Raw genomic sequence first — 67,925 nt, forward strand, 5'->3', positions numbered from 1 at the left:
AGCTTCAGCCAGACGTTCTCAGTAAGGCGCGCCAAAACCAAGGCCGTACACACTGTGCGTATCAGCCAGGCTACTCAACAACGAGAGAGAATTTCCCCTCTGTATTCACACCAAATTGGCCTAGGCTACCATAACTTCTCAACTCTGCTCAGTAGCCTAACTGCATGCCAGTAGGCTATTTACAATTTTCTGTAAAGTAAAGTTTGTAACGTTATCAAAATCAACTTAATGCAGAACTATGCACGCGCGCACCTTTTGTTTGAGCAGGAGAGATACACAGGCATGCTACAGAAGTTGTAGGCTAGCTTGTTGTTTTCTATTACTATCTATGCTGGTTATCAGCACACAATGGTATAAGCTAATTCATTAACTCGAGACTCATCATGGATATAACACGTTTTTTTTTAAACAACGAAAACAGAAATGATGGAGACAGCAAAGCGAGAGGAGTTATTTCAAATAGGCAAGCCGCAAGCACAAGGTAGGCAAGATGATTATTGCTTGTTAAAACGTTAGGCTAGCATTACCACTGTTTAAAGCCATACGTGAACGTAGCCTTCGCTAGAACAAAACTAGGTGACTTTAGCCTTTATAGGGCTATACAAAGTTGTCCAAATAAATAAGTCGTTGTTAGGCGTTGTTGTTATAAAGATATTGCATGTGGATGTTATTAGCCTACTACAGTATGTAGGCTACTTTTTAACTGACCAATAGACCTGAAGTTCGCCTACAAAAAAGAACCAAAACGGCCATCTTTGCCCATATAAGGAGATCCTGTTATTAATTGAAGCTAACTACCTATGGCAAGTTGCATTGCAGGTTAGCTCTGGGGTAGCAATAATCTAAGTGTGCAGCCTTTACGTACCGGAGATCACAGTATCCACTCGAAGGCAGAGGACAAAAGTGTGTTCAAGAAAACGTCTGCATTTCACACTTTTTCATCCCCGCGAGAGTTTAAAAGATGCGATAATTCAATTCCCATAGGGAAAATCGGCAGATACCGGATGTCAAAGATGGCTGCTTTTTTTGTAGGCGAACTTCAGAGGTCTATGCAGGAACCTAACCGGGACAAATATTATCAAAGCGTTGAAAGTTAGGTGGGTGTGTGCGTACCATCGCATTCATTCCTGCAGGCGCCCCATCCACTTTTTTCGAAACTAGGATCAAAATAGTGATAAGTCCACGTCTAGGCATACTACTACCCCTGTCCCTGCCAATGTTACCGTTATCGGCTGCGACACCCCCCTTGTTTGTATTTGATGTGGTTGGGCTGTGTGTGTCAGTGTATTACAGACAGCGTGTTACAATGCATCATGATGTGGCTGTGTGCGTACGCGCCAAACTCTAGGCTACAATGTTTCATGAGTTCAGAGTTCGGGAGTTGCACATTTTAGTCTGACCTGGGTACCACTGGCAGTTTTCAAGTCTTAGTTGAAGTAATTGATTAGCCTGGGTGTTCCCATGCTGCCTTGCACGCGATTTGATTCACGCTGCTAAGGCAGCCTGGAGACCATGGAGCAAATTTTCGCCTGAGGGGACCAATCACAGAACAAGGGGGAAAGCAAGACGATGATGAGCTATGCACAGACGCATTTGATAGACATCCGTGGCACCCAATAAACAGATCTGGGCATTTTTTTCAAATACGAGAAAATGAACGTTTGGTTTCCAGACCACGTCTCATTGAGAAGTGGTGGCGCTAGCCAGGCTAGTAATTGATGGTAATAATGTAATATTTCATGGTTGATTTTTTTGTGTGCATTGCCCCATGTTTGTATGCTACTTGTTTTTTTGTATATTGGTACAATTGTATGTTGGTTATACGGCTCCACAAATTTCATTTTTACGTTATGTCTGTCATAATTGAATTGCCTCTCTCTGTCTTATGTATATTGATAATAATAATAATAGTAATATATATTGAAAAAAAAATGGGGGGGGGGCTCGGGGAGGCCTCTGCCCCGGGCCCCAGATGACCTTAACCTGGCCCTGCTTACCCACAATTATACCTGCCACCAAAACGTAGCTTCACATCCACCAATGTAATAGTGTGCCATTGGCATGCTAGCTAGCACGTTAACTCTTACCAACGAACTCTTACCAACGATGCTAACGAACACGAACATCCAACTTAACAATGTACTCTGGTCATTTCAGTCCATATAAGTATTATCTGTGATTTTAGCTACACAGGAAAATACTTGGCAAAGTCTTTGCAGCAAAATCTAACATCTAACTACAAACAGTTTTAAGTTATACGTTTATCTCTTCTGGCTAGCTGCTAAATATGAACAGGATAACATGAGATTACCGAACCACACTTGTTACTTTTACTATCAGATTCTGATACAATTAAGACGAAACAACAGCTTAGTGATGTAGGGTAAATGGAAATACTTCCCCAATGTTGTCAAAACAAACAATAGTCAACTTACTGACATCTCTCACTGAATGACCGCAACCGGGGAAATTATCTTATTAATGGAAAATACCGAGAAACCTTCTCTGTGCACACACGGGATGAAATTGAGGAAAAGGAAGAAGAAATGACATCATACCCAGCGTCACTTGAAGCTCTTTGTGATTGGTCGATGCTGCAGTACCAGGAACGCCCAATGGGTGTTTAATGACGGACACGCCCATGCCGCAGACGGACCCTTCTCAATCATGTAGCCCCCAACGTGACGTCATCACCGAATTGCATTAAAAAAAACGCTAATACCAAAAACGACAAAAACTGGCATTTAACACCATTTGGAGACATTTTTAAAAATGATATACATATCTTGAGTACTGTATGTACCCATTAATCAACAGTGGTGGTTAACCTGCAACACAGGCTTTAACTTGTTCAGAAAATTGAAATAGTCTGGCGAGGTGGGGCCACAGGTTGGCACATTCCCGGGATGGACCTGCTGCGTCTTCATCCATTGTTTCGTCCATGGTTTCGTCTCTTATCTAAATCTGACCATGGAGTTGACTTTGGCGATAGGCTGTCCCAATCAGTGACAATCACAATCCAAGAAGAAGTAACGGGTACTCACGGTTATGGATAGAAATGTAGTGGAGTAAAGAGTACAATATTTGCCTCTCAAATGTACTTGAGTAAGGTCATGAGTACTCCCCAAAAATGATACTCGAGTAAAGTAGGCTACAGATCCCTCAGAATTGTACTCAAGTACTGTACTCAAGTAAATGTACTCCGTTACTGTCCGGCTCTGTAAATCATTATGATTTATGATTACTTGATGTTATTCTGAATAAATATGTTTAACCCTAGGAAAATATATTTAATTCTGAAAATAACAAAAGTTATTCTAACACCCAGACTACCCTTATCAATGACATCCCTTTAGTTCATGCTGAAATTTGGAATTTATCGATGAACAGTATTAAACCATTGCATTGAGCCACGCCCAATCTGCAAGCTGCAGCCAGGGGTACTTGGAGCATGTTGTGCCTTTTTCCAGTTCTTTGTGTGAACGCAGGTGCGTTAATTGGCCATCGTGACGTCATGCTGGAGTTCCAATCCGAGCCGTCAGTCAACACATAAAAGCGACCAGAGGGGTATTCCAGAAAGGAGGTTTAACAAACACTGAGATAAAACTTAACCTCTGGGTTGTCTGAACCTGTGGGGACTAAACCCGAGCTGTCGGTTCCAAAACACCGGTTACCAGTTAGTTCAATCAACCCTGTGTTAGATAACCTAGAGTTGTGAGTTGTGAAGTTGTGATGAACTTATAAAGGCATCATCTATTGAGAGTCGAAACCATGAGTGAAACCGGCAAAACGAAGACCACCGTATTTTTCAGAGGCGGAGTAGCAAGTTCTCCTCGAGGCTTACGAGGAGGAGAGAACTGTAATGACAAAAAAAGTTGAGCGTCTACTTGAGCTTGATACTTGAGCGTCTGTCAAGGAACGAGACCATGCTTGGCAGAGAATAGCCTAATTGACCGTGTAAATGCGTACGTTTAGGATAGCCTATTAATGTCAAAAGCACAATTAAATAATTCAGTGAACATTACATATTGTATTGACTGCTTTCAACGATGCTTTCTTAAACTAGCCTACCTTGTCACAGATTGAGTGGGCCATAGACTCCTTGAGAATCCCAAATGTAATTTTTAGGGATGCACGATATATCGGCGGCCGATATATTATTGGCCGATAAGTGAAAAAATGAAAATATTATTATCGGTCCGATAACAGAATTCTGGCCTATAATTTGCGCCGATATTTTTTAAAGTCCTAATTTAGGCCTACGTAAGGTCCGTCTGGCTACACTGAGCTACTTGAGCTTGGTTGGCTATACTTTTTCCTCAATATAATGTCAGCGGTGTGAATGTATTTCACCATTCTAACAAAATCTGTGGATATGCGTTCATTTGGGAATCTGTGCATCTCAAAATCCTCTCGTGAATGATCCGCCATTTAACCTTACCAGAGCAGAGCTCAGCCCTATCTAGAGTCGTCTTGTGCTGATGTGTTTGCACTTTACCGCGCTGGTCGGGGAAACAAATAAACAAACTCGTTAGTGGGACGAGTACATAAGTAGGCCTAGTTCTAAGTTGTGTTTTGGTATTATATTTGTATTACTTTAGCTTGGGTTTTGTATTATTACCTAGAAATATGCCAACCATTCCTGCTTCAGTTCCAGACAGGTCATCAAAATAAGTCATTAAAACCTTCGGGGCTAACCCCTTTCATTTCTGCTGCAGCAGGTTGTGTGCAACAGGGTAGACGGACATAAGATACAGTCTGAGGAGTTGCAGCTTTATTCAGTTACCCGCAGTTGAAACTAAACCTAAGTTTCCCTCACAAACTCTGATTTGGTCGCTATACTGTAGCTTATTCCCAGCTGAGCCGTTTATGAGTGTTTAGTCCTAAATGAAAACGATTCATACTCTAGCCACTCACTCGCAATTCACTGACGTCAGGTTCACTTAAAGGAGCCACACATACTGTAGGGCTAGGCTACTGTTATGTTGTACTATTGAGGACTATTATGAGTTCTGTCCATCATTTGGTGGTAGGTAAAATTACTGCAATAAAATTATGCTTATTAAATGCTTTCCCCAAATCACTTTTCACAATTTTTTAAGAGTAATATTATCGATTATCGTATCGGTATCGGCCACAACAAACCAATAAATATCGGTTATCGTTATCGGCCCTAAAATTCCATGTCGGTGCATCTCTAGTAATTTTCTATTTTAAAGCAGCTGTGCGCCAAGTTAAACCTTTGCGCTCCAGCATCGGTAGGGTGATGAATGTCGGAAGGCATGGGTAGCCTATCCTCTATTCCCCAGTAGCATAGGCTACCCATCAAGTTCTCCTGTAATTGCACATATAACATTAAGTTACAGCCTACACATTAATTAGTGTGGATCTGATAATTAGTAGTGGATCTGATAATATTCCAGTAAGGTGTAGGCCTGCCCTAACGCACCCTGTTGAAATGTGTCGCTCAAATTAGATTCCCGGTACATCATTCCTGGCATCGTGTAGGCCTACTGGGCGCTGCCATTTCATGAAACATCACATATCATCTGGCAATTATTAAAATAAAAATGTGTTTTAATAAACACCAACACCATTAAGAGAGCATCCAAAAATAGGAGTGGCCTATGACCTATCCATTCGACCTTAAGGACATTCTGAAAATAATTCAGAATTGACGCTCACCAGCTAAGACAGCCTATCATCGGTGCACATTTGGAAAACTTAAATGTCTCATTCACCGAGAAACCGTTTAATACTTGTTCCTTTCGAAATACTATAGCTCACTCCAAGTTGCATATGCATGCTGCACGTGAAAATGATCTTCTACCCCCATTGACCGCATTAGCCAATGAAAGAAAATACACGGAAAAACAAGCAAATCAGAAAGAGCCCTTCCCTGTGACTCCGCAGGGAAAACAATTATTCATGGCCTCGCCCACCTTGGCTTGTGACCGCCCACAGGAAGACAGGAAGATTTTGCAGCCAGGAAATTGTCTCTCTGTAGCTAGTAGGAGCTAAAAGCAAGTTGCTAACATGGCTGAACAAATTTGTGCCCGTGTTATTTGTGGCAATAACACATCAATGTTGCACGTCTTGCCTTAGAAAGAAGAAGTTGAGGAAGAAATGGTTGGAATTTATCGTTGGAACACCACCACCGAAGTATAGTGCAACATTAGTTCTGTGTTCCAATCATTTCGACCACACTCACTGCCTACAGTTAGAAAGTGGTTTTGCATCGATGTTATGAAAACCTGGATCTGTACCGTCATGACGATCGACCACCAGCTCACAGGCTGTGAGTACAAACAAACTTTTCCACCTAACGACTGTTACAAAATAGCATGTTCATATTCTTCTCGTTAGCATGCATGAAAAGGGCACGTAGCTAGGCTTAGGCTAGCCTATATTACAGGAAGCTACTATTACCAGGCACGTAACTGAAGTGTTCTGTTCGTGACATGTAAAATCAGAGAATGTCTAATAGGAAGGGCTCTGGTAAAATCCATTAGAGGAATGGTCTATTTTTTCAAATGTAGCCTATGGTCACTACCGCGTCAGGTGTAGCTACTTCCATGGATTAGGCCTATTGGAAGCTAATTGTTGCAGAAGACGGAATGCTTCAGTTACATGCCTGGTGTCTACACTCATAAGAAACTGTATGACCACACTACCCAGAGATTTAGCTGGTTGAACCTATAATCTTCTAACCTAAGCGTTAAACCACAAATAACTAGATGTACCGCAGAGCGGTACAAAATATGACCGCCGCCCCCGTCCAGCACATGTTTTCCACAAAAATAAGTCACGCTGAAAGGCATATATGATTCTAACTGTCTCACTGAATTGCATTATTCACACTCAATTCTCACTGGTATCTGCTAGACAACAAGTACCAAAACATGATTAGTTCATAGATTTCACATGTAAAATACATTTTATACAACCCCACCCCCATCTTGCCTGTTCATAATTCTGAGAAATTCTTGAATTGTGTGCATGTGTGCGTGTACATGTTTATGTTTATGTGTGTGTGGGTGGGTGGGTGTGTGTGCGTGCATGTGCTTGTGTGTTTGCCTGTTTATGTGCCTGTGTGTGTGCATGTGCATGCATGCGTATATATGTCTACTGTGTGAGTATGTGTCATACGTAGGATTACTGTGAATGTATGTGTGTGCGTGTGTATCTGTTCATGCACATGTGTTCATATGGAATGGGTTTACATGACCCCTGGAGGCAAACATACGCAAAAAATTGGTCATCCTAGGCCCTACGGTTCTCAAGATATTAGAGTTAGTTAATCAGATCCGATGTTTGCCAAAAATCAACCCTTTCAGCAGTTCTACAATAGATTATTTATGGGTCTGTTCAGTTTCCCCCCATTTGGAACAGAGCACATGAATATGAATTATCTAGACTATCATGTATAACCCTTACAAATAAACTCATTAGTCAAACATTAAATATTTGTGTAGGTGTCGAAGACAATGTTGTAATGCATGTTTGGTAATAGTCATACAAAATAAGCTCAAAGCTACTTGTTGAAAAGTGCATAGATAGAGTTATTGCAGCCATCAAGAAATGTTCATAAAGTCCTTGCTTTAATGGAACTAAGAGCACACGTGAACTTCTATGCAATTTAGGAGTGTTAACTTTATATTCATTCATTGTCATTGTATTGATTTAGGATACTGATTAATAATCACAACTTTGTTTCCACAAAGACACAAATTAAGAATGGCTCCCTCCTTTATTTGTCATCCACATGGTTGTTATGTCCCTCCCAAAGCTGGGACCAAATGTGTGCCCTTAGTGTACAGTAATAGCTCCCCCTTGTGGAATAGACCAGAGTCACAGTTCACCAAACCCAAACATCACGCATGCTCCAGCTGTGCTACAATAGAGTTATAGTTATTTGTCTGTATTTGGCACAACATGAGTATGTTCAGTGTACCCCCATTTGGAACAGAGCACATGGATATGTGTTCTTTAGACTATCATGAATATCCACGTGTAACAATGCTGATTTAATTTGTGATTAATAATCAGCTTTATTTTCACAAAGACAAAAATAAAGAACAGCTCCCTCCTTTATTTGTCTTCCCCGTGTAAACGCACATGTAAACAACCCATAGGCGACCTTCCTCTAATACACTCCATGTTCGTTTGTGTCCAAATATGCACATTATGGTGTGAACATGAACAAAACACATAAGCGTAAACACAAATAAAACTGATGCTGAACTGATTCAGTGGGTTCATGCATCGCAGCTCATTTACAACAGTGCTAAAGCATAATACTGATAACTGTGACATTATGTGGTGAAACACAGAAATAAAAATAATAATAGCAAGATAGGATGAAATCGTGAGCATTTTTGCTTCATTCATTTTCACAGTGAATCCATTCATTTAGTAATTGAAATTGACCATTATGGCTGAATGAAATCCAGGGACATGCTTGTGCTGTTAGTGGTTGCTGTCTGATGTAAACAAGCAGACTTACAGGTGCAATAAGCAACATTGGCCAAACAAGAGGAAAAACTTTCACACACAACACACGCATACGCACACACACACACAAATTCACTCTCACACACTCACCCATGTAGCCTGGGCAAACAGGCATGCTACTTTATCAACATTTAACAGCAACCATAACATTTGTATGAGGTGATTATTATGTGTGTCAAGGGGATACACTCGATTATATTAGCTATGTGTGGTTTGTCTGTTTATTGAAAGGTGATTAAGTATTGCTGTCCATGGTTTTAAAAAGTCTGTTACAATGTTGCCTATTACACCTTCAAACCAATGTGGCTAAGAGCAGGCATATAAACTGTGCATGGGAAAGATCCATTCATTATACAAACAGTTTGAAAAATACTGTAAACCTGAGACAACCCATGTGAAAGCAAAATTAGAAAAATAATCTGACCTGTTTCTACACTCTCCTTGGGAGAAATAAGAAGCAATACGAGTAGCTTTTCAGTTTAACCTAAACTGGACTTGCTCTGAGACAATAACTCCAATGTAAGTTCAATTTAAGATATCAACATTCTGTGTTTTTTTTTTCTCAATCTATTCTTATTGCTCCTAAGGGGGGGTTAGGAGATAATGTTCAGATCTCAGTGAGAGCTGAGATGCGTTCAAATGTGGCAAACAGTGGCGAACGTTTGTGGCGAACATGTTTTCTCTGAACAGTTCAATTTGAACTACTTGCTGTAAATATTCCATTGTCATGGTAACACTTAATCAAGCTCACGTTCAGCTCCACTGTATGTTTGCAGAGAACTACCCCCTCTCCAGTGTTCGCAAACTTTTGCCAAAAACCCAAGGCAAACAGAAACCTGTTTGCAATCGTTCGCCTATGTTTGCACATTTGAACATACCTCTGATTTATTTCTTGTGGGACACAATAAGACATTTCGCTGGGCCCCAAAATAAAAACATATCTGAATGTAAAGTTAATTTTAAAAACTGTATGAATACATTATTTCAGTGCACCATAAACACCTTGTCTATCAGGCTCATTGTTTTTCAAATTTTCTCGCAGAGAAAATAATAAAACTTTATTGAAAATATATATATATATATCTTAATCTTAATAAAATATAATATTGTGCTGTTGGAAAGGAAGTCCTGTTGTCTCCTGTATCACAGGGTCATCTGCCAGACAGAGATGGTTGCCTGCCCCGATAGTGGTTTCCCCCCAATCACGAGTAGAGCCTCAGGCAAGTGCTGCTCGATGCTCTCCTCCGAACAGTCCGACACCTCCTCCATGTCCCAGTGCTTCTGGAAGGCGTCCTGGTTCTCGAACATGAGACAGGGCCTCTTCAGCCTGTCCTCTCTCAGATCCTCCTCGGAGTCCTTCAGCCCCCTTTTGTCCAGCTGGAGCGTCTGCAGCTCAATGGCGCCCTCTAGCAGTGGCCTGGGCGCCGGCGACAGCTTGTTCTTGAAGGGCCGGAACTTGCTGGAGGTGGGGCTTCCCGAGGGGCTGTCTGCGAGCCCCGTAGTGCAGCCGGACGACTGGAAGCCAGGGCCCAGCCCCACCGCACAGTGGTGGATTCTGCCCGGTGGGTTGGAGGTCTTGATGGCGGCCACTTTCTCCCAGACGTGCGAGGGCAGGTTGAGCCTCCACAGGCTGTTCAGGGGGGAGTTCTGCGTCTCGCCTCCCCCGAACAGGAGCACGCTGTCCCGGTACAGCACCATGGAGTGGCCCACCAGTTTAGAGGGTCCGGAACTGGGAAGGGAAAACAACAAAAACAGGAAGTCACACAATGATGTTCTTTGGGTGAGGTGACCCTTTGCCTTATAAACTGTGAACACAAGGGAAAGGCGCGTTGACCTGAGACTATACTATTTTTCTGTCAGAGTACATGCAACCTTTCAAACAGTGAACATGGGCATCATGGCAGTTCTAGTGTTACAAACATCAGAGCCAGCTGCTGAACAAGATCATTTGATCATTTATTGACAAAGAAAACATTTTTCTAGTTTCTAGTCATTGTAACCCACACACAACATTTTCTCCTTCACACTAGAAGCTTATTCACACACTCTTTCAGGAAACAGGAAAAACTAAACTTGACCTTGATCATCAAACCATGCATAAGAGACAGTTCACTTCTGCTACCACACACACACACACACATTGGAGCACTTTTGAACTGGAGCACACTGTGGTAGCCTACACATGGATAATGCTCTATTTTTCCGATCACAGCTGCTTTGCATCAATTCCAGTCATCTTGAAAGCACAAGGTCTGATGCACAGATTACGGCTCATTTACATTCTGACTACACGACACTGCCTGACAGGTTAGTTAGTAACCTCCGCAAAGTCCAGGCTTACGGAGCCCCGGATATGTCATGGGGGAAAAAAATAATAAGTTGTGGCCACGAAATAGCAATTCATTCCCACAAAATAATAAGTTGTGGCCACAAAATAGCAATTTGTTCCCACAAAGTACTAATTTGTGGCCACGAAATATTAATTCGTTCCCACGAAATAGTAATTCGTTCCCACGAAATAGGTAATTTGTGGCCACGAAATACTAGTTCGTTCCCACGAAATAGTAATTTGTGGCCACGAAATATGTAGTCTAACGTGCACTGGACAGCTGGGTGAGCAAATCGAGCGCCAGTAGAAGCCTGTCGTGTCTTTTCTCATCACTCCCCACCTGCTCTCAATTCTCTGGTTTGCAGTAGGGTACAACCGGGACGATTGAAACGGGGGACGAATGAAACATTCCGGTTTTCTCCGAGTGCAACGATGATAGACAGACATCATTTGGACAAAACAGAGCATATTAACCTCCGTTGCTCAGCCAAATGCCATCCTGTTACGTCCAGTTATCACGGAGTTACAGGCGATAAACGATTTCTGATGGACATAAGTTTACTTCATTAGCGGTTTATTTTTTTTGATTATTAAAGAGTGTTTTTCATTTAAAGGTTTGACTCCATGCTTATTCAGTAGAGCATTTAGTGCTCTCCCCAATCCCAGACGTTCACATTGCATGTTTGTTTGTAATGGATGCAAAACAGCCTATAATGTCTATGGGGGGACGGCTGAAACACCTATTTGTCCCGACCAGGCAGTAAACCCCATTTATTCTAAGTCAATGCACACGTATCTGTGTTTATACTATATTTTATTCAGGTGAGACATGGAAAAGCAGTTTTAGAAAGATGCAAATATATTTGGGGCTATCAGGTAGGGGGTCGAGTTTTGCCATGTTAACCTATGGAGACTGACGGCCTGGGTCATGAAGGGCACTTATTTGGATGTGTGGTGGCTTTAACCACATAAAAACAGAGTGAAATAACATTTTGTACTATAGAAACATTATATAATTCGAAACATGCATTATTCTAGCTATATTAATGGCATAGTGCATGCTATTTACACAACTGCGAAATACGCGCATCACCATGACGGCAATGAGTTGTTAACAGACATGAACCAAGACATATAGCCCAGCAGCAATCTATCTAAAATAACACATACTTGAAGTACCATTCATGGTATGTTGTCAAATATTGAAGTGGTGGGAAGTTTACATAATTTAAGCTGTATGTTTCATTCGTCCCCCATGCTGTTTCATTTGTCCCAGCCAGGATGGACGAATGAAACATAATGCACGTTCGACTTCTCTGCAGCTCTGAACGGTTTTGTTCAGAGCTGTAAATGCAGCTGTATTTGACAGAGGACAGATGTAGGTTGCTAGTGACAAAATATTAACTTGCAGTGTTTTACAATGTCTTTGTAAATTACGTTTCATTAAAAAGTGTTTCATTTGTCCCGGTTCTCCATCAGCCTCGGCGTTGCTCCTGACCGTCCATCTATCTCGGCACAGGTCCTCGGGTCAGCGCACCTTTGCGACGCGACGTTTTACAAAAGATAAAAGTGCCCGATATACAGTATGATTTCATCAGCACGCGGCGTATGCAAATAATAACAAAGAAATGGAACAGTGATGGGTGTGTGGGTAGAAGGCGTGAGATGAGATGAGGATGGGGAAAAAGTGAGAGTGAGGAGGGGGGGGGGAATGAAGATTCACCTCCAGCTATCTGATGCATGTTTTAATGGAAATATTGACGGCCGCCTTATAAAAAAACGCAAACGAGAGAGACACGTTCAAGTCGTACCTACGCCGGTGCAGCGACCTGGCTCTTAATAGTTGGAGATGCCTCTCGCTAATAATGAATCCCTCCAATGCCAGGCTTTTCAAAATGTCTTTGTATTTCATTCCCAGCCTAAAATAGCACTCTACCATACTATCCCTGTCCATTGTGTGAGCAGCGACTGTTCCTGTTTGAGGAGTTGCGCTTGATTTGCTCATCCAGCTGTCCAGTGCACAGCCTATAGGCCTACCTATTTCGTGGCCACAAATTACTATTTCGTGGGAATGAATTAATATTTCGTGGCCACAAATTACCTATTTCGTGCCCACAAATTACCTATTTCGTGGGAACGAATTACTATTTCGTGGGAACGAATTAATATTTCGTGGCCACAAATTAGTACTTTGTGGGAACGAATTGCTATTTTGTGGCCACAACTTATTATTTTGTGGGAACGAATTGCTATTTCGTGGCCACAACTTATAATTTTTTCCCCCCATGACATATCCGGGGCTCCGTACAGGCTAGATGGGGGCCCTATTAGGGTTTTATAACATACGGCACCCTCCACATTTGTTAGCACCCTTGGTAAAGATGAGTAAAAAGTGGTATTAAAAAAAAGAGTCATTCAGCATTTCACTATGTAAACAATGAGGAAAAATTCTACCTCTAGGGGAAACATTTTTTTTCTGAGGAAAAAAAAATCCTCATGAAGAAATAAATATTTTAACATATATAACAAAAACACGTGCCACATGTTGAAAACTTGAGGTTGAGATATTTTGAATCCCTTTTTATCAGCGCTGCCCATAGATGTAGGGGAGCGCGGGGCACAAAGTAACGCGGGGTTAAATGTAACACGGACTTTTTCCCTATTTGCAGGGGGTTGATCGAGGCATGCTATTGGTCAGTTAATCACATTACTATGAGACGGTGTTCCACAAATTGTCAGTCAGTATGGACGTGTTTCCACGTAGATCTGCAGCAAAACGCCTTTTGAAGACATCAACTTAAATGTCTAGGTGGTACTTGTTGTTCCATTACTGAGTTGTGGGTGCAGCTCACTGACTCCAATCTTCTATCATCTTAATAACCGTCTTGTAGGCTAAAAATGAACACCGTTTTGAAACATGTAGCCAACTCATAGCAGGAGCTAGCTTATCTTATAACAAACGTGACCCAGCGGGGTTAGTTGTAACGCGCTGTTACAACTAAGCCACTCATACTGTACAATGATGTTGCAATACAAAAATATGCCCGTATTAGTGTTAGTTTAGTTAGTTTTTGTGATATTTTGCATTTTGCCTCATGTGTTTTCAGGTTTGAGGGCTTTTCTTGGCAGGATTGACCTTGGTTAGACTCATTTGCTTCCATTGGCGCATATTTCTCATGTTATTTCTCCGTATAGAAAATAAAGTCAATTTTCGACACACGTCTGTTGTTAGTTCATGACTTATGTATCATAAATAGTCAGATCCTATTCTATCATACACATTCAGATACATTTATTGAATTCATTTAATTAAAAACAGCCTTTGGGATGAGTGTTACAACTAACCCCGCATATGGGGCAGGTTGTAACATTTCACCTATCGCCACTCTCGGTGGAATTGTAAAAGAACAGTAGCTCCTACAAACAAACTTCCAGTGCATATGTGTAACAGAGATATGTATGTTGCTTGTTAAAAAGTATAACTAGTGAAACTCAAATGATTTTAGAATTATTTAGCCATAACCAAAAAGTGTTACTTTGTGCCCCGCGCTCCCCTAGAGGTTGCTGTGTAATTCTGCATGATGGTCACAAGGGATACTAACACACAACAAGCTCACACACTGAGAACTGAGATAGGCTCACTACAGGGATTTGAAAATAACCATCCTCCAGAGGACTCAGTATTTACGTAGGGGATAACGGCCGCCGAGGTGTCCTGTTATACGGAATTAATGGACGAGGGCGAGGGGCAAAAACTCCCCGACGCGCAGCGGAGGGGAGTTGCCTCCGCCCGAGTCCATTAATTCCGTATAACTGGACACACCTCGAAGGCCGTTATCCCGCTTATCTCTCTCTCTCTCTCACACTCACTCACTCACACACACACACTCACTCACTCAGTCACTCACACACTCTCTCTTTCTCTCTCTCACACTCATTCACTCACTCACTCACTCACACACTCTCTCTCTCTCTCTCTCTCTCTCCCCACACACACTCACTGTGTTCTGATGTAGCTCCAGGTGTGGTTGGTCAGGCACCACCTCCACAGGTCCCTCTGCTCGCGGAGGCCGCTCAGGCCCCCGTACAGGTACATGCTGTGCTGATGCGCCACCGCCGCGTGCCCGTGTCTGGGGCCTGGACCCTGCTCCGCCTGGACGCCGCTCAGGAGGGACCACACGCCCGTGTCTGACATGACCACAACACACACACACACACACACACACGAGTGAATCAACAACAATCTCAACACAAGGCACTATAGGACTATAGCATGTTCAAACACAGATGCTATTGTTTATGTGCAAACAAAGTGTTTTAGAGTAAAACATAACGTAATTAAAATAAAAAGACAAATAAGTAATGTAATTATTGTGCAACTAAAGTTCAGAGTTCAATCATAGGCACATGAAAAGAGCATTGTACACAGCCAAAGTAATGTAATTACTCTGTAATATGGGACCCAGCAGGACTGTGAGAATGATCCCGTTTTATAAAGGAGGTGACTCTTACCAAACTCATATTTCCAGAACTCCTATGAGAATGATCCCGTTTTATGAAGGAGGTGACTCTTACCAAACTCATATTTCCAGAACTCCTATGAGAATGATCCCGTTTTATGAAGGAGGTGACTCTTACCAAACTCATATTTCCAGAACTCCTATGAGAATGATCCCGTTTTATGAAGGAGGTGACTCTTACCAAACTCATATTTCCAGAACTCCTGTGAGGGCCCCCTGATGTCGATGTATCCCCCATAGATGTACATGGCCGAGCCAAAGACCACGGCGCTGTGCCCCTTCCTGTTAACTGGTGCTGGCTACAGGAAGACAACACAAAGCCACATATTATAACACGTTTACAGGCCCCCTAAAGAGTTTCCACATATTATAACACGTTTACAGGCCCCCTGTATTTATGTTTCAATCATCAGTTTATGTGCCATCAAAATTTTGATGGCACATAAACTTTTAATAAGGCGAACGGCACTTATGCCACACTCTGAATGGGTCGCATTGCACACTTTAATGCACAATTTCACATATTATAACATGCATAATGTGTGTATGCGTGTGTGTGTGAGTGTGAATAAGGTGTCTTTATTGGTCAGCTCCCCCCATTGTTGCTCAGGCATTTGAAGAATGTCCCACCTGAGACGGTTGAATCTGGCCCTCGGAATACCTCCACTCCTCTTTCTCTGGAAACACACACACACACACACTCTTATCAGTTCACTTGTTTTGGGCCTCATCGGCTACATACTTTTCAGTTCAACCATGCAAGAACTGACATTATGAACGCTGAAAAACATATGGATTCACAGATGTAGCAAGTTGTATATTTAAAGTTATTACCGGTATATTAACTTCCTGTGATCAAACTAAACAGATAATCCTATGGGTAAAAACAACACTTAAAGGCAGGATAAGCGATGCTAAGTGATTTCTTACATATAACAGTTTTTGTAAAATGTATAAAAGAATATCTCCTCACAATTTGCTAGCTCTCCATTCACTACACTATATATTTATCACCCGGAGAGAAGAAATACTCTTTTCTGATTGGCTGGCGGGGTGGCTTTTAATTCTGAATAACGGGACACCTATGAAGTAGATCTGGTAAAAAAAGTTTAATCGCCGTTCCATATCAATGCTTATGAATGGTAACTATAACAACGATAGTAGGACGATGGTTGAGCCTGGAGGCAGTAAACAAGCTAACTGTCCATGCTATCGCTGTTATAGGGCCAACGAAAGTTGTACAACAAGCTGAACTAGTATAAATATAAATATAGTGTAAGGACTCATAGTAGACGAACCACACCCCCTCACGGCTCCCTTTACATCCGCAGTATGAAAGATGTCTGAGGAACCGTTGCACGACTCGGACGCAGCATCATCGGATTTACATACATGGACACTATTTTCTTGTATATATAGTATATATATATGCCATAGTGGCATATATATATACATATATACAGTCTTCTTACAGAGCCCTGGCTCCATGAACTGTGTAAACAAACAAAGTGAGTGCAGCCTGTTCCCCAAACAATAATAGAACACTGTATAGCTGATCTCGGAGAGCTTATTATTATTATTATATTATAAATATGATCTAAGTTCCTTTGGACTAAAGCGTCTGCTAAGAGACATAAACATAAACGCCATCAAACTCAACGTCCTCCTCCTTCATCGCTTACCCTACCTTTAACATCTGAACTGAACACTTTATTCCAGATGGTCTCTACACCTGACTAACCGGAATAGGCACGGAACTATACTTTTTACACATGGTCAAAGGTCCACATGGACAGGTTACGAGGTTGTCACAGTGCTTTAAAAGCAAGTCTATAAACAGTCACGGCCAGGGTGAGTTTTGCCCCACTGTCGTGTGTAGAGTTACACTCTTGCATTTGCACTTACCTATGTCAAACAACCATAGTGGGTTCTTCCAGTCTGTGTAGGCAGAGTCTATCAGTCCTCCAAATACATACAGAATCCCCTACAACCATCAGTCACCACACAAGAAGACCCATTACTGAGTGAAATTACAGTATCTTTATGAAATGTTCTGTTTACAGACAAATGTGACCTATGTATTAATAGCATGATCATCGTGATGACCGTGTTTACCTACGCTAATGCAAGTTTTAATGAAAATAATATAGATGTTATCTCTAATCTTATCGGTTAACCCATGGTCATGGTTGGAAGTGTGGTGGTCGTTATGTGCATTAGCTGACCTGATGTGACACCATGGTGTGTCCCTCCAGTTCTTCAGGAGCCCACTCACTGCTGCAGTCCAGTTTGGTCCAGTCATTACGCACTACACACACACACACACACACACACACACACACACACACACAAATACACAGGTATAAACACACATAGATATACAACCATGCGTACCCAAGACACACACAGGCATATAAACACAGATATACAACCATGTGCACCCAACACACACACACACACACGCACACACATCTTGACTCCTCACCCACGCTGTACTTCCAGAAGTCTCTGAGCACCATCCTCTCACGGCCGCCCAGCAGGTAGACGTCCCCCTTGTGGGAGCAGCAGGCGTGCCTGTAGCGGGTGCCGGGGGCAGGGGGGCCCTGGGGCAGCAGCGACCACAGGGACAGGCTGCTTCTCTGAGTCATACTAGGGCAACCTGCCAGAGAGGGTGATGAATGTTCAGCATCTCTCCCATGCATGGCAAAATTAATATAAATAAATATTATTAAACAGTAACAACAACGTCATAGCCTACAATGATCAGAGGTGGACATAAGCTGTTTCATTAACTTTGTTGTATGAGTTTCGGTTCATTATTTGAATAAATTGTAAGCCTAGGCCTACTTCTAAAAGTAGCTTAAATGCAGAGTTAATCTAACTCTCATATTCCTACTACACTCCGTTGCATAAGCTTCACTTACTGCTGGTTTCCTTTCATTATTTTGTTTTTCTTCATCACAGTCGTAGTCCAACTATTTCGATAGTGGGCTCTGATTCATGGTAAGGAAGGACTCATGGTAGACTAACCGCACCCCCTCACGGATTAGTCTACCACAGTATGAAAGATGTCTGAGGAACCGGTGCACGACTCGGACGCAGCAGCCCATCATCGGATTTACATACATGGATACTATTTTCTTGTTCTAACTTCATGCGTTTTACAACACTGGACGTTACAAAAACTGGACGTTTCAGCGTCCAAGAACTCCACATTGATCCTACGAAATCACGTAGCGTTGTGTATCACACTGTGGCCGAGTGCTAAAATATTTGAACGATAGCCTAAAAAATGACATCCAGATGCAGTACCCTATTCATAGCCATCACATTGGCTGATTTCGCGTAATTCGAGGAAATTCGCGTTGGCTAACCTTTCTCTTTTAATTCGTAAGAAGCCGATATAGCCTAGGTTACATTGTTATTTTAACAACAGAGATGAGATGGCTGACTGTGCTCTCAACTTAAAGAAGCCTACCCTTACCTGCCTCCTCTTGTCTCTTTCTCTTCTGACTCAGGAGACGCAAGATTCTCCGTATCATAATAACGCTTAAAACACTTGCTGGAGATGATGATGGTGCTTTATGCTACACTAATAGGCTACATGAACAACATCAAATTCGGAAATGTTCGAGAGCTCATTTGCACTACATATGACAGTCCAATTCTTCTAGGGGAAAAAATAAACTAGGATAGGAATGATATGTTGCCAAGTGCAGCGGGTTGATCAGGACCGCCTCGCGCAACGAAAAGGGACTGCTGTCAGGTGACTAGCATCTTGCCAGCATACAACTTCATTGCCATTGCCAAGGACGTGTGAAAGCGACTGCTGATTCAAAGTTATGGACATTATTGAAGAAGAAAATCACTATCAAACGGGTGCAGTGCTAAAACAAAAGATTATCTTCCAAATGATTTTCAATAACGCACAGTGATAGCCTACATCAGTGGTTCTCAAACTGTTCACAATGAGTCAGGAGTGTTCACAATGAGACAGTCAGGAAACAATTGGCTCTCCAACTTAAAATACAATGGCCTAGGCCTGGGGTCCCCAAATAGTTTGGCCCAAGGGCCAAATTATGTCAAGCATGGCAAACCAAGGGCCAAAGCATTCAGTATTAAACACGCATACACCTGCAAACATTATTTAAAAAATAATAATAATAATAATCATCCTAACACTCGGAGTCGGGCACATTTGTATATCTGACTCTAACCAAAAACATTTTCATTTACTGCACCTCTGAAAGCAAATGAACAACATTGCAACAATATGATACCTGCCCAAATTATCTTGATACTGATACTAAATGGATTCTACTATAGGGCAAAAAACATCAGCAGAATGACCAACATCGAACTTAACATTTTAAAAATCTGAAAATATTTTGCCAATGTCAATGTAAGATAGTGGATGTGAAAACAACCCACAAAAAGGACTGTGTCATAGTGTGTTCAGAGATAATGAGGTAATTAAATACCAGTTATCATTTACCTTGTTAAAATCCGACAGTGATTTTTTTTTTCATGGCTCTCACCAAGTCCTACATGCGATGTGAGCAAGCATTAGCGATCAAATCAGTTGAATAGGCTGGGCTACATTGTTTTCAATTGGAACATCCTGTCAGTAGGCCTAAGAGACGTCAAGTCAGCGGTGCACATTAAATCCTCCACAGCAGTCGGATGCAGTGAGGATTCTCTCTATTAATAAAATGTAATTCTTGTCCGCTCGTGCCAGACACACATGTCAGCGCGGGACACTCATGTGGCTCTTGCGGGCCGGATGTGGCCCGCGGGCTGCCGTTTGGGGAACGCTGGCCTAGGACAATTTCACATATTGTATACTGTTTTGCGTCGTTTGTTGCTGGCAGGTGGCATAGCTTCACAAGTCACTTGTGCTAGGCTCATTATATCACCAACTTCAGTTTCTGCTAGACATAGTCACCACACTTCTCTTCATAATACTTCCTGTTTGGAGCCATGATTGCATGAATGTTTTTGATCCATCATATTTCCTTCATTTTCCTTTGCTTGCCATCACAGCTGAGCTTGTCAACCATTCAGCCTATTGGCTCCTATTGGCTGATATAAAAACAAATAGGCCTATTTTTTTCATGAAGGACATAACAATAGTTTAAATTTAACTTCAGTTTGATTGTGTGGTTAAGGATTTTGAATTATATCTATTTTGATATAATTTGAAGTGATTATGTCATCATCTTTATAAAAAAAACTCTTGGAGTAGGCTACCTCTAAGGAGTCCGCGTAGGCCTACCACCAGTTGTACCCGTACCAAAGTTTGAAAACCACTGGCATACATAATAACCATGCCTAACATTACAGGCAATAGGTAGGCCTGTACAGCACAATCCCCACATGAAACCACCACATGAAACAACCACATTCAAATAATTTGACCAGCTCACGCAGCAGCATCCCCAAACACTCTGGTTTGATTCTGACCAGCGGTCATGTCCTCATCCCACACTTAGGAACATTTAGGAAGATAAGCAGTCAGCAATCATAGTATTTTACAGGCTTTGTCACTTTTCCATCTTAGGCAGTCTGTGTCTGTCACTGATTTACAGGTCTACATGTTATTGCCTATTTCTAACTGGTAGGCTACATCACTGCTCTTCTTAGAAAATGAATTATTCGGAAGCAAGTGTCTGGAGTGGAATCCCACTATCATAGGCCTAGGCTAGGCTACTTAACAAATTAGCCCACCTAAAGGGACAGAATGTTGCTGCTTCCCTAAAATAGCCGTTCATAGCCTACAGTAGGCTAAACCTACCAACCTCATAGACAGCACTGGGTCTAAAATAATTATTCTATATAAAAATTCTGTAATAAATCCACAACTTCAGCATTCTAGTTTTGATAAGTTGTCAGATATTTCAAAATACATAGCCTACTTTACAAACTGTTAATCATAAAAACAACAACTAATATTAACTTACAGGGTATCTTAATCACTGGTGAAAAATTACAGTTGGTGATTTCTTTTGAACTTTGATGAAAAATTCTAAGCAGCAGAATAAAGGAATGCCTCAAATCTCAACACTCTAGAACAAAACTTTACATTCCAAAACAATTTCACAACCATGTGGTCAGTTCCTTACTTCACATATAACTATACATACATCGTAACATTTCTTTCATTTCATGTTATGAGACACTGACCCTAGCAAGACTAATAAAATTATCTTCACTTACAAAACAAGTGCTGAGGTTCTTGTTATTCTGGAGGGCCACTGGCGTTTGCTCTGGCATTTGCTACTTGCGTGCAGGGCGCAGCCATGTAAACTGAGACCCAGCATTGGCCGGGTTTCCAGGCGACAACAAACAACTGCCTTTGTGATGTCACATCTCTGTGGGGATGGAAGGGATTCTTTGAAATTAACAGAACCTCTGTGGAGGGATGATGCCCTCATGGTACAGGAGGTGGGCTTCAATCATAGACCCTTTCAACAATAAAAACAAAAACAATGCTTGAACATTCTATTTGGTTCCCAATCTACTTCCTCTGCATTAAGATAACATATGGAATGTTAAAACGGAAGCCTTGTGGGGCCAACTATGATGCTGATAATGGAACTCTCTTGAAAGGGTCTATACACGGGAAGATGTGCATACCCCATGTTCAGTTATGTCAAACCAGTACTGTCTCATTTGCATGTGCAATTGGGCTAAAAACCCAACTGTTGACAGTCATACTAAACACCGACATGCCACATTACCGTGGCCTGTGCACTGACTCATGTATGTGCATGCCGGATGGGCTCTACACTCCAGACTGGAGCTCTCAAGTGGTTGTCACAACAGTGTGTAGTGTTGCCACAGGTGACTCAACATGTCATAAGACCAGTGGGTCCCCAACCTGGCACCCTCTTTAACTCCTCTGTGGGTATATATTTAGCAGCCATGTTGCCATATGCATTTCTCTCTTTACATTTCTAATGAACAAGACAGCCATGGACAGCCATTTATAGGACCCTGTTATGATTTGAAGTCCAATAGGCCCACTGCATAGTTGACCCTGTTAATACTACTAAAAGGGCACTAGAAATAGGGCCCAGGTTGAACTTTGCCAGACATTTGCCTTGCCAGAGATTAGTTTCCCTTTAGTACAATGCAAAACAGCTCCTACCATGACGGGCGCAGTGTGTGTAGACCAAGACTAGCCAGTAGCGAGTGTTCCTGTTCAGTATTGTGTACATCTTTCATCTTCTGTATGAAGTTACAGAACCCCACAGAACATGATAAAGAGGCACGTCTCATCCAGTTCTACATAAGAACATCAAGTGCATGCAAGTTTTGCTGTAAAAGCAGATCTTTCATAAACTGCCTGCATTGTCAGGAGTAGCCTACTGTACCATGTCTACAATCGCATCAATATACTTGAGATTTCAGCACTTTCAGGAAACCGTTTTCAGTGAATGAGGAAGTTGATGAAGAAAGAAAGAAAGAAACTTGACAATGAGCAAGTTCTTTATTGTCACGCCGAGGAAATTGTTGGTGATGTAAAATGAGATAAATAATCCATAAAGATCTTTACACAACCACAGCTACATCATTTTCTTGAAATGAAACGCAGTTTCATCGTCCAGCATCATATCATAAACAACTTTTAGTAACATAGAGGGGGTTACTCAGGGAAGGGCTGGCATGTTCAAACACATCACGAAAGCATGCTCTGTAAGATGTCCCTTTCACACGTTGCCCAAGGTAAACATGGCTCTTGCCAAATCTGCATCTTTTATCTATATTGTTTATCAATATCACACATCACAGACATGAATATAAAATAGCCTAGATGAAGCATATTTGTAATGTGAATGCAAATTGCAGAAAGACGTAGGCCTGCCGAGGAAGACTACACCAAACAGGACGCAGCGCCTACATCGGAAGCGTGTCTTTAGACGGTTTTTTTTTTTTGCGCAAGGCTATGATTAAAACAGTTCAACAGACAAGCCTATAACTTTATGTGGTTGCGCAATCGGAATTACACATGCTCACAGATTTAGGCTGTACGGACGTTGCTCACGTTAACAGACGAGTTTTAACAGAGTTTTAAAAAGTTAATTTTGTGATAGGCCTATTGAATGGAATGTGCATACTGATGCATCAAAACATCATAGGCGAGTAAGTATAGGCTATAGGCCTACTATAAAATGTATAAGTGAAGTAATTAGTTGCAGATGTCTTGTTTCCATCAGGCTAAAAACAATCGCTCCCAAGATAGTCCAACATATCCTAACTTTGAATTTCCCCCTTGCCTTTTGCCTTGTCTAGACGTGGGCTTATAGGGCGTATGCATAAAGACAATAATCGAAGTCTTGGAAGACAGTTAACGGACTAGATTGAAACAAGTTTCCTCTTTCCTTTTTCAGTTGTGGAATAATTTCCATGGTATGTTCTACTTTGTAACAACATGGTAATTGGTCGATTACTTTTACAATGTAACGGATTTACTTACTTTGTTGATCATCAGCTCTGACGTAGCCTACCCGCTCACTCCGCTTGTGGAGAATTGGCTTCAGATAGCAACAGTGAGTGAGGGTGAAGGAGGGGCGTCTTGTCTCGGGATTTATAACCAGGAAGCGTATCCCCACTACACCACTAGCCTACTACTAGGCTCCACTACACCACTAGCCTACTACTAGGCTACATGGGGTTCGGGGATGGTGCGCTAAATGGGAATTCTTTCACGAATTTTCGCACACACACACACACACACACACACACACACACACACACACACACACACAAATACACACACACTAGCCAATATGGTTTGTGCTGAATAGGTTAAAAGCCCTGAAATCACAGCAGATTCACACAGCTTGAAAAAATACAGTGGACATAAGAGGTCATGGCCAGGGGCGCCGCTAGGGTTGTATTCCATAGTACGCACCATGGCCCAGGGCGCTAATCCCCCCCCCCTAAAAAACGAAGAAAGAATGGTGGCTACCCTACACGTAGAGGTGTTTCAAGCTTTTTAAAAGTTATGGGACGAGGGATATTTCACCCCCGGGATTTTTTTTAGATTCTGGCTGTTAAACACACAATTTTAACGCAATTTGGGTGGGACAGAAATAGGGGAGACCGGGGACAGTTGCAACAGGGGATGGTTGCAACATGTCAATTTTCTCCAATCAGAAACAAGGTAGAGTGATGACACTCACACTGCATATGCTCAGTTGGATGCCCCCCCTAGCAGAGAGCAAGGAAATTCCTGAACTGCTCCAGGATTTATTGTAAAAAACTGTTTTTTAGGTATGAAAGTATTTATTTTCTTGAGCTTTGTTTCTGTTAAATTGCTGTCACTGTTTTTGTGATTCAGCTCAAACTTATATGATTTAAATGAGTGATGTTAACTTTAAGCTACTATGGTTAGCATGTGTCAAGGTCCCCTTGTTTAGCTAGCGCATGAGGTTTTATCAAAGCTGACAGGAAAGGGGACAGTTGCAACAAGTCCCGTACAATGCATAAATATAATAATATAAAATATATATTTTTAAAAACATGTTTTACATGACAATAGTCTAAATAAAAGTGAATTGCCTCCCAAATTGTTCCATTCTTCATATGTAACTAAAGTCCTACTGTATTTTATATCAATTTCAATATTTGACATCTGCACATAAGGCCTACTCATCTAGGCAAATCTATAATTGTCATCTAATCAAATCTGGTGAATAAATAACACTGTAATATTATTATAACTTACATAACTTGTATTTACATACAAAAATAATAATTTTGCTGCACTGACATATATTGTAATATATTGTTTTTTTAACATGTTGCAACCATCCCCAAACAATGTTGCAACTGTCCCCGCGCCTGGGGTCAGTTGCAACATCTGACTCCTTACATTCATTTAGATTCTGTAATTATCTTTAAATGGTTTAGACTATTAACAGACATATGTAAGTGTATTGTATAAAAAATGGGTTGTCTAATCCAAACCGTCTCTGAGTAACAGAGCCAAATGCAAAAAGTGTTGCAACTGTCCCCGGTCTCCCCTACCTAATACCTTTACAGAGCAAGCAGCTCTGGCCATATCGGCTCTGGCTCACATGAGGTGAACATTGCTTTAAATGCATTATCGCTTCACTACCCACTATCGCTTCACTAACACGCGAACAAGGGAAAGAAAAGAAAAAAGAAACAATGAGCTTATGTCGCAATTTGCGATAGGCCTAGAGAAAAGACAGCTATGGTAACCTAACAATAATGATTTGCTTACACTGCTGTTTGGTTGTCCCAAACTTTGAGATGATCAATACTCCGCATACTGAATCTTATCAATCTTGAAACCCGAACTGATGTTCCAAACAGCGTGACTGTAGGATGCAATGCCTAATCTCACTGCCTTCGGCATAACTGCTAAGAACAGTTCTCCTATTACTGTTAAACACCTGAAAAATATTAAGCTGCTGTTTTCTTTTCAAGACGAGCACTAGGCCTACGCTTGAATGATTTATGACTGAATGGAACGTTGCGTTTTTAAGCGCCAGAACTGCTTATCATGTCGTGACAAAGTTTACACCAATCATCTTCTAATGTATCCTTATGTGGAGATGCCCATTCTCTTTGCCCTAAACATCATTTGTGCCCGAAGCATGTTTCAATTAAGACAGTACACAAGCTATTTTTATTGTTGTAATATTTAGTGATTTCATGAATAAAGCTGAACTTTGACCATGCATCATTAAGTATTGACCAGTTGGGGGAAATCTATTTACCATCATGAACACTTCTTACCAATTAATTTGAGTAGATCGTGGTATTGGAACAGTATGGAGCCAACTAGTGTGATCAATTTTGTTCAGAGTAGGCTAGCCTAAGCCAAAATGGGAGGGGTGGGGTCTGACGTGAGCTGTTATTGGATCAGTCCAGTGTCAATATGTAACCAATGGGCAGCTGATTGTCCTTCCTTTGGGCCGATCGTTGGACAAAATAATTAAATTATATCCTATTCTATCGGCCCAAAAGGTTCGTCGGCCCACCGGGAAAATGCCCGGTATGCCAGATGGCCAGTCCGCCCATGCTGATGCCTGATTCTGCTCATGGGTTTTCTACAGTCCATAGGCCGAGGCTGTTATTTTATGGTAGCCTATGTCCAACACCACAGCAAATGTTTGAAAGCTCATTTGATCAGAATAGCCAACCTATGAGGGGATGTTGCTTGATGAGTATGCTAGGCCAAGATGGATGGATGGAGAGCCGACCGCTATTTGCTTCAGGCCATAGCCAGCCATAGCGAGTCTGTGTTTAGCTTTTTCCAACACGACTCCATTTTGAACACTAGAGGGCACCAAATATCCACACTGAACTTTCATTGGGTTATTACACTGAACTTTCATTGGGTTTGACGACTTAGTATTACCAGAAAATAGGAGCTCCATTGTGTTCAACCCAGCATGCATCACATCAAGTCAGATCTGCACAGATCTGCATGAAGACGAACACGCCTAATGTCTATGCCGTAGACGGGCCCTGGTATTACGGTCACACAGGAAGTCACCCACAAATGGCATTATAGCCTACCTGTCTGGGCCAGAAACCAAAGCTTGATATAATAGCCAAGTCTATCATAAAGACCGACCTAACCCTATATTTTATTCACTAGGCATGAATTACCAACATTGTTTGTTATACTGTATAGGCCTAGGCCTACATACGTTTTTTTCCATTTAGTTAAAAAAATAGAATTTTCAGTGTCTGCTACAGCTAGGTCTATTCCTATCCTGACACATTTTTTTGATTGTGAGAACTCAAGCAAAAAAGGCTCCTGACTACATGACATCACATCCTGTTCAATTTCTTCATTCTTGTACGTCCGGGAGGGTGGGGTTTAGAGCAGAGGTTGGTGGTAGTGAAACTCTCAGCTCTATGACTTGGAACACACCATTAATGCTCTCGGCAAGATAGCATCAAAGAAAGGGGAGACGTCAAGTGCTTGTTTTGGTAAGGCTCAACAAAAATGTAATTTATAATCTCTGCAACGTGTTTCAGAGTCCTCGTTGTCCTTGCAAAGTATAATGGGAAATTTAGGATAGGCTAGCCTACTGACAGTTAATTTTTCGGAGACATATTTCGTTGATTATAGACAGCGTCACTTGAATGACATTTCAAAAGCCCATTGTGTTTTAGAATTATACAGGGACATCTCTGTACTAGCTATTTTGACCCAATGGAGTGCTGAACGTGTCGGAGAGGCGGGCGCTAACAGGGATGTGGCATAAAAGAGGTGGTTTCTCTCATGTAGCGTCTGTAACGTTCAAGATTATTGTGCAAAATTAGTAGCTTTCATTGCAATTGTCGACTAAGATTAACGTTCTGAAGCAGACTTACAGTTTGTTGTTAGAAGCATTGTTAATGTAGTCCCCTGCCTACATCTCAGGAAGAACAATCGAAGTCGCCTGAGCAGGTAGGGACTAGCCTACCCAAGGTCTCGTGTTATAACTTGCAGGAGTTTGTGCATATTTGATCCTGAAGTCTTTTATTAGGATTATATATATGCCTATAATTGTGGCAAAGTAGCATAATGTCTATTGCGACCTCTATACCTACCTATATTCTTGATGATCGAGTATTTTGAGTAGGCTATGGCGGGTGGGGGGGATCTCCATTCTGATCAAGCATCACGAGACGAAAGTACTGTCCGCTGGACTTTCCCATCTCTGGGCAGCGTGTAGGCCTGCTTTCCCGTAATAAAGGCCACCATTTATTCAGGATCTTTCGCTGTTATCAGTCTGACCGATCAGTTCAGGTTGTGAAGTGTTACTGTGCGCTTTGTGTTTTCATAAATTAGGCTGCACTTTTGGACTTGGCTAAACATTACCCATTGGATTTTGCCAACCTCTATAATCTGACACAACATCGACATGGTCAGCTTATTTCCGCTGCTTTGTTTTTCCATACACGAATGGGAATAGTCCGTTTATTAGTTGCGTTGTAGAAGACGGAATATGAAACTATGGAACCGATAGATGAGCGTTATTGTTTCCTGGCTAAATTGCTCAGTGTAACCTATATGATAAGTCAGATCTGTGTACTGTGTAGCTCTTGGGTCCTGTTGTAGCCTACTTTATAGTAGCTTACTCCGATGTAACATTATTTGCATCCTTAGTTTTTACTCTTTCATTGTGCTGATCCTGGAAAAGTGGCACATAACTTGTTATTAGTGTGAATACTGCTACTGTAACTCCTAGTAGTCTAGCTGTTTCTCCCCACTGCTGTAGGTTCCTCAAGTCTGTGTCCTTGTCAGGGTGTAACCTGCTTCCCTTGTGAGTTTCCTTTACATGGCCTGGTGTGGAACAGAGGCCTGGGCTACTGTTAGTCCCCTTATCAGTGGACTGGGTAGATGGGAGGGGCAGCCACCAACTCAGCACAGCCTGTGGAAAGTACGGTCAGGAGATACTGTAACGAATGCTCAGTGACCAAACAGCATGTTAAGGCTGAATGATATGGAATGGCTTTCAGGCATTGATTGCAAAGTTTTGTTTCCCCTGTGAAGATTACTCCTGAGTCAGATGTACAGTTACGTGCAGAATCAGATGTTTAGCTCTCATTTCCCTGTATTAACATGGAATACGCTCCAATAGCAGAGGTAGACGATGGCTCTGAAATGTTAAGGGCAGTGCAAAGTGAACTGCAGTGTATGGACAGTGTACGGAAGGACAGTGATGTGTCCCACACTGCTTGCTGTAGTTTTCAGGTGGACAAACCGGGTGGTTGTCCTTCTCTGGCCTTCAAATGCTGCCTTGTAGTTATTGCTTGCCACCATGGTTCACAGCTGAGCATGTGCAACAGGTCTGTGTTTATCCTTAAAATGTAGTGCTGGCTGCCAAGTGGTTTATCCTAACAACAAGGCTTATCTGTGTTTCTGCAGTCAACCTGGTGTAATAACACAACATTTTTAAAAGACACAGTTTTCTTTGTAAGAAACACACCTAAATATTCGGCGAGGTCTATGTAAATATGTTGGACTATGCACAGCCATGAGGACTGTTAATAATAAAACCTGAACTAGGCCTATTATAACATGTAAATTAACATGAAATATGTAACATGTAGCCTAATATCACACAAATGATTCAGATGTTATACCATCAGGGAGTGTCAGTTAAATAGATTCCAGACATACGGTGGTGAAAGACTCTCTGGTGGGACTTCTAGGTTAATATTTCATTAACATGACAAAAATTGATATTTGTTTTCTGGGTCGTTGTGGTGGGTAATAAGTATTGTTCTATGGAAAGCCCTGGAGGGAGCTAACTTGACTGTGGGGGTTGGCTGTGTGAGTAGGTTCACCAATGTTACTGTTGACTCTATCGCTTAGGGAAAGAGAAGGTCATGCTAGGTAACAGTATCTGGGAAACCGTTTCAGACTTTCAGACCCAATCCAAGCAGAATGATTTGAATGTTTTTTCTTTTAATAAGACTGTGCACAATGGGCGAATTACCTACTGTAAGCCAGGTTCACACCGTCAGTCCCAAATTTCTTGCATATCCATACAGAATCTGATTAACTGCATCTACCATTCAAATGTGGTTTGAAACGGATCTGTGGAAAATTGGGTTCGATGGAAAATTGAGTTCTCAGTTATTTCAAACAGTAGTTTAGCAGCAGGAGTTGAGGGCAGTAGCCTATATTGTTTTGTGTGGTTTTGTAGTACCTTTAGTCAGTGGTGAGCTATGTTGATGGTGTCTTGAGTTATAAATGTTGTCCAAATATCAAGCACCTGGTTTCACAGTATGATATTTCAGCCTTGTTGTTGATTAGTGGTGGGATGGTTCATGTTTTGAGAATTATGTGAAGTAGTTTTTTTATTGTAGACGACGTAGACCATTTAGCCAAGCTGTAAAGACTCTGATAACTGTTTACTTCAAGTAGGTCTATGTTGCACATATCATAGATGTCTTAATAATCTCCTTTGTGTCACTTCTGAGCAATCTCAGACTGCCTAATGCTGTTGGCTGTATGTTTTCCTCTTGAGATTCTATCGGGCTTCTGCCCAGTAGGCCTTTAAGAATTTTAGAATTTACTAAAAAATAAACAAATAAATAAATAATCTGGGCATTCTGAACATTCCTTCTCATCAGCTCTTCTATCAGATTGTTGCTGACTTCTGCCTAACTAGATAACGCCAGCAGTAGACCTAACACGGTCATACTGTCAGTGGCCTCGTTCACATGTTCTTAATATGATAAGCCCTGACCTGCCTGCACCACAGAGTCCAACATAGAAGGCAGGTTAAAGCTCTAACACACATAATGAGCCATCTGGTGTGAGGTGGTTTGTGACGTTAGTTGTGTACAGACGCTAAAAGCTTTCACATGTTTTGGTGAAGAATTGAAAGGCAGGGCGATGCTTGTGGGAGTCATAAACCTAACTGCATTTATGAGAAAAGTATGTTTTATAATAGATGCCAAGCACACATACCTTTCAGGGAGATGGAAGCCTTGAGAGCACTAAACATCGAGCCATGGCTGCTCACCTGAATGTGGAACGCTAGAAACCTTTTACAGTATGATGAATTGTTGTTTTAATGTTCTCTCAAGCTTCCTCCCTCCTGCCTCTTCCTGTTTGACACACTTGTCATACTATAAGGAGCGTTATCTGATGGGAGTTGCTGAAACGGCACAGTGTCAACATTCCTATGAGAGAGAGAGAGAGAGAGAGAGAGAGAGATTGTCCTAGATCACATAAAAGCACTGCACAGCTGAGTGTAATACGCTAGGTTAAAACAAGACTCGGCGTGACGTTACACGGTGGCAAAGCCGTGGCCTGTCACGACAACGTCTCACACAGATAACTCGTTTCTCCATGTAGTCGGAGAGGAGGCATTTCAGAGCTGTCAGTTCGGCTCACTGTTGTTGCTTAGTTCCCCAAACTCGCTGCATTTGACTCTGAACATCAGACTGTACGTCTTATTTCTTTCTTTTTTTTTTGTCGGCGGAAGAGCAATCCGGTCAATTTGTTCCAGTTTTGTGGGAAAGGGAGGCCTGGGAAGGCTCGTGAGTTTGAGACCGCCTGCCCCCCCCCCCCCCCCCCTCCTCGTTGCTGATGGATTCCCCTGAGCTTTGACCAGCGCCGCCGTCTCTGAGGAATCTGGGGTTCACTGGTCGGGCCCTCTCAAGGGAGTGGAACATGCCTCTCCATAACTCACAGGTGTCACAGCCACTATAGCTGTCTCTGCTTCCCCTCATACGGACACACACACACAGGCAGACACACAGGCACAGGTTATGAATTCAGGAGGAAGGATGCTACTTGGAAAGTTCCGGAACAAAAGTAAATAAAATAAATGCCTACTTCTTTTTATTCTTGGCAAAGTGTCTCAAAACACCGTCAGAGGGTTTTTGAGAGGGTGGAAAGGGATGAATGCTCTTGACGAAAACATCTGCTGTCTCTCTCTCTTCCTATGTTCTACCCAGTCTTGACTTGCGTATATGCTGCAGATGTCTTCCCTCAGAACGGCCTTGTACGAGTTGGCTGCATGTCCCAGCGTGCTCTGGGAGAAGTTCTGAGGCATTGTGGCACTCCCTGCTGGCCCAGGAAATGTCTAAGCTTATGTCCTAACATTCTATATTTCTATATGTTTCTCAAGTCACAGATCTTGCAGACTATACCGACCTGAATGGGGTGACAGTTCTTTATAGAGCAGATCAAGAGAAACAGAGAAGTCAAAGAAAAGAGAAGTGTTTTTCACCCTGTGCACACTGAAACACACACACACACACACTCACAGGGTAAGGGTTGTTACTGAAGCTCCTCCTGGCAATGTAAGGGCATGCTTTTTGTTTTGTTTTTTCATGAGGAAATCATGAGGATCACGATAAAACAAACACATGCCCTAAGTGTTCACTTCAGTCAATCCAGCTGTTTACATCATACAGAGGGTCAGTTTTAAGGAATTCTGGGAAGGTGTTGTATCTGTTATCACCTTCTCCAATGGATTTGATTTGCTGAATGCACTAGCGTTGGAGTGAGGCCATTATTCTAGCATTGTCCTAAATGACCATCGCCCAGCACAGAATCATGAGTCACCGCCTCTTAAGCCACTGTATTGTTCCACAGGCAAGCAGCACAAGTCTGTACGCCAGCCCAACTAATCCTGAAGCCCTGAGTAAGTCTTGGGCAAGGCAGGGCAGACGTATGGATGTATGTCGTCATTGTTTTTCAGAGGCCGTCAGGGCGCCCTTGTGTACTGTAATCAGAGAATTACTTTTGTCAGCACTTACCGCCTGTCCCCTTAAATGTCAACACTGACGTGCTGAAGTGACTTCCTGTTTTTGGTGTGATGGTGGAATATGCTGGATGTGTAAGGTGGGTAAAGTGCAGTGCACACGGTGCTTTTTAGGTGTCAAACCTTTTGCAACTGCATGCTAACGCAAGATCAATATTACAAAAGTTGTTCGGAAATAATTGTCGCTGTGAGAACAGCACCTACCCATATAATAGGCCTACATTAAAAGGTCAGCTTCCACACTTACACGGCATTGTGAACGCACACGCTAGATGTGATCTGTGTGGAGAGAGGTAGGACTCTTGTGAACACTTGCATGCTGTGTCCATATCAGTGTGTTTCCATTCTCTCTCTTGCCTTATGTTGACCCACTTTACAGTGTGTGTGTGTGTGGTGTGTGTGTGTGTGTGTGCTGAAGTATGCCTGTGACCGCATGCAGAGGGCCTGTAGATAGGAGTGAGGGGGTCTGCTCTGTATTAAAGAGGCCCTTGTGTGTAGGATGTGTGAAGGGCGACTTAGCCCCCCCCCCCCCTCCTCCTCCTCCTCCCCAATGGACCTCACTAACTCACTCACTCACTCATAGAGACTTACAGACTATAAATGACCCTGCTGACCCATTTGACCCAACCCCCTGATTTACCACCCTGGCCTCTTCTCTTCTCTTCTCTTCTCTTCCCTACTTGCTTCTTTTCTCCTCTCTTCTTTTTTGTCCTCTCTTCTCTTCTCTTCTCTTGTCTTCCCTACTTCCCTACCCTGGCCTCTTCTCTTCCCTACTTGCTTCTTTTCTCCTCTCTTCTTTTTTGTCCTCTCTTCTCTTCTCTTCTCTTGTCTTCCCTACTTCCCTACCCTGGCCTCTTCTCTTCCCTACTTGCTTCTTTTCTCCTCTCTTCTCTTCTCTTCTCTTCTCTTCTCTTCTCTTCTCTTCTCTTCTCTTCTCTTCTCTTCTCTTCTCTTCTCTTCTCTTCTCTTCTCTTCTCTTCTCTTCTCTTCTCTTCTCTTCTTTTCTCCTCTCTTCTCTTCTCTTCTCTTCTCTTCTCGAGAGGGACCAGTGATTTGAGTCATTGTGGCTACCAGGTTGATTGCCATGGCGATCAAATGTTTGGGAAGTCTTGTGTTGTTGTTTTGTTTACACTTTTCAGGGTGTGCTCGCACTAGGCCCAGTTCCCATGTGTCCTTAGTCATTCTGGGTTTGCATTCTGACTTCTGTGTTATTCTCGGTTCTCTATCAGTGATCTCATTGTGGTTGGGGATTCCTGTGTTTAGTTGAACTTCAAGGTTTATATTTCCCTGCTCCTCTTGGTTTTGTTATACATGGTCATTTGACTCTGGACTCTGTTCTGCCCACAACAAAACTGGGCAGAACTGGAGAGAAAGAGGAATCTGGAGAATATTGTACTAAACGCGAAGATTTGTTTTGTCTGCCAGTTCAGTAAATGCAATGATACGGACAAGGCAAGCAAATGTTCATGGCCGTGTCTCTCTCTCTCTCTCTCTCTCTCTCTCTCTCGCACACTCCCTCTTTCTCTCTCTCGCTCGCCCAGTATGGGTGTAAAAGACAAACACACATTTTGAGCAGATATCAGACTGTTTAAATAATGCAAAGAGGAAGATAGAGAGAAGGAAATGGTGATGCTAGGGCTTGTTTTTGTGAGTGCAGGGACTCCGTAATCACATCCACATGAACACTGGAAGAGATTTTGTGACACTAACACGGTAATGCGCTCGGACTGATAATGGCCCAAAGCCAGAGGTAACGACGACAGCATGCAGCAGCAGACCTCATCTCAATATTATTTTTTTCTGTGTGCGTTTAATTTCGCCTGGTCAGCATGTGTGCGTGCGTGCGTGCGTGCGTGCGTGCGTGTGTGCGTGCGTGTGTGCGTGCGTGGCTCCCCCATTCCCTCTTGGCCTAAGGAGGGCTCTCCTGCTGTTTATATTGCTTGGGTGCTGGAGAATGTTCAACGAAAACATTCTTACACAATTCAGTATCCATATAGACCCCGTGGCGCTTTTTACTAAGAGACACACAGACATCATTTTTTCCTATGCTAGGCTATTTAGTATCACACACACACACACACACACACACACACACACACACACACCATATCTTCTTCCTTTCTTTCTCTCTCTCTCTCACAGGCCCACAGTGAGCCCCTAATTCGTCTCTCCCCACACTCCCTCCATCTCTCAAAGGCTCTCTCTGTGCTGTGGTAGGTGGCGATGCTTAGTATGCCGTTGGTGTCATCCAAGAGTGAAGCGCCACATAGGAAGTGCCTCCTCTTCTCCATTTCCTGTCGTTTAGGCTCTGTGTCTTTTCCCCCTCAGTCTGTGTGTCTGTGTGCCGCAAGGCCCGTCCCTCCTGAGCTTTGCTACGAAAAGAATTAAAAAAAAAAAAGACAAGAAAGATAAAACGAACATTTTGCGGCCCCATGCCTAAACCTCGGGAGGCCTGCCCAGGCGCTATTGCTCCGCTCTGCTCCACTGAGCAGGCTCATTCAGAAGCCGCTAATTACTCACAGTCTGTCTGCTTTTGATACTGGGGTGTATCTTCTTATTGAAAAGACTATAAAGGCATCCAATTGAATCAGTGTGTGCATGTGTGCGCGTGTGTGCATAGGTGTGTGTGCGTGTGTGTGCGTGCGTATGTGTGTGTGCGCGTGCGTGTGTGTGTGTGTGTGTGTGTGTGTGTGTGTGTGTGTGTGTGTGTGTGTGTGTGTGTGTGTGTGTGTGTGTGTGTGTGTGTGTGTGTGTGTGTGTGTGTGTGTGTGTGTGTGTGTGTGTGTGTGTGTGTGTGTGTGTGTGTGTGTGCGTGCGCGTGTCTCCCCCGCTTCTTCTTGGCCAAATTAATCGGCGAGTGAAAGTTGTTCTACCCCCTGTGCCCATGGGAGGGTTAGGTTCTCATCAGTACACTCACATAGGAGATTCTCATCAGTACACTCACATAGGAGGGGTCTCCTGCTGTCTATATGCCTTGGGGGCTTGAGAATGTTCTACGAAAACATTCAAACAGTGTGGAGTAAGTTACCCTGGTGCAGTTAGGGGGGCTGCATATTGGCCTGAAGTCTCACACGGCCACAGATCATGACGCAGAAGCTACGATACAGTACGCATCACAGTGCATGTTGATTCTGAATACTGACCATGACGTTAACAGAGTTCACACTAACAGCTGTTCTTTATAACTCTGTATAACAGCGAAGAAAGCCTTAAAGGAGAAATCCAGCGATTTGTTGTTCATGTTCATGCCCCCAGAGTGTAGCACTGTAGCTGCCTGGCAGCTACCGACAGTACTCGGTGACCTTGAGAAACAGACATCTATGTGAAAAATGGCCGGAATTCTCCTTTAAGGAATGCACAACTTAAAATTCAGGACCAGGGAACATTTAGGTATACGTATGAAATAATTCTGTTTCTAATCTAAGAGATTTCTTAACTGCAACCTAAAATGACTTTTTTTCTTTTTTATTAAGTTTTTGTGCTGTATTCTGATGAAATCTGTATCAATACATCAGCAAGGAGTAGGCCTAAAACATCTTTTTTTGAGGACCGCCATAGTTGCTTCCACTTCCAATATGGCACCACATAGCTCCAAAACTTGTAACGTGTGTGTGTGTGTGTGTGTGTGTGTGTGTGTGTGCTACACACAGTATAATGTGCTAGTGTGACCCAGTTTGTTGCATGTCCTCTTTGACTCACCTGGGGGAACCGCCCAGGTCGACCTGCAGTGACCTGCTGGGAAATCACAGCTTGTCATTTCCCGGGTGTGCACCAAGAAGGATCTTTCTGCCTTTCGGAACGTACTGGTAGTATGTCAGTGGATGCGGTGTACATGCCAAATCCTTGTTCCTGTCCCCTCATCCCATGTCTGCATGAGAGTCGAGGGTGTTGTCGCCTGGTGGTGACCTCTGAACCCCAAACCCAGGTGGAGATGCTGGCAAGTGACTCTATTGACCTGGTCCGTGTATTGTTTAGACGGGAGGGTTGAAGAAGGGATGTTTTTACCATCTGTGAATGTCGGCTCAGTCCCCCCCCCCCTTTCCCGCTCAGTCCCAGTCCCTGTGCTGCTTTTCCCATCAACTCCAGCAGGAAGTCTCCTGTTTGCCAGAGGGTGCGGAGCGAAAGTCATCTGCTTTTCCTGCCACAGGGATTTCTTCCTGTGAGCCTGAGCTTGATGCTCACTCACTCACCCGCTCACTCACTCTAAAAGCTCACACTCACACACTCTCTCACTATCATAGCTCACTCACTCACCCCACAACTCACTCACTCACTCACCCCACAGTGCACTCACTCACTCTCTACCCAGCTGGCTCACTGATAGGATCGCGTAGCCTTGCTCCAGACCTGCTGGAATCCAGCCCAGCGCCTGCATCCTGACCTGCTGATGAAACCGGAACCCACTCGTGCTAATGCACAGCCTTTCAGGAACACAATTCTTCTTGTTCTCCATTCCAGTGGTGGTTCATATCAAAGCTAGTGCAAAGGCGCACCCCCACCCCCACTCCACTCGCTTTGCTTTCAATTTGCAGCCGTTTCCACGTCAGTCTGCCAGGGTCCCCACGGGTCATGGAATTTCTGGAATATCATGGAAATTTGATAAAGTCTATTCCAGTCATGGAATATCAGGGAATTGTATCATTTGTGGGGCAAAGTCATGAAATATCAGGGAATTTTGTTGTAGCAGTTTAAAAATGCATCAATGCAAATATATGTCCACACAGAATTAGTGTATATCTGGTAAATTAGCTTTAGCCTACTGCATGCTTGAGTGGTTATGGTTAGCCCAACTTTGTTTATTCAATGTCCATTTACTCATTTCCCACTCTAAAGAAAGTCACATATTCTTGAGCGCTATGCGGCTACTCTGAAATCTTTGGTCGATGTATTGTATGATTCATTCTATAGTAGGCCATGGAAATTCAGGTTTCAGGTTCATAGTAGGTCAGGGAAAAGTCATGGAATTTGACATTTGACAGAGTGGGAACCCTGGTCTGTGGAGTGGGTATGGAAGTGAAGGCATGGTGAGTCTCATTCACTCTCTTCTGCAAACAGATCAAAGTTCTCCTTTTCAACTACGTATTCCCAAATTGTCCCAGAGTGTCTTGTTTTTTTGTTTTGCTCATGTTTATATCCGTTCATGAGAAGCATGGGTTTACCACTGACTGAAATCATGTATTGTTGACCCTCCTTGCTGGAATTCCTCACCCTTTGGCATCGGCACTGCAGGCCTGCACTCTCTCCCCCTCCGGACTGACGTGTGTGTGTGTGTGTGTGTGTGTGTGTACGAGTCTGTGTGCGTGTACGAGTGTGTGTGTGTGTGTGTACGTGTGTGTGTGTGTGTGTGTGTGTCAGGGATGGAAATTAAATATTTTTTCTACCTGCCACTGTGGCTGGTGGATTCCAAAATCTACCAGCCACTCAACTTTTTTACCAGCCACTAGAGAAACGGCATGAAAATGTGATATCATGATTATAGTAGGCTACCCAAAATGATCACGGTAATCTGCATTATTGCAATATGACTAAAATGTGCTGAGTTTTGCCCTAAACCTGTCCTCCAAGCACAGTAGCAACAAAACTAAAGGTCAACAGAACCACATTCATATGCTATAGTGTCTTGTCATAAAAGTGGTGTGGCTCCTTTAAGACTCTGTTTGTGTGAGTTCTGGAGCATCCTATAATCCAACTCTCCCAACTTGATCTAACTATAGTGTACATCATCTGATTTAAATATTTACAAGTATCAAGGCTATATTTAAGATTTAGCATTTATTTTCTATTTGGCCCGTAATGAAATCATGCTCTGAACAATTTAAGCACAGCTCAGCTTTAAGAAACGTAATGCTTAGCATTTTGTGAAACTACATTGGAAAAAACTCTGGTTGTACAGTTATCGAGGCGACATTTATTTTGTATTTGGCCTTATCATATATGACAAAATCCCAACGTTGGAGACCGTGTAGACATTTGCTTCAATTTCAAAACCGGATTACTCGGGAACGGCTATAACTTGTATAAGGGAATGCTTTACACCTTTGCGTTCGGTAAGTTCTGCTGTTTATTCTGATACGGTTTGTAATTTCTTTGAATTAAAAGTTTGTGAGATATTCCATCACGACGAATGGGTGTGGAGATGTCCGTCTGTCTGCCTCATAGGTCTAAATAGCAGCGTGTCGCGGGCCGGATTAAAATACCTAGGCCTACGGGCCAATTCAAAAGAGAACTATTTACGTGAGAATATTAGCCTGTGAAGATATAATGCAGATCCACAGATCTCACTAGATTTATGTCTATGCAGTCATCCTGAAATAATCTAGCAGTGGCACATGAAAGCATAGTGACAGTTTCTTAATGGTAGTGAAGTGAAAGTGAAGCGTTGCACCAGTGCCTATAGGCTATGCTGCGGTGGCGGCTCACTACGAGTTGTAGAACTTCAAATCAGCGCGATTTACCCCCTATAGGCTGGTAACGTTAGGCTACATGCTACATGATCCCTACAGACACTTTATTATTTTTAACCGTCAATAAGTATGAAAATTAGACCGGATCTGACTATTTGTGGTACGCTAGCTCTACCCGCCACAGTGGCTGGTAAGTTGACCAAATTCACCCGCCAGCACACAAAACTACCCGCATTTGGCGGGGGGCGGGTGGTTAATTTCCATCCCTGGTGTGTGTGTGTGTGTGTGTGTGCGTGTGTACGAGTCTGTGTGTGTGTGTGTACGAGTGTGTGTGCGTGTGTGTGTACGAGTGTGTACGAGTGTGTGTGAGTGTGTGTGTGCGTGTGTGTGTGTGTGTGTGTGTCCATATCTGAGTGTTGAGCTCAGTCTAATCTGGCCTGGCGTAGCTCAGTCACCTACTCGTCTCCACTTGTCTTTTGTCCAGTGCTTATCACTGACCCAACGTGTGTGCTGATTGGACCTCTACTCCTCTTGTCCTCTCTTCTCCTCTCTCCATTTCTCCTCTTCCCTCTCCTCTCTTTTCCTCTCCTCTTTCTCTCCTGTCTCTCCTTGTGTTATTAAAGTGTTAACCTTGCTAGGTGGAGCTTTTAATGCTTCTGGGTTTTAGTGGTGCTTTGATAAAGGAGTCCTCCCTCTCGTTTGCCCTGGCCTTCTCCCTATAATATGGCCCTCTCTATCTCTCCCTTTCACTTCCTCCTCCCTCCCTCCCTCCCTCTGTCCATTTCCTTCTGCCCCCTTTCTATCTCTCTCTTCCTCTCCTCTGCCCCTCTCCTTCCCTCCCCCTCCCTCTCCTCTCTGCCCCCTCTCTCTCCTCCTCCCCCTCTCTCTCCTCCTCCCCCTCTCGTCCCCTCGTTATCTCTGGGCCCCTGTGGAGTGGGTGTGAGGGTGGACGGGTCAGTGTTCTGGGTCACCTGTTGACACATTCAGATGAGGGCTTGCCAAGGCTGGACACTGTGCACGCCTGGGACATGTGTCTTCGTCTCTCTCTCTCTCTCTTTCTTTCTTTCTTTCTTTCTTTCTTTCTTTCTTTCTTTCTTTCTTTCTTTCTTTCTTTCTTTCTCTCTCTGAGTTGGGGCTGTGTGTGTGCGTGCGTGCCTGCGCGCGTGTTGAACATCTGAGTCAATGTCGTGTGTGTGTATTTACATGTTAACATCTGAGTCAATGAAGTGTGTGTGTGTGTTTGTGTGTCAGAGACAGAGAGGTGTGTGTGTGTGTGTACTTATAAATGGAGATTTGTGTGAGGAGAGAATCCTGATGAGAAACGTGGTTCGCATGCTGCTGCTGGGTCTCTCCCGCACTCCTCTCTCTCTCCCTCCTCCTCTCTCTCTCTCTCTCTCTCTCCTTCTCCCTCCTCCTCCTCCTCCTCCTCCTCTCTCTCTCTCTCTCTCTCTCTGCCCCCCCCCCCCTGTCTCTGGTCCCTCCTGTAGGGGGTCTGTGGCGTCATGTATATTTCAGCAGCCTGAAGCCGTTGGGAGCTGAAGTTGAGTGCTGAATGTAGGTCACCCCAGCAGTCCTGTGATTTCAGCTCAGGATGCCCTCCATTTAACCCTCAGTACCCCCACATCACTACCAACCCCCACATCACTACCCCCCCCCCCCCACACACACACACACACACACACACTCCCAGCCACACACACACACACACCCAGCCACACACACACGCACACACAACCACAACCATATGCCCATATACACATATACATCACCCCCACACACACTTAACATACAGAATATTTTCATTGACTTAATTTACCTTTGTGCATATGGAGAGAATAACAAAGGCCGATAGCAGTACACATGAATGCCTCTCCTGTAGTACATTGTTCAGTTCTCCTCAGTAGTCAGGACACACAGCCCTTTACACAACACACATCGGTTCCTTGATATTATTAAACTTCCTATGTCTCTCAGGCGTGTGAATACTTGCCTAGAAAAACTCGGCTTACCGCTTTGCATGTAATTGTGTTGGCGAGCCACCCTAGCCAGGGTTTATTTATCAACCTGTAGTGGTGAATGAACCTACCGTGGTTAAGTGTGCATGTGAGTGCGCTAGTTCACAGCCTCCCAAGGCTGCTGAGGTCAGCAGATTCAAGCGCATAAAGGGATCCGCTCTCTACACCAGGCAGCAGCTGTGGCGTACCCGGAATCCTCACGGTACTCAAGGTAGTAGTAACAATGAGTGGAAGGCCTGGCAACGACCCCACGACCTCACTTCCTGGGCAGAGAGGAAGTGGAGAGAAAAGTCTTCCCTCCTTTCCTGCACCCGGCTGGCTATGAATGGGATACGATTTTGTAAAACTGCCAGGGGGCTTAGTCTTGTTAGCATAATGTGCTGATAATGTGGGTCAAATGGATTAAGTAGGCTATGTAGGCTACCGGTGAAATTACTTTTTTACACCAGTAACACTGATGTAGGCTGTTCATTGAAAAATGCTGGGAGAATTTATGCCATCTTTGTGCCAAGTCTTATTCGCTCTGGAATTGAATGTTTCAACAAGCTAATTTGTTTGAGAAATAGTTTTCTTGCCCTTTGTCAAAGCCTTGTATTTTCTTTGACAGCTCTGTCGTCGTGGCGATCTATTGTTATGGTGGCCGATTCTGTGAATCTGTGGTGGCCATATGCCAGAGAAGTCAGTCAATCAGCCCAGTGGGTTGAGGCAGATCAGATAAGGCAGTATTCCCATGAGTCAGCTAGTGGCACCAGGACACACACACACACACACACACACATTCTGCAGTCTGCAGCCTCCCTGATCCTAATGGTCTTGTGTTTCCCATGTATGGTCTCTAAAAAGACACACAGCATGCATGTGCCATTTAAACGCTAACTGTCTGTTCTCCTGTGCTCTCTCTCTCTCTCTCTCTCTCTCTCTCTCTTCAATTCAATTCAATTCAATTCAATTCAATTCAATTCAAGGTAGCTTTATTGGCATGACAAATATTTCTTTGCATTGCCAAAGCAGGACATCAAACAATACAATACAGAACATACAATAGATAAGACATTTATACATATAAACGTGTGTGTGTGTTTGTGCTGAAAATGGTAGGTATTTCATGTGTATAGTGTGTATAGTGTCTAATCACTGTCCCTCGCTCTATGGCATTCAGTGACATAATTATGACCGCCGCGCAGCGAAGATAGGTTTAGTCAGATTTTTTTTTTTTTTTTTTTTTTTCGCATGCCCAAATTTCTGTCAATGATTCCCGGGACACTGAAAGACCGGGGTACACGAAACTTGGTGGGCATGTAACCCCACATGGATAGCATGGAACCATCGTTTTTCGTTTTGATCTGTGGCCCCCCCGCTGGACTGGACCCCCCGAAAGGAGGGTAGGGCAGACACAGTTTTCTGTGAATATCTCGAAAACCGTAGGGTTTAGGAGGACCATTTTTTTTTTGTATGTTGATCTCAAGGGGCCATGTCAACCTATTCCATAACCACTCATTTCATGTATAGCGCCACCTAGTTAAACACAAAAAAGTAAAAATGAGGTGTTGTAATTGAAGGTATCTGTGACCTAACATAGTCAAAACTGCACGAAATTGGAAGTGTAGGATCATTGACACCATCTGTATGCACGCCAAGTTTTGTGGAATTCCGTTCATGGGGGGGCCACACAAAAAATTAATTTATGTTACTATACACCAACTGGCCTGTAGGTGGCCGGAGACAGTTTTCTGTGAATATCTCGAGAACCGTAGGGCCTAGGAGGTCCACCTTTTTTATGTATGTTGGTCTTGAGGGGGCATGTCAACCCATTCCATTACCACTTATTTTAATGTATAGCGCCACCTAGTTAAAAATTAAAAAGCAAAAAATTAGGTGTTTTCATCACAATATCTCTGGCTGACAAGGTCAAAACTGCACGAAATTAAAAGTGTAGGATCATTATGACACCCTCCAAATGCATGCCAAGTTTTGTGTACTTTCGTTCATGGGGGGCCTTACAATAAAATAATTTATGTGTACATTTAGTGACGTACACCAACAAGGATTCCCGGGACACTGAAAGACCGGGGTACACAAAACTTGGTGGGCATGTACCCCCACATGGATAGCATGGAACCGTCATTTTTCGTTTTGATCTGTAGCCGCCCCGCTGGACTGGACCCCCCGAAAGGAGGGTAGGGCAGACACAGTTCTCTGTGAATATCTTGAGAACTGTAGGGCCTAGGATGACCATTTTTTTCCGTATGTTTGCCTCCAGGGGTCATGTTAACCCATTTCATGTGCACACATGTGCACAAACAGATATACACACACACACACATACATTCACAGTAATCATACGTATGACACATACTCACACAGTAGACAAATGTACGCTTGCATGCACAGGCACACACACAAGCACGCACACACACACACACACACACATAACATAAACATAACACAAACAATCAAAAATTTCTCAGAATTATAAACAGGCAAGATGGAGGTGGGGTTGTATAAAATTAATTTTACATGTGAAATCTATGAACTAATCATGTTTTGGTGCTTGTTGTCTAGCAGATACCAGTGAGAATTGAGTGTGGATAATGCAATTTAGTGAGACAGTTAGAATCATATAGGCCTTTCAGCGTGATTTCTTTTTGTGGAAAAAATGTGCTGGACTGGGCGGCGGTCATATTTTGTACCGCTCTGCGGTACATCTAGTTAGCAGTATGTCTGCTGTCTGTCCTTGCTGTCCAAGTAAGATAGGCAGTACTTCCTGTTCTCCCAGGTTTCGGATCTCCGGGATTAGGTTGGTAAATTTATCGAAGTAGGTATCTCTAATAAGTTCATATTTCTTACACTGAAGAAGAAAGTGCACCTCCGTCTCAACCTCACCTGTCGTACAGACACCACAGACTCTTTGCTCTCTTGGCAACCATGACTTTCTTAGTCTGCCTTTTTCTATGGCTAGGCTGTGGTCGCTGAGTCTGTATTTTGTCAGGATCTGTCTCTGCTTTATATCTCTGACAGTAGAGAGATATTCTTCTAATTCATATTTAGATTTTATGGACCGATAACATTCTAGTTTGTTTTGTTTTTTTGTTCCAAATATTTTTCTTTAGATTTCTGGATAATTTGGTTGAGATTTAGTCTAAAAGCAGAGCTAGGCTGAGAGAATGTATTAGTATTTGTTAGAGGGGGATTACTTAGTCTCAGTACAAGCTGACTCAGAGGATTCTTGTCGGGGTTCAGATCTTGAGTTTTTGCTGCGATGAAATGCAGTGTGTCTCTGGGACTTGTTTGGAGATGCATCCAGAATTTAAGTGCTATCTTTTGTATGTTGATGGCCAATGGGAATCTGCCTAATTCTGCCCTACATGCATTGGTTGGTGTTTTCTTTTGGATTTTTAAAATTAATCGACAGAATTCTGCATGTAGGGATTCTACAGGATGCTTGTCCCATCTAGTGTAGCTGTGCACACTGAGTGGACCCCATACCTCACTTCCATATAGCGCAATAGGCTGGATAACACAGTCAAATATTTTGCACCAAACTTTAATTGGTATGTTTATGTTCCAGAAGTTTCTTTTTATTGCATATAGCGCTCTGCGAGCCTTTTCTTTTAGAGCATTCACTGCCATGCTAAAGCTCCCCGATGCAGTTATGATCAAGCCGAGGTAAGTGTACTGCATCGTGTGATCTAGGGCGGTGCTGCCTAGATTGAAAGGGTATCTGTGTTCCTGACATCTGGGCTTCTTTTGGAATATCATAATGTTTGTCTTTTTTAGATTTACTGTCAGGGCCCAGTGCTGACAGTATTTCTCTAGCAGGTCCAGGTGCTGCTGTAGTCCCTGTGCAGTGGGAGATATCAGCACCAGGTCGTCTGCATAGAGGAGGAATTTAATTTATTTTTCTTTTAGGGTAAGGCCAGGAGCTGTAGACTGTTCCAACGGCACCGCTAACTCATTGATGTAAATATTGAACAGTGTTAGACTGAGGCTACAGCCCTTTTTAAGTGAAGTATGCTGTGAAAATTGGGATGTCGCCAATTTTCACAGCATTTCTGTTTTCAGAGTACATTTCCTTAACTAATTGGTCAACTTTACCCCCTACACCACTTTGTAAAAGTTTATAAAATAGTCCTTCATGCCAGATTGAATCAAATGCTTTTTTGAAATCAACAAAACAAGCAAATATTTTTCCTTTTTGTGTTTGGTTTACATGTTTAGTTATTAGGGTGTGTAGGGTGTAAATGTGGTCCGTAGTGCGGTAATTTGGAAGAAATCCAATTTGACTTTTGCTGAGGACATCGTGCTCCTTAAGGAAGGCTACTATTCTTTCGTTGATGATGCTGCTAAACACCTTCCCCAGACTACTGTTCACACAGATGCCTCTGAAATTATTGGGGTCCAATTTATCTCCACTTTTATAGATGGGTGTAATGTGCCCATGGCTCCAGATGTCAGGAAAACAGCCAGAAGTTAGATAGATAGATAGATAGATACTTTATTGATCCCCAGGGGAAATTCAAGGTAAGTTAAGGTGAGGTTGAAGAATTTGAGTATAGCCCTTTGCCTCTCTCTCTCTCTCTCTCTCTACCACAGCATGGCACTTAGTTTGTTCCGACACCAAATAGCTTCTCTTTCAGAGAGCCCCAGAGGTGCTTAATCGGCAGTGGAAGGCCACCATGGCCACGAGCACGCCAGGACATTCGGCACTGCCAAAGCCCACCATCTCAACCACGAGCACGCCAGGACACTCGGCACTGCCAAAGCCCACCGTCTCAACCACGAGCACGCCAGCACACTCGGCACTGCCAAAGCCCACCGTCTCAACCACGAGCACGCCAGCACACTCGGCACTGCCAAAGCCCACCGTCTCAACCACGAGCACGCCAGCACACTCGGCACTGCCAAAGCCCACCGTCTCAGCCACGGGGTGTTCAAGCTCAAGCATGTGCACAGCATGGAACATTACCACTGCCACGGACACGGTTTCAACACAGTGGGGGAAAAGGGATGGATCTGAGCTGCTTAAACAGCAGGGGCGTGCGGATGGGGAGTCCTGCAGACTCCAGCTTCCTCTCCTTTTCCAATATGTGTGTGTGTAGTGTGTGTGTGTGTGTGTAGTGTGTGTGGTGGGGTGGTGACATGATGGGGCCATGTGTGAAGTGACACTCTTTGTGTGAGTGAATTCGACTGAGCTGGTTGGTAGTTAATTGGAAAAGTGGCGATGTGTGTGTGTGTGTGGGGTGGGTCTTGTGTGTGTGTTGTGCAAATGAGTTCGACTGAGCTGGTCATTGATTGCTGCTGCAATGGTATGCATGTGTGTTTGCATGTTGTGAATAAGGTGGGAGTGTCAAAGAAAGAGGAAAAAGATGTGTGTCACTAGAGTAGCGAGAGAAAAGGGGAGAGGAGAGGAAGAGTAGAAGAGAGGAGAGAGGGATGGAAGAGTAGAAGAGAGGAGAGGGATAGAAGCGGAGAGGAAGGGAGGCTGAAAGATGGGATGAGGCAGAGGGAAAGAGAAAGGACGAGTGGGTCGATTCTTGGAGTGTATCCACTACTGTATTCTGATACTGATCTTAAGGTGCCTTTTAAACACTGGGAGCAACCAATACAAATACTGTGTCTGTGTCTGTGTCTGTGTCTGTGTGTGTGTGTGTGTGTGTGTGTGTGTGTGTGTGTGTGTGTGTGTGTGTGTGTGTGTGTGTGTGTGTGTGTGTGTGTGTGTGTGTGTGTGTGTGTGTGTGTGTGTGTGTGTGTGTGTGTGTGTGTGTGTGTGTGTGTGTGTGTGCGTGTGAGATATTAGGTGTGCAGGCATCGATCTTCATGTACTGTACCTAGTGATGGTCCTACTGGATAGAGAGTATGTGTGCAGTATTTCCCACAGAATTGAATTCTATTTGTGGTGGTAGGTTTGCAGAATTAACCTGAATGCAACAGTTTTTAAAATATTAGTGCAGTGTGGTTATGATGAACCAGATTTACCAGATTTAAGCACAATTTAGTACAACCAGGAAAATCATTGTGTGGTGGTCAAAGTTGATATTGTGGTGGGCTGCCACAAATAAGTCAATGTATGGGAAACACTGGTGTGTATGTGTGTGTGGGGGTGTATGGTATGCAGACTAATTTAAACAAAGCTACAGTGAGCAGTCAGGAATGTGTCACCCTCTTGACCACCGGGCAGCGGTGTGCTCTCTGTGTCGCTTCACAGCTGAGTGGAGCGGTGACGGCCTTACTGTTATTTGATTTTTGACGACTGCCAGGCTCCGTCTCGAGAACATAACTAACTACAGGTCTTCCAGAACAATCACTGGTGTGTGTGTGTGTTATTTATGATCATTAATAGTGGTTCAGAGAATAAAAATTCCTCAACTGAATCTCCCTTGGCTATCAGCAAACACCAAACACAAACACTCTTAGTTGTCCTCAAAACTGCTAAGCATATTCATTTGTATGAATAAAACCATTTTTTGACTTATTTTTAAACTAGTCTGTAATATTAACACGGCAATGCAATCAGCCTCTTATTCTGTGAGTTTAGTGTTAGATGTAACGTGTGACATAATCGTTGGCGATCTCCTAGTGGTCTGGAGTGCACACTGACGTGTGTGATGTTCCCCAACTCTCACCCAGTTCCCAGGCTCCTTTGCTCTCATGTCTCTCTCTCTCTCTCTCTCTCTCTCTCTGGGCACCCGTGACGATTAGCGATCAATAACATCCGCTGGGCCCTACACTCACTTTGCATCTAATCGATTAGTGTTGATGTTGATGTTCTGCTTTTTTTTTTTCTCTCTCTCTCTCTCTCTCTCTCTCTCTCTCTCTCTCTCTCTCTCTCTGACTGGATCTATCTAAATCTCTGGTGCTGGAGAGGACCTGGCGAGAGCTCTCCCCTCCTTTTGTAGTCCGGTCTGGTGAACGGGACTTGATTTAATCAAGTCAATTCCCTTTCAGCAGCCAACAGGATGGGTGTCTGTGCCTCTGTGTGGTCAGGATGGGTGTCTGTGCCTCTGATGGGTGTCTGTGCCTCTGTGTGGTCAGGATTAACGCTGCTTCTGATGGACACTCTCTTGTGTAGTCCAGCTGGGTCACTTCAGCTATTTACTTTTTCTCTTTGTTTGTTTGTTGTTGTATTTAACTTTCCACTATGTAAAGGGACCTTGAGTTTGAGAAAGGCTTATTATGTAACTTATTTTATTATTATTGTTATTATTTATTATTATTATTATTACGGCAAGGGAAGAAGAGCATTAGGGAGCAGGCCTCAAAGACAGAGGGCATCATCATTATATTCACCGTATATTTTTACTCATACACATCATATATGGTCTATCTATTCCAAGTCCCATTTAGCTATAATAATCATGTAGAGGTCATATTTAGAGAAGCAGTTCAATGCTATGTGTCCCAGTGGTGTCTGCTTCTGTAAGAGGTACACTGTGAGATACAGTGCAGTGTAATTCTAATGTCAGATATACACAGGAGAGGTGTTGGCAGGGTTGGGGATTTCCCGCAGTAAATTAATTAAGTGATAAGTGTCCAGTACTGACGACAACTTGTCGACAACAAGTAATCCGGAACCAATTGTAATGTTGGGGGAAGTGCTTTCTCTATTGTTTTGGGGAAATGACGTAAGGCAAGGCTTTGTTTAGTGTGCACTGTTTATAGTTTATAGTCAGGGGGTGGTGGTAGTGTTATGGTTAAGGAGCTGGGCTAGCATGCAGTAGCCTGAAAGTTCCCAGCTTCCACCGTTGTGCCCTTGAAGCAAGGCACTTAACAAAATGACCTATAAGACCCTTTCAAGAGAGTTCCATTATCAGCATCATAGTTGGCCCCACAAGGCTTCCGTTTTAACATTCCATATGTTAGAGGAAGTAGATTGGGAACCAAATAGAACGTTCAAGCGTTGTTTTTGTTTTTATTGTTGAAAGGGTCTATAAGTCGCTTTGGATAACAGTGTCTGCTAAATGAGTGCAAATGTAAATCATTAGCGTGCGTGTGCAACCCCAGTGTTTACATGCCTGGTGGTGTTGCAGCAGCAGGCTGTGTGTTTTAATGTAATTCTTGAATTTCCCCTAGGGATCAATAAAGTATATCTATCTATCCATCTATCTATCTATCTATCTATCTATCTATCTATCTATGTGTTTGGGCCTCATTCAGTTGTATTTAGTTTTTCTCTACTCCCGCGCCCCATGTCTCACAATGAGCATTGTTTTGGCGTGCAGTGTAAAACTGAAAGCACACACCCACCTTAAGCACCACAGTGTTGACTTAAGAGGGAAGTTTGCTCTTGGTGTCACCCTTCCTGTGTCATGACTGCACAGGGCTAACGGAATATTACACACTATAGAGTGTATGACTGTTTGTGTCTTTAAGGGCTTTAGTGACCATGCATTGAATTACCACTGGGCATGGTAACCTGGCAGACCATGGCAGACTTTTTGAGAAAACCTTTTTTTATTTTTCATTCATAAAACCACACATGGATACGTTCAGAGACTCACAAAAGCCCAACGTCAAATGTTAAAGTCATTACACTGCTGTGGTGGTGACCTCTGAAGACACTGGGTTCGAAGTTGACCTCTGTGTTGACCTCTGTGGACTAACCTTTTGCCCCTCTCTCTCTCTCTCTCTCTCTCTCTCTCCCTCTCGTTGACCTGGTCAGGTGGTGGCAGTCACAGGAGGAGTTTGGTGGGGGTTTTCTGAGGGTGAACGCAGAGTGTCTCGAGATGGCAGCCAGTAAAAGCAAGAACCAGAGTTCCCTGGCCCTGCACAAGGTCATCATGGTGGGAAGTGGCGGCGTGGGCAAGTCTGCCCTCACCCTCCAGTTCATGTACGACGAGGTGAGCTCCGCCTGAACATCCTCCGTACACGTTCCGTACACGTTCACAGGGACATTCCCATTAACACTGAAAGTTTTGTGTGGGCTTTTTCCCTATTCAAAGGTGTAACTAAACTTCACTAAAGTCGGGGTGGGTATGTGACCACCTAGCTTCACCGTGTAGGCGTGTTCTGTGTGTACACTACTATTAGACACTCAGGCAGATATCACACGGCTAGACCATTGTATAGGCTTTTAATATCAAGCCTGGTGTTATGAATATATGATATGAAAAAACAAGTATATTAGTATTAGGTACTGCAGTACATAATATAAATAATGGAGAGGCATTTACAGTGTCATCCATCTAAATATGAAGCATAGCGTTATGAATACATGATGCAGTAGAACCATACATAATGTAGAGGGAGAAATTGTGCCCTCTCTTTCACTATCTCTGTTTCTTTTTTCATTCTCTCTCTCTCATTCTCTCTCTCTCTCTCGCTTCTCACTGAGCTCCTCTAACCCTTAAAATATGCCTATTCTGGTTGAATGGAGCAAGAGCACAACGGTCCAAGAGCACTCCAAAACAAACTAACTAACACACAACAAAACATGCATTATGCATATGCTATTTTCTAATGAATTATGTAGAGGTTTAGGACATTGGAAATTCATTGTGGAAAAAATATTTGTAGTCCAGTCAAGCAGTGAAAAGTATAAACACCCTGCTCTCAATGGGCAGTGTAACTTTCCAAATGGACTGAGTTGATTCTCTTGGCAGTTTTAATGCATATTTGTAGTATATTGAGAAACCGAACTGTGGCTATGTGCCTTGGATACCATTACTGACCCATCTCTCTTGCTCTCTCTCTCTCTCTCTCTCTTTCTCTCTCTCTCTCTCAACCTCTTTCTCTCATTTTTTTTCTTTCTTTCTTTCTCTCTCAAATTCAATCAGTCACTAATGTTTGCTAACAAAGTGAATGCTGGGTCTGCTTCCATCCAGTTAAATGGTCTCATAAAGGCTTATGTTACCCTACGGCCACTGCGCTCCTCCAAGAAAGGCCAATGGTGGAACAACCTGCCAAGTGCCACCAGAGCAGGGGCGTCCCTCTCCATCTTCAAGAAATTCTTAAAGACTAATTCTTCTAACAAACACTTCTAACAACCTGACACACCTAACATGCACTTTCCATGCATTCCCTTTCTTTCCTCCTCTCCTCTTTCCTCTCTTCCCTCCTCTACCTCCTTCCTCTCCTCTTCCCTCCTCTACCTCCTTCTTCTACCACTCTCTCCTCCATCCATACTTTGACTAGTTAGTATAATGTCTGCATCCTCCAGTACCAGTATTGACTCATGCAGTAGTAATTCCTATTAGCTAAGATCTCTGCACTAGTACTAGTATTGACTAATGCGGTAGTAATTCCTAACTAAGATCTCTGCACTAGTACTAGTGTTGACTAATGCGGTAGTAATTCCTATTAGCTTAGATCTTTGCACTAGTACTAGTATTGACTAATGCGGTAGTAATTCCTATTAGCTAAGATCTTTGCACTAGTACTAGTATTGACTAATGCGGTAGTAATTCCTAACTAAGATCTCTGCACTAGTACTAGTGTTGACTAATGCGGTAGTAATTCCTATTAGCTTAGATCTTTGCACTAGTACTAGTATTGACTAATGCGGTAGTAATTCCTATTAGCTAAGATCTTTGCACTAGTACTAGTATTGACTAATGCGGTAGTAATTCCTAACTAAGATCTCTGCACTAGTACTAGTGTTGACTAATGCGGTAGTAATTCCTATTAGCTAAGATCTTTGAACTAGTACTAGTATTGACTAATGCGGTAGTAATTCCTATTAGCTAAGATCTCTACACTAGTACTAGTATTGACTTATGCGGTAGTAATTCCTATTAGCTAAGATCTCTACACTAGTACTAGTATTGACTAATGCGGTAGTAATTCCTAACTAAGATCTCTGCACTAGTACTAGTGTTGACTAATGCGGTAGTAATTCCTATTAGCTTAGATCTTTGCACTAGTACTAGTATTGACTAATGCGGTAGTAATTCCTATTAGCTAAGATCTTTGCACTAGTACTAGTATTGACTAATGCGGTAGTAATTCCTAACTAAGATCTCTGCACTAGTACTAGTGTTGACTAATGCGGTAGTAATTCCTATTAGCTAAGATCTTTGCACTAGTACTAGTATTGACTAATGCGGTAGTAATTCCTATTAGCTAAGATCTCTACACTAGTACTAGTATTGACTAATGCGGTAGTAATTCCTAACTAAGATCTCTGCACTAGCACTAGTATTGACTAATGCGGTAGTAATTCCTAACTAAGATCTTTGCACTAGTACTAGTGTTGACTAATGCGGTAGTAATTCCTAAATAAGATCTCTGCACTAGCACTAGTGTTGACTAATGCGGTAGTAATTCCTAAATAAGATCTAATAAGAAATAATGTGAATAAGTGAATATGTCTCTGTTTCTGTGTGTGTAGTTTGTGGAGGACTATGAGCCCACTAAGGCGGACAGCTACAGGAAGAAGGTGGTGCTGGACGGGGAGGAGGTCCAGATCGACATCCTGGACACGGCGGGCCAGGAGGACTACGCCGCCATCAGGGACAACTACTTCCGCAGCGGAGAGGGGTTCCTGCTAGTCTTCTCCATCACCGAGCACGAGTCCTTCACTGCTACCGCAGAGTTCAGGTCAGTGGAGCGGCACACACACACACACACACACACACACACACACACACACACACACACACACACACACACACACACACGTACTGTACACTCTCACACACACACACTCACACTCACGATCACACACACTCACGATCACACTCACACTCAAGGCCACACCTACTGAAAACACTATTCAGCTCCCAACCACACATATGCAAAGTCTCTCTCTCACACACACACACACACACACACACACACACACACACACACACACACACACACACACACACACTCAGTAGACATAGGTATTCTCTCTTGTTTTGCGCAGCATGGTGTGGCATAAAATGAGACTTGGGCAGTAAATGCACATTACAGCTCCATAGTATTTAATGATCCCACTATCTCTCATGCATGCTCTCACAGAGATAAGGCTCAGTGTGCATTCGGCCCTGAGAAAAGCAGCACCACATGTGATGCACATGAACACTACTGTGGACACACACACACACACACACACACACACACACACACACAATTACAGTTACTGTAGGTTCACTTGTAGTAAGTGGTAAACAACAACAATAGAACAAGTGCCCTTTGGCTTTGTCTGGCTCTTAGTGCTCTGAGGGGGTTTACCTCTAACTCCGAGGTTTGTCCATAAACCACTGCTGAAGGCTCTGCACTGCTGTAGGCTCTGCACTGCTGAAGGCTCTGCACTGCTGTAGGCTCTGCACTGCTGAAGGCTCTGCACTGCTGAAGGCTCTGCACTGCTGTGTAGGTGACATTTTTGGGAAAGCCAAACAGACCCAGGGGAAATCTAGACGGGGGAAGTGGAAGCTGGAATTCCATGCGTTCCAAACTGGAATAATATTGACCAGATAATGTGACCCGCTGTGAAATCTCCAGCTGGGCATGTTTGCTGTGGTAGGGCTATTAATTGTTTTGATGATGGGTATAGATTGTTTTGAGTGTGTGTCTGTGTGAGTGTGCATCTGTGTGTGTGTGTGTGTGTGTGTGTGTGTCTGTGTGTTTTGGAGGTCTCTTCAATCTGTATGCATTTCACTGTGTATATTTCACTGTTTCCTTGCATGGGTGTGGTCTTTTGTCTTTGTTCTGTGTGTATGTGTCTGTGTGTGTGTACCCATGTTCTTGCATTCAACCATGCATTTTTGTATGTAGACTAGACATGCTTATATGATCACTGTGTGGATATTGTCTGTGTGTGTGTTGTGTGTGTGTGTGTGTGTGTGTGTGTGTGTGTCTACTTCCTTGCCTTTTAAAATGTTGTATAAGTACTCATGTATGTTTTGTATACTTAAATTCTTACACATTGGTGTTTATTGCTTGTATTGATTATGTTTGTGTGTTTATGTGTGTGCGTTTGTGTGTGTGTGTGCGTGCGTTCATGTCTGTGCATGCGTTCGTGTGTGTGTGCGTGTGCGTGCGCGTGTGTCCTACAGGGAGCAGATCCTGCGGGTGAAGGCGGAGGAGGATAAGATCCCTCTGCTGCTGGTGGGCAACAAGTCGGACCTGGAGGACCGGCGGCAGGTTATGGTGGACGAGGCGCGGGGGAAGGCCGAGGAGTGGAACGTCCAGTACGTGGAGACTTCCGCCAAGACGCGCGCCAACGTCGACAAGGTACAGCCACCCCGCCTGCTTAAGACGTTCTATGTGTAGTATTAAAGACCAGGTGGGAGAAGAGCACACTTGTCCTCGCCACTGCTCACGTTGATAGTGTAGACCAGGGGTTTTTCAACTGATTGTGAACCAGGGCCCACCATGGTGACTAGTTATGTAACACCAGGACCACCATTGAATAAAAATACTGATTCACACATTGATACTACATGACTGAATCCATGGTCAGGGACCACCAGCAATGTCCTCACGGACCACAAGTGGGCCACGGACCACAGGTTGAAAACTGGCTGAAAACCGGTTTCCTCAGGGTCTTAAGAACTCTCAATTTTAGGCCTAAAAAGTCTTAAATACGTCCAGAGATTGCATAGTAGGTCTTAAATATCTATACTCATTTACCACTTCTTCTATCGCCTATTTTGACGTTTTTGAAAAAGGCGTTAACCGCAATTTTTTTATTTTGTTGAAAACTGCAGAAACCCTGCACTTTTCTTTTCTCTGTCCTTGTGACGCGGAACAATGCTGGGAGCCCCGCGTGGCAAATGCCTTGTCCAGTTAGGGCCATGGTTGCCATGGCATTAGATTGACTCTCTGAGGCAGAGGGCTGAAAGTACACACAGCACACACAGCCTCCCTCAGGAAGAGGAAGACTTCCTTCTCTACTCTCTCTCGAGGGGGTAGTGAGCCCGTGCACAGGCGGAACTCTTCATTTGCATCGAAATGTAGTCACTGGGGGATATTTCACATAGCAGGGAGGCCATGTCTGCTGCCTAATACAGGTTTCACTAGATGGGTCTTACTTGGTGTGCCTGCTGCTCAGAAATCTTGCTAATATGACCATGGGAAGTCTAGCTATCTGTTTTCTTCAAGGCCCCTGGGGACAAGCTTTACATTACATTACATTACATTTGGCTGACACATTTTTAGCCAAAGCGACAACAATGGTAAAAGCAATTCTCAACAATTTTAGACAATTTAAAAAAAAACGCTTGAGATTGTCTGTTCACATAAGGCCAAAGGTTTTGTGTTCTGGTTCATTTAGTTAAATTGTTCTTTCTGGATACACTTCTGCAATCACAGATATGGTCTGAAGCCAGTTGGCTTTCTTTTCTAGACCGTTTGAGTCTTACTTTCGGCTGTTGTTTTAGAGTCTCTGGTGGAATGTTATCTGAATCAGGTCACATAGTTGCGTGTGTCACCGGCGTCCACCCAGCATAGATGCTAATGAAATATTCAAGCATTTAGAAAGTCCACACATCTGTTTTTAACTGTTCTTGTTGTTTTCGTCTTTCTCTCTCTCTCTCTCTCTCTTTCTCTCCTCCAAGGTGTTTTTCGACCTCATGAGGGAGGTGAGATCCAAAAAGATGTCGGAAAACAAGGACAAAAACGGCAAGGGAAAGAACAAAAAGAACAAGAAGAGCTTCAAGGAGAGGTGCTGTTTACTCTAAACGCCTCCCCATGGACCTTACGAGCCCCCCCAGCGACCCCCTCCAATTCAAACACCACTGAGGAATAAGCTCAACCACAGAGCCTGTTTCATCTGTAAATGACAACAAGAAAAGAAAAATTCGATTTTTTTTTATATATATAATGCTTAAGGTAGGTCTCAATGTCTGGTCTCAGCTTTTTTGTTTTTCATTTTCAAAAAAAAAAATTCAAATCCAGTTTCTTACTTTTTAAAAATAAGGACAGTGACCACTGTATGTTGACTTTGTGAAAGAAACTGTGGCACTTTAGGGCCTTCGCTGTAACATGGAGGTGACCAACACTAACAGACCCCCCCCCCCCCCCCCCCCCCCCCCTGTAAATGACCCTGCTCGACAAAAAAAAAAAAGATATTGGTGAAATGTTCCCTCTTTTTTATGGTCTTACCAAATCCATTACACATGCCATATATTAGTTAACTTTTGCAAAAGAAAATGTCTTCTGGGTCTTGTCATCAACACTAAAATTCTCGATCGCTTTGCCTGGCTAACAGCAAATCAGCAGGTCGGCCTTTTATTTCCCTTCCTCTGGCTCTAATCTGCTAATGCTAACGCAGAAACGCTAAAGGTCAGTGTCATCGCTTTTATGACCTCACTTCCTCAGTCACGATGCACAGGATGTTGAGTATATTCAAATGCTCGTCCAGCCCAGGAGCCCTGTTGCCCACATAGATGCTGGACGATGCTCGCTCGCTCGCTCTCTCTCTGTCTGTCCGTCTCTTAGATGGGAAAAATCAGACGAGAAACGCCTTTCTGTACCAAACAGCCTTTGTTTTTGTTTATTGGTCTTTCTTACAGTTGGAGAAATATGTGGTCAACCCAGGGTCAGTTTTAGCTTAGCAGCTGACTCTGGTCCAAGTCCTGTCCTGATCTGCTGCTGATCCAACTCTGGTTTTGGTGCAGTTCTTACCCTGAGCCCGATCTGGTATTGAAGCTGCCCTAATCAGGCAGGAATCTAGCCATGATCCTGCTGTGAATTAAATCAGGTGATCTGATGAATGACCTCCAGATCATGCCCCTTTCCCATTCAGAGTTAACTGCTTACTGAGAGAGTTTCCAGGAAGCTTAGTTTTTGGCAGAGCCAGGGTAGCCCCCCCCCCCCCCTCTATTATTAAAGGATGACCGTAACACTTTAGAGGCCTTTCATGGACGCTGAGTTCACTTCTATTCTAAGGTGCTTCAGTTGTGAATGCCGATTACTGAGAACTTTTGGCCGCACTGGTCACGTTGCTCCCCCTGGTGGCCAAAACAAGATAACAACCTACAGCTGGGAATCGTGGGTTGGAAAGAATTGCTCAAACTGAGTTTTGTAGGAACTTTGGGGATCACTTTTTTTTTTTTTCTCCCGTTAAATTTGGCTGAATCATATGCCTCTTTACACCCTTTTGTTGAACTGTGAAAACAAATAGCCTTGCTGATGACCGTCTGTTGCAAGATATTTTTGTAGGAAGCGTGCTATGTTGCCAACATCGTGATGTGATGAAGGTGGCATCCACTCCCAAGATGAGTGCCATTAAGAACAGCAGGTTCTTTTTAGGGAGAACTTTTTTGGGAGTGCATGCCATCAAAAACTGCAACAAATTCAACTGCAACTGCAGTTGCAAAAATTTTCTGAATGTGTCTGTACAAATGGTTGGACTGTGGTTGCGTCAATCTAACGGATGTGTTGTCTGGCTTTTGTTTGGGAGCCATGTTGAGGTGGTCAGGTTTAGTGTGCCCTGCCTTGTAGAGTTGCAACACTTGTCATTGTACTTGTTTTTATAACTGATTGAGTCTGTTTGCTTGACGTGAGCTTGATGACAATTTATGTTCTTTTTTCTCTCTCTGTCCCATTTTCTCCCCCTAACTGGCTATTAAAAGAGGAAAAAGATGTCAAAAACATGTTGCCAAATAAACACTTTTCTTTCTTTGTACTGTTGTTGTGGCATTCTTTTGTTTACATCGCATGTACACTCTGAGGATTCAAGACAGACACTTTGACGCTACTGCACTTTTGCAAGCCTTTTGTTTTCTATGTCAGATTAAACCTAAATGTGTGTATGTCTGATGCTGTATATCTCTGACTTGACTCCTGACAGCAGCATTAAAAAGAAGATTTTGGACAGTCAGCAGCAGCACATAGTTGTGGACAGTTCAGCAGCCTTGAGGAAGAGAAATGCCTTTTAGAAGAGACCAGCATCAAGTACGGTTTAATAGCAAACATCTGTCAAATACACCAACTGTACACCAACAAAAACTATTTCCTTTCTTCAGTTTGATTCTGGGTTTAAAAAATAGGAATCGTAATCTCCCCCTTTGGTAAACATACAAATCACAGTGACATAGAACTACATATACATTATTAGCAGGGGCGGAGCCAAACATTGTAAACATTCGGGGCTTAGCCCATTTAATTTTTAATTTTTTTAAATAACCCCCTAACTACATAGTTCTCAGTAAAAATGTCAAGTTTTTGCCTGAAATTGCACTGTGCCTATTTACAAGGGCATTGTTCCCACCTCTTTTGGGGTCAACCATCAAGTGCTGGACCCCTATAGAAAGCTGAGAACCTGTAGCTTTCGTAGGAAGCAGTCAAGATAACTGTGTGATGTACTGACAAAGAGCTACAGAGGCTAGAATATAGTTTTTTCTTTCTGCCGGATTACAAGCATCTCTGAACTGACCACATTTCAGCCCTCTAGGTCACTTGATATCCCTTAGAAACACAACTACGCCCCACCAGGTCTTGTGAAGCTGTGTGCAAAAGTTGATTAATATAGAATGAAAATATGAGTGCTTTAAGTTTAGACTATTATTTGCCAAGGTATGCCCATGCGTTTTGTAAAATGCCTATGGATACTCCCTATAGGACTTTTTGTTATCCAAAATGCATACTGACAATCAAATGCTTACTGCACATGAACCCCTTTGTGTAGAAGCATAATCCTGGTCTCAAATAAAAGGTAACACTTTGAGGATTCTTGTGGACTATTTAGATTGTATGTCAGGTGTTCTGATATAGACTGACTACACAAAATATGGAATAATTACAAAAAAGTCTCTATTTTTGCATTTACTTTGTTGGTTCAATGAGTGTGTATAAGATAGACTATACATCTGTACAACTAATATTGGATAATACAACAACATGAAGATTCAATTTCTATGGATTCTTGTGAATATTTCAGTACCCAATATGAGGCATCTACTTATTGTGCTGCAGCTACACTGCAGCCAGAAGTCAGGGTATCACCAAAAGCGGAGGAGGGGGAGGGGGGCATTTTGGATCAAATTTAATTGAGAGATAATAAAATTATTCTGAGAATGTAAAGCACTATACAGATTGTACATGAAAAAAAGTTGTCATTTTTGGATTCCCAAGAGTCAAAGCTTTGAAATGGTGTATAACATTACTATGCTACATAGCAATATGGTGCATACAATTGATTTAGAATGTGTGGAGAAGGGGGGTAACCGTCCCGCCGGCGGGACACTGAAAGTTATTTGGCTAAATAATGACTATAGTGAATTTTGTGTAAACTAATGGACACATTGAGACTTAAAAAATGTGAAACTAACATTCAACAGATTCAAGGTATCTGACTGGCACTACACTGTGTAAAATGTATAGTTTTGGGTCTTTCAAGAGGCAATATCTGTTCATATCTGTTTAGCATGTACTTAGTTAATTAAGCGTTTCTTATGGTTTGTATATTATAGTATTTGTTTATTTTCATTAGGCTATTGTTTGATATTACATTATTGTTTATTATTGCTATTCTCCTTCTTCCTCTTCCCTGATCTCATCTGTGTGACAAATATATAGAATATCTTATACTATAATATACATAATATTATGATATAATTACAGTATGGCCAGTCATCATGATACAAGGGTATTTTAGAAGGAATGCATTATCATCTTGACATAGGCGTTTCTAAATTATATTAATTTTGTAATTTAGCAAGATTATTCATAGGTTTCATCAGGCCCCTTTACACAGGTGCATAAAATCAAGCACCTAGATTATGAATGCAGACTGCATGGTGCTTGATTAACACACTTATGGAAAGGGCCCTTTCCTCTCAATATATCATTGTAATGTTTTTTTTTTGTTGTTAATAATTAGTTAGGCAGCCAAAACAACATAACATGACTTATATTTATGTGGACTCTTGGATTTTAAGATCTGTGGTGGTGGATAGGATATCAACAAGGTTTTAAGGTAGGCTAACAGTTAACATTATTTTGTGCAACATAATGACACTGAAAAGTTGACATGGGCAGATAACTGTTAATGGGTTTTTCTGACATTTCAAAACAGTGTAGCCTAATTTATTACAAGACGAGGATCACTTTGTTTTGGGAGCTGGAATTTCTTATTCTGCAGTAGGCTTAGCTAGCCTATGAGAGTATTGAATTTGCCTTTTCCGCCGACGAACGAGGACATTTAACGTTAACGTTAAGCATTTAGGGAGCTAGCCAAGTAGCCTAACGTTAGCCTGCCTAACTGACTGAAAGCTCTTAACGTGAAATCACCAACCTGAAACAACACCATCCGTCAGTTCACTGGGCGATGCTGTTGCTTGAACGGAGCTGGGTGGTCTTTTGAAAAACTTTCTAATATCCATAACGTTTCAACAACATGTACACAAAGTGTTTTATCACAGACTGTAAAAGTGACAGACTTCTGACAGAGGCTTTTTGGAACACCGAAGCCATGACGTAGCGTTGTCAAGGCAGCATTTTCACTGGATCTAAACAAATCAATCTAACCATTGAAATCACCATAGCGGATAGCCCAGAGACCTGGCATAGATCGTGTAGCAAGTTAAATGATTTTTCAATATTGGGCTTTGAAAATAAGGGATACATTTCCTCAGTAATAGAGCATTTGGTGACATTTATGGAGAAACCGAGGGGAAGTTATATTGGAAATAAGAGTTGCCGGGAATTTAAAACACTAAAAAAAGATTCGGGGCTTTTGAAAAAAGATTCGGGACTTAAGCCCCCTAAGCCACCCCCTAGCTCCGCCACTGATGCTAACGCATAGCAATTATGAACATGGCGGGATTTGAACCCCGGGCGCGCGTGCGGTATACGAACACGCTACCACCCTCCCAAGGCCATTTTGAGATTTTCACTGAAACATAGCATTATTTAAAACCAAGCACATTACATTTTCAAATCGAATCATTAGAAGTATATCAAAACTATAATGTTTATTCCAATGACTGTAGGCCTAATAGTTTTTACTCAAAAGGGAACAGAACACGTTGTCTCTCCGCTCTGTTTTACCCATAGACTGTATATTCTATGGTTTTACCAGTATCAGAGAAGGGCCATTTGGTCGGCATGTGGCTTCATCTGTGATTGTTTAATCACTAATGAGAGCCGCCGTTATGTCTGCTAACCACCAGATGTCACTGTTTTGTATTCGATGCTTTGACACTTCGAAACACTTACGATACAATCAGGAAGAACCTTCCAAAGCCTCATGGGGCTTCATTCGCCCAACCCTAATGGCCATTTTCACGTGTGATTCACGCTTGATTTCAGTGGTCTATAAAAGCAAATCATTTGAGAGCACTGTTGTTTGAACCTGCGGTGATTCAACACGAAGCTGGTAAGGAAAGCGTTTTTGGCTTAATTGTTTTGAGGCAGACATCAGGCCATAAGCTTACAAACTTTGTGATGTACGTGTTTAACATAATACATACATGTCAACATTTAGCTTTCCAAAGCTTATACCGGATCTGTGTTTGCATATTTAATACGTTTCATACACGTGTTTCAACACTGCATTTCGGTCGTTGCTTTTACCTTACTATTACCTTACAGTACGCATAGGGATGCACGATATATCGGCGGCCGATATATTATTAGCCGATAAGTGAAAAAATAACAATTCTGGCCGATAATTTGCACCGATATCTTTTAAAGTCCTAATATAGGCCTACGTAAGGTCCGTCTGGCTACACTGAGCTAGCCTACTTGCGCTTGGTTGGCTATACTTTTTCCTCAATATAATGTCAGTGGTGTGAATGTATTTCACCACTCTAACAAAATCTGTGGATATGCATTCATTTGGGAATCTGTGCATCTCAAAATCCTCTCGTGAATGATCCGCCATTTAACCTAACAGAGCGGAGCTCAGCCCTATCAGAGAATGTCTAATAAGGGTAGACGGGCTCTGGCCCTATCTAGAGCCATCTTGTGCTGGTGTGTTTGCACTTTACCGCGCTGGTCGGGGAAACAAATAAACAAACTCGTTAGTGGGATGAGTACATAAGTAGACCGCCGTCATGCTATCCGGCAAAAGATTCTTTGGACGCCGCTATTTATAGATTTCCGGCTCCCATTGACTTACATTGAACACATGTAAACAAAACTTCAATTATGTGCTCAAACTAACGCCGCTGACTTATGAAAACCACCATTCCACTTTGATACGAAACTACATAATTGTACAACATTTATACAACAAAAATTACAGAATTTGGATCAAGTAATGTGGAGAAATCTTATGCAAAGTGTCAACCCCTAACAATGTGCCCATTGCCCAAATGTATGGTCGACTAATGTCGAATGTCAGAGTAATGACATTGAAAAAGGTACCTTAATGATACACTTTAATTTATAAAGGTACGAAGTATAAAAAGAAAAACACAATTTATCAGATGGATTACCCAAATAATTTGTAACAAAGTATAACATTTATTCGAGGGCACATCTATTCCCAGAACTATAATGGGTGTTAAATATTCCACAACCACTAGATGGCAGCATGACACAGCACATAAAGTACACCTACGTGTCGCTGCGACCTGAAGGATAGCGTGGTTGAATATCCACTTCTCCTGCACTTCGGGTCTAATAGCGGGTGAGTTGTATGACCACCAGATGACGCCATTTCACTGCACCTCGGGCCTAATAGCTGCTGTAACTTCGTTTAAGTAATAAGCATGGAGGAGCCGACGGTTACACTTGTTTTAGGGGCGTTGTTAGCCACGCTGCGCAAGCCTGGTAGGCTACAGGAGAAGCCCATAGGCTACAGTCGCATGTGTTTGTGGTGATTTATTCCATGTATTAACAAAATAATAATGTAACATTAAAGAAATAGCCTGCATAGATAAAAAAAAAAAACTAAATAATTACACCAAAAAAAGTAAAGAAGCTTTATCATTGATATATAAGCTTACTGAAAATCAAATATAGGCCTAGCCTACAATTGTGTTCCACAGACAATATGTCCTACAGATAATAACAACAGTAAGAACATAGGCTAACCTAAGTCATGACGACACGAGGGCTTAAGTCTCATGTTGGCCTATGACTACGTAGCCTAGGCTACCAAGCACGTCTGTGTTTGCGACAGTGAAATAGCTCCAATATTAATTGTGTCGCCAATAAATATATGCTAACATGAATCTCATCAGTCACCTATAGATAAGGGTTAGGCTTTAACATATGTAGGCTACAATGTAAAAATAGGGTCATAACATATAATGTTGACTTATTAAGATGGGGGAGAGAGCTGGACATATTACACTGAACTAACTGTTCATTGTTGAAAATCAATCAAAAGTTTGTAGTTGATCCGGATGTCATTGGTCGCAAGGACCGTTAATGGGTGTATCCAGGGTGCGATTTGTAGGGGGGGATGGTGAGGATTTCCTCACCTCTGGTTTTCCTATCCCTACCTCTGCTAAATTATTTTTATCGTCGGGGGGACAACATTTATCCCCCTCTGCCCCTCATATTGATTAATGCCACTTTATATAAGTAAAGCGCTGCAACGTGAGAACAGTCTAGTAGGCTAGCCTACATAATAATCTGACAACAGAAACGCACCGTCACCGTCAGCACTGATGCTGCTAACACAGTGGCTGCGTGATAACTTAATTTGGCCTTGATCGTGCAGGACATTTTAGAATGTCGAGTGTGTAATCCATCATAAATGGCTATGTTCAATGGAAAAGTTAGCTGGACAAATGAAAGAAAAGGAGAAGGATTCAGTGAAGCATAGTAATGTTTTAGAACCTTCAAAATTAGAAAACTGATGCAACTCAAATGGAGGACAACTGCACGTAAAGTAGAACGTAGGCCTATTGTCCGAAGGAACCTACATTAAATGAGGAGATATTTGCTGAATGTCACAAAAAGTGTTACAGAAATTGCTTGGCATCGCTTATTCAATGTCTCTCTACCGAAACACCTGTAGTTTGCGGAGGACGAACGAGAAAGCACTCGTTTGATAAATCAGCCAGTAGTAGACAAATAACTTTTAGAAATAATCTGTACTGCAAAAACGAATGTTGGTGGGTATTTAAACTATCTAGCGGGTGTTTTAACAGCTGCAAGAAATAGAAGCTTCATGGTCTTTATGTTCTGGTTCGTAAATTATTTTCATAAAACTTCAAGTTGCCCTATAACTTTACTCTCCAAACTCTTCACTGCACTGTAGGCAATTAACTGACAGTATGATAGGCTATTTATTTTCTGTAGGCTACAATAAACACATTTATTTGTTCAACTTTTGCAATATTACGCACTTGGCTACTGAACGCAAATCAGCAGGAGAGAGAATGCACGCAGCGTGTAGCACAATGTGTAGGCTATTTGGTTACCGACTAACACTGTTAGACAATTCACTAACTTAAGACTTCAGTGCCATCATATACAACGTTTTTTTACACAACAAATACAGAAAGGATGGAGGCAGCAAAAGTAGAGAAGTCATTTCAGATGGGGCAAGAACAAGGTGAATTTGTATGCTTGTCAAAACGTAGTCCTACCCTGCATTAGAGGAGCTGATCATCATACCAAGCACACTCGCTGTTTAAAGTCATACACCACGGTAAACTAAAACTAAAATGTTACAAAGGTGGCAAAAATAATATAGGGTATTATTAGCCATGACATTACTAGGCTATGAATCGTTCGTTCATTTTTTTTTTTTTTTTTTTTTTTGGGGGGGTTACAAACTTATTCAAAATCATCCCCCCCTCTGGTTTTTACACAAATCGCACCCTGGGTGTATCCACAATTGGGACCTTGTTACAAGTTGGTCTTTCAGCTGCTAATGCAATCAGTGGCCGTCAGAAAACATGTTAGACAACTGAGGAATGAGATGCCACACATAAAATGTACAGTCAAGCAGAACCCACAAACATCAATGGGAATCAACCAAACACTGCAGGGAACCATGTTATTGTCAATCAGCACTCTGCCACGCTAAATCAGACCCTGCTTATGTTTGTGCAGAGCAGAACAGATATTTGTAGATATGATGCAGGACCTGTTAAGAGAGATTGGCAGCTCAGTCTCCCTCATATTAGTCCCTACGGTGAACGATGTAATAGCATAGTGCTGCTGCTTCTGATGTGCAAGACAAGACAGGGTATTGATAGCAATACATTTATGGTTAAAATGGATAATAATTTAACTTCAAGACTGCTTTTAGTTAGCCATGTAACCTTCCTTGGTTTAAACAAAGACACCCTCCCCTCCCCCAATGGAATGCTAATGTGCTGGTTAAGGACTATCAGGTACACAAGACAAAGGATGCTACCTTGATATAATGTATCCATGTGTCATGAAATGTAAATGTATTCATGTTTGGTATCATTCTGATAGTCTCAGTACAAGGATTGTAATGATTTGATTGTGAGAATGTTTGGAACATTCTATAAGTGATATTTCTGATATATATGATATCTCCCCTCATGCTATTCTGATAAGAATGCATAGGTGTGAAATAGGTGTGTGAGTAGGTGTGTCTGATGCCAACTGGAGAACCAATCATGTGGGATTGTTCTTGGCGCCATTTTCCTCTTTGTTTAACTCATACAAAAGTGATTAACTTGCATTGTAAGACACAAGATTAGGACATGGAGAACTGAGAGAGAGAGGGTGATCCTACAGAGGCTAGGCCTACATAGACCATAGACCTTTTTTTGTACTCTCTCTGCCTGTAACAGAATAAACTTGATTCCTGAGTTTTTCCTGAAGTTCGCCAGTCTAAGATTAATATTAAGTAATTATTCACCACAATTACTTTCATGGAGGTTCCAACCGCAGAGATAATATATTTTTGTCGCTGATTCTAAGATGCCGCAGTTTTTTTTTTGTTTTTTTTTTTCTTTTTTTCTTTTTCTCATCGCTCTGGTGACAGCTCCCAGGTAAGGACGCTTTTTATCTGCATTTCTTCTTTGGTGATGAAAGAAGGTGGATCTGTAAACCCGGGCGGTTCCTGCTAACCACAGTTTGGGACGGGCGTTAAGATATCGGAAAAGGCATTCTGAGTGAGTAGACATTTTGGCAAAACCGTAACTTAATAGTGGACACAAAATTGTGCTTCCCCGATTTTGGCAATATTTTGGCAAAACCGTAATTTAATAGTGGACATAAATTTGTGCTTCCCCGATTTTGGCAAAACGTCGCACAAGACGAATTCATCCATATTTTGTAAATGGCCTCATATGTGTTGGATGACATTGGCTTCTATGAAGCCCAATCCAGATAAGGGAGCCTCTTTATTGGATATAAAGAGTAAATAGATTAGCGAGTGTGCTAGGCAGCTCAGTATTAAACACGGTGGTTCGTGGGCGATCTATTTTTCGCGGTTTTAGGGACGCCAGGTCCTAAGAAGTTACGTAGCTTATGCCCCTCTTTGTTTACAGAACATTGTTATTCCTTCACTACCAAAACAGAATATTAGACAGAACTTGGCGCTGCTGTTTTTGTTTTTATCACCAAGAGCGTATGAGCGGCTAGAATCCAAAGTGTTAAGCTAACACTAGTCTTGTTTTGTTTTTGAGTAGATGTGTTGTTTTGTTGTACATCTACACTCAAATATTAATAGACTGATATATGATGAATCCAGGATTCATGTCGTAGGCTAATAACCTTTTTCAAGTGTGAAAACAGCATAAGCTCAAACAGCATAGGCCTAAGCTCAAGTGAGCATGGTTAGGCCTCTTTTAAGTACGCCTGCGCTAACTAGCTGCCGCTAGGGGCATCTAGCTGTCTTTGTTTTTGAGCTAATATGAGCTAACTGAAAAGGCTTGACTAAACTTCTTTTGTTTTTTTAAGCAGGAAATTCTTCCTGCAGCCATTTAAGTTGTCCTCCAGCTCCATGGAGCTGTGTGTGTCCAGTATGAATGAATGCGCGTGTGGGCCGGCCCTGTGTGTGTGAAATTTGTTTATTTCTTTATATGTGTTTGTTTCCATTTTTTGTTTCAAGTCCTTCTGTTTTGAAATGTATGGGTGAGGAATTGTTGCAAGTTTATAATCTTATCAGGATCAAGGACAAAGTAGTTTTTCTTTTCCTGTAACTTTTATTTCCCAGCTGAAATGGATTGCTGTTGAAATGTTGTCTTTGTTTTCTTGGGTCAAAGGTTTTCACACCTCTTGCTATCTTATCTCACTGCCTTTGTTCCTAGCATCACTGTATTCTATAACCAACCCCCCAGCTTCTCCCCCATGGACACAAAAGGAACTTCACTGGGGAGATATGAACCTAAGAGAAATGTATGGGAAACCATTGTTGATTTCAACCATTTTCTTTCTTTCATTTGAGGGACATCTTTTGGGGTTAACATATTAAGACATATTTTTATTTTTGCTTGTATGCCAATGGGAAATGTTTGCTACATGTTTACGCCTTGTTTGATGTGGGCAAATGTTCAATTGAATGGATTCATACCCACAACTTGAGTTTCTTTATGTTTGAAATTACTTTTATTTGGTTATAGTTAAGAAACTATAAAAAGGGGGAGATATATGGTATTGACTTGAAATACTTTCTTTTCTAAGTTTACTGGTTTTATTGCTCAAATGGTCATTTTTTAAATGCCTACTGTTTTGTTTTACTGACCCTCACTTCTAATGCAAAATCTCTTTAAAAGACATGCAGGGGTACCCTACCCACGTGAGTCTGTGGATTTTTTTTCTTTTAAACATCTAAACTTAACCAAAAGTTTATTTATTTTCTTTATATGGCTTTTGCCAATAGATGCAAATGTGTAGTCTCTGTTTGGAGATAAATAGCCCTGCTATGTTAGAAGACCCATAGGTGTGACTGTCTCCAATTGAGAAACTGAATACATTAGCATACTTTTGTTGACTTGTGAATCTGCATTCACGAGACACTGTTTGACTCTGTTTACACTCATGCTAATGTCTCTCCAAGTTGTTGTGAAACCACTCTCCAGTCTCTCCAGAATCTCTTTCATGCCAGAAGGGACAAAGGG

At 42.5% G+C, this 67,925-nt stretch overlaps 2 protein-coding genes across 3 annotated transcripts; one reads left to right on the forward strand and one right to left on the reverse strand.

Annotated features, from left to right (window-relative positions):
* Window positions 1–8,074: 8,074 nt before the first annotated feature.
* klhdc3l (kelch domain containing 3-like) lies at window positions 8,075–23,908 on the reverse strand. Its single transcript, XM_076263229.1, has 8 exons — window positions 23,843–23,908; window positions 17,849–18,022; window positions 17,589–17,671; window positions 17,269–17,347; window positions 15,994–16,040; window positions 15,545–15,662; window positions 14,845–15,031; window positions 8,075–10,243 (listed from the first exon to the last, which is right to left on the reverse strand). Exons 2-8 carry the CDS (start codon window positions 18,009–18,011, stop codon window positions 9,658–9,660), a joined length of 1,263 nt encoding a protein of 420 aa, XP_076119344.1. The 5' UTR covers window positions 18,012–18,022; window positions 23,843–23,908; the 3' UTR covers window positions 8,075–9,657.
* A 3,315-nt stretch (window positions 23,909–27,223) lies between these two features.
* On the forward strand, window positions 27,224–57,601 carry ralba (v-ral simian leukemia viral oncogene homolog Ba (ras related)). Of its 2 annotated transcripts, none has more exons than XM_076263231.1 (5): window positions 27,224–27,342; window positions 49,709–49,886; window positions 52,376–52,584; window positions 54,027–54,204; window positions 55,530–57,601. In XM_076263231.1, exons 2-5 carry the CDS (start codon window positions 49,773–49,775, stop codon window positions 55,650–55,652), a joined length of 624 nt encoding a protein of 207 aa, XP_076119346.1. In that variant the 5' UTR covers window positions 27,224–27,342; window positions 49,709–49,772; the 3' UTR covers window positions 55,653–57,601. The 2 variants fall into 2 exon arrangements, with proteins under 2 accessions (XP_076119346.1, XP_076119347.1); XM_076263232.1 differs by lacking the exon at window positions 27,224–27,342 and adding an exon at window positions 27,664–27,805.
* The last annotated feature ends 10,324 nt before the right edge of the window (window positions 57,602–67,925 follow it).

This window comes from Alosa pseudoharengus, unplaced genomic scaffold (genome assembly GCF_046254945.1).
Source record: "Alosa pseudoharengus isolate Yale_2024_CS ecotype anadromous, Long Island Sound unplaced genomic scaffold, YU_APseudo_1.1 YU_APseudo_1.1_scf_3, whole genome shotgun sequence".
In the NCBI taxonomy this organism is placed as follows: Eukaryota; Metazoa; Chordata; class Actinopteri; order Clupeiformes; family Clupeidae; genus Alosa; species Alosa pseudoharengus.

Coding starts and splice junctions, on each gene's coding strand:
- klhdc3l (XM_076263229.1), bottom strand. CDS start 18,011: ATGACTCAGAGAAGCAGCCTGTCCCTGTGGTCGCTGCTGCCCCAGGGC. Junction 17,672..17,848: donor CTTCTGGAAGTACAGCGTGG/GTGAGGAGTCAA, acceptor GTGTGTGTGTAG/TGCGTAATGACTGGACCAAA. Junction 15,032..15,544: donor GTTCTGGAAATATGAGTTTG/GTAAGAGTCACC, acceptor TGGTCATGTCAG/ACACGGGCGTGTGGTCCCTC.
- ralba (XM_076263231.1), top strand. CDS start 49,773: ATGGCAGCCAGTAAAAGCAAGAACCAGAGTTCCCTGGCCCTGCACAAG. Junction 49,887..52,375: donor TCCAGTTCATGTACGACGAG/GTGAGCTCCGCC, acceptor CTGTGTGTGTAG/TTTGTGGAGGACTATGAGCC. Junction 52,585..54,026: donor ACTGCTACCGCAGAGTTCAG/GTCAGTGGAGCG, acceptor TGTGTCCTACAG/GGAGCAGATCCTGCGGGTGA.